This window comes from Manis pentadactyla, chromosome Y (assembly GCF_030020395.1).
Source record: "Manis pentadactyla isolate mManPen7 chromosome Y, mManPen7.hap1, whole genome shotgun sequence".
NCBI lineage: Eukaryota > Metazoa > Chordata > Mammalia > Pholidota > Manidae > Manis > Manis pentadactyla.
In genome coordinates, this window is record NC_080039.1 from 21,595,293 (window position 1) to 21,667,381 (window position 72,089).

Sequence of the window (72,089 nt, forward strand, 5' to 3'; positions counted from 1 at the left end):
CAGAAAGAGAAGCACCTCCAGTAAAAGGCATGGTTATGTAGTGTTTGGGCCTCTGAACAAAGCCAAGTGAATCCATGCTTTTCACCAAAAATGCATTGCAGGTGTATCTTGTGCTTTGTATAGGTCATGCCCTATTTCAAATACTTTATGAATATCAATACATTCAAACTTCATGGCAGCCAAATGACAGATGTACAATTATGCCCCCTGTGGTATAGATGAAGGAGCTGAGCCGAGTGTCACACAGATACACACGGCAAAACCACGCTCCAGAGCCCTTGTTATTGACCCAGGGCTTCTCTGCTGGGCTGATGTTGGGTGGTGTTTATTCACATAAAAAACATATGAACAAGAACTAGCCAAACCCTTTATCAGTTAAAACTATAGCTATTTCTGTCATTCTCCATGTCACATTTAAAAAAATGAAAGTGATGCTTGCAGGATTGCAGTGTATAAGAAAGTCTAAATACCTGCTTCCTTGTCCCCTTTATCTCAGTGACTAAAAACTTTTTAGATGCTGATGCTTTGTACATATACACAGTGGGATATTATTAGCCATAAGAAGAAAGGATATCCTACCACTTGCAACAACATGGATGAAGCTAGAGGGTATTATGCTCAGTGAAACAAGCCAGACAGAAAAAGACAAGTATCAAATTATTTCACTGACATGTGGAGTAAGTATAAAAACAAAGAGTAAAACTAAAGTGACAAAACAGCATCAGACTCACAGTACCCAAGAATGGACTAACAGTTCCCAAAGGGAAAGGGACTGGGGAGGATGGGTGGGAAGGGAGGAACAAGAGGGGAAAGGGCACATTACAATTTGCAGATGTAATGTAGGGGGTGGGCACAGGGAGGGCTGTTCAACACAGAGAACACAAGAAGTGGTTCTATAGCATCTTACTATGCTAATGGTCAGTGACTATAATGGGGTATGTGGTCAGGACTTGATGATGGGGGGAGTCTATTAAACATAATGTCGCTCATGTAATTGTAGATTAATGATTTAAAAAAGCATAGGCAGAAATCTCTTGAACATAAACATGAGTGACTTCTTCATGAACATATCTACCCAGGCAAGGGCAACAAAAGTAAAAATGAAGAAGTGGGACCACATCAAACTAAAAAGATTCTGTACAGCAAAGGACACCATCAATAGAACAAAAAGGCATCCTACAGTATGGGAGAATATATTCATAAATGACGTATCTGAGAAGGGGTTGACATCCAAATTATATAAAGAGCTCACGCACCTCAACAAACAAAAAGCAAATAATCTAATTTAAAAATGGGCAGAGGAACAGGCACTTCTCCAATTCAGAGGCCAACAGACACATGAAAAGATGCTCATCATCTTTTCATCAGAGAAATGCAAATTAAACCACAGTGAGATATCACCCCACACCAGTAAGGATGACCTCCATCCGAAGGACAAACAGCAACAAATGTTCGTGAGGATGTGGAGAAAGGGGAATCCTCTTACACTGCTGGTGCGAATGTAAATTAGTTCAACCATTGTGGAAAGCAGTATGGAGGTTCCTCAAAAAACTAAAAGCAGAAATACCAGTTGACCCAGGATTTCCACTCATAGGAATTTACTCTAAGAATGCAGCCACCTAGTTTGAAAAAGACATATGCACCCCTATGCTTATCACAGCACATTTACAATAGCCAAGAAATGTAAACAATGTAAGTGTCCATCAGTAGATGAATGGATAAAGATGTGGTAAATATACACAACGGAATATTTTTCAGCCATAGGAAGAAAACAAATCTTACCACTTGCAACTACATGGATGGAGCTAGAGGGTATTATGCTCAGTGAAATAAGCCAGGCAGAGAAAGAAATGTATCAAATTATTTCACTCATATGTGAAGTATAAGAACAAAGAAAAAAACTGAAGTAACAAAACAGCAGCAGACTCACAGAACCCAAGAATGGACTAACACTTACCAAAGGGAAAGTGACTCGAGGATTGGTGGGAAGGGACTGACAAGGGGGGAAAAGGGACATTACAGTTCACACACATTATGTGGTCAGGGGACAGGAAAGTCCATATACACAGAGAAGACAAGTAATGATTCTGTAGCATCTTACTATGCTAATCGTCAGTGACTGTAATGGTGTAAAGTGGTAAGGACTTGATAATAGGGGGAGCCCAGTAACCATAATACTTACTAGTAATTGTTCACGTAATTGTGCATTAACAGTACAAAAAAAACTGATGCTTTTATTTAAAAACATACAAGGGTAGTCAGAAATGTGGAGAAATTGGAATCATTGTGCATTGCTAGAGGGGATGAGAAATGTAGTTGCTGTAGAAAAGGGTACATCAATTTCTTAAAATATTAAACAGAATTATCATGAGATTCAGCAATTCCACTTCTGGATATATACACCCAAAGGAAGACAAAGCAGGGAGTCAAACAGATATCTGCACCCTTATGTTTATAGCAGCATTATGTACAATAGCCAAATGGTGGGAGCAACCCAAACGTCCACTCACAGATGTGTGGGGGGAAAAATGTGGTCCATACACACAACAGAATGTTATTCAGCCCCTGAAAAAGGAAGGACATTCTGACACCTGCTTCAACACGGATGAACCTTGAGGACATTGTGCTCAGTGACATAAGCCACTCAGAAAAGGACACAGACTGTAGGACTCCACTTGTCTGAGGCACCTAGCATAGTCAGATTTTACATGGAGAAAGTAGATGGTGGGTGCCAGTGGCTGGGGAGGGAGGAATGGGGAGTTAGGACAGAGTTTCCGTTTGGGGAGACCATGAAGTTCTGGAGATGGATGGTTTTGATGGTTGCACTGCAGTGTGAATGCCATTAATGCTGCTGAACTGAATACCTAAAAATGATTAAAACAGTAAATTTCATGTTATTACAAGAAAAGTATCACAAAAATGCTGGTATTTTATAAAAAGCGAAGATGTGCTCACCTTGCTGAAGAAATGACAACCCGAAGTTTGGCGACACCATCTCTTCCCTTCTTAAGGCACAGGCTAGCCATTTGCTTTCACACACTCACTCAGTTGGATGTGAGGGTGGAGATGACATTACCCAGTATTGTGAGTTGGAATTGACATTCAAATTAGTACTCAAATGGCCTCATAAAATCCAGCAGCACAGAGGCTAGCAGACATGCCCAACATGGGAAGCTCGTCATCGGCGGCTGGGGCTTATCCTTGGTAGGCTCATCTAGTTTTTCACAGGGAAGATGAATGAGTGAGGTGACCCAAGAAGTCTCAAAGTTCTCCTTAACGACGGCAAGAAAAGATAAATCACGATGGTGCTCCGCAAACACAACAAAAAAGGCAAGAGTTGTATTTCTCAGAAGTTCAAAGAGTGGTAACTGCCAGGTTCTAAAGGAAATAAAACATTCTTATGATTTATCTCAGGGAAAGCTGGTGAATTCTGCATAGCGGACACGCGACAAAAGATGCTGGGCCAGGGAAGTCAAACACCCTTTTAAAGCAGGTGATAGAGGGCCCATGGACAGGTAGCTGTTCAGGGCCCTGGAAGCTTCAGGGCACTTGTAAGTTTCATAAAACAAGCTCCAGTGAAACTCAGCCATTTAAAAGGAGGCTTAGTTAGATAGACCTCAGCTCTGATTGGTTATGTCCTATACAAAGGAAGCATTCTACCGTAAGCCAATCAGGAGCGAGTTGTGGATGTCATCAGTTCAGTTCTCTATTTGGTCCGGTGGGGGAGGGACTTCCTCCTCTCAGGAGCCAATATAAACCCCAGACTCCACAGCCTTGACGTCATTCTCCTCTGGAGCCCCTCCTGAGAAGTAGGGGCTTCCTTTTTTCGCTCATTAAAAGACCTTTGCTGGTTGCCCCATACTCTTCTCGGCTGGCGTCATTCTTCATAGCCTCCAAGACACAATCCTGGGAAAACCAGCATCTCAGCCGGTAACCCCTTGGAGAGTTGAGAGGTCTTTTTAGATTAGAAATTTCTGTTTCTGAGGGCGTAGACCAAACCACTCTTTTCATGTCTCCCACACACATGATTTTTGCATGTTATTACTTCATATAAACGGAAACATGCAGTGTGTAATTATCTCTGGAGTCTGGCCTCTTCGCTCAGAGTGATGTCAGAGTCACCTGTATGGCTAACTGCATCATCACGTCAGTCACTTTTATCATTGTGCACCATTCCACTCTCTGGGGGGCATACCCCATTTTGTATGCATTCTCCCAGTGATGAACATTTGGGTTATCTTAGTTCAGCACTGCTTTGGGGAGGAACTTTTGCTACTAAAAATATAAGGTGTATGTTTTCTCTTTAATTGGATGTTTATGCTCAAGCAGCATATGAAGTCTATGCTTTGTGGAATTTGGTTTCTGTCAGAAGTGCGGCCAGTCAGGAGCCTACACAGGCTTTTCACATTTCACAGACAAACCAAATACACTATTGTTGCTGCCCTGACTTTCTCCTTTAGGGCAGCCTTCCACCCATGAGAGGCTAAACAACTCTAGGAAAGACAGATGGAATCTTCTAGCCTCCAGAAGTCTGTTGCATGTTCTCTTTACCTTGTGACATGCTCTTTCTAACAGTTGGTTAACGAACATTATCAATGAAAGCCTTGTATTCTGTCTGGAAATGCAACTGGATATCAATGGAGGTTCTTGGAAACTTATCAGAAATGCAGCCAAGACTACATGGTGTATTATGGTAGGTCATCTTGATTTAAGTTTTATTTTTGGGTAAAAATCCACTCAGAAATATGATGTATGATTTAAATATGTAATGAGTTGAACAGGTTCCTGGGCCTGACCAGACTCATTCACTGTTGGGAACATTTGATTTTTATACTTGATTTATATGTGAATCCCACATTTCTCCATTATTATTATTATTAATTTATTTTTTTAAGTAAAATGCTGACATGGTAGGTAGATGCAAGATAAAGTTAGAAAGCATACTGTAGTGCTGTAAGAGGGCCATTGTAGATATCAGGTGTGTGCCTATAGACTAAGTATTAATCCAAGCTAGGTAAGGGCAACAAAACATCCATGGATGCAGAAAATTTCTCTCAAAACAGGGGGGGTGAGGTTCTAAGCCTCACCTCTGTTGATCCCCAATTTCTCACCTGATGGCCCCCCTGCGACTGTGCCTGTCTTAGGTTTTTCCTCCCTTGAAGAATCTTACCCGTCTCTGGCTAACCAGTCATCTTCCGGGGCCATACAGGGAAATGTGAAGTTGGTAAATGAGAGAGAAGCAATATTCTTTGAAAAGGTTAGCTTTTTACTTCTTTTCAGATTTATGCCCTGTGGCTTCTAAGCTCAGCATTTGTCTTGCGGTATCTTTACCACTTGGAAGAATTATGATACTTGGTAATTTTTTATATGAGGCACGAATTCTACTAAAGGGTTGTGATGAGGAAGGAAGAAGAAAAGCTATAGAAGTAGCAGATGGAAGAAAATATGGGAAGATTGATAATTTATTTGACATATTTTCTTGTAGAGTAACATAAGCATGTATAGGTTTTAACAAACTACTAATTAAATTGCATGCACACATTAACATAATAGGAATACAGCTACATAATAAATGCAGACCTATAATTACCAGCCATATCAAGTGAATCCAAGGAAACCAGTTTGGTACCCTAGGCATTTGTGAATAGTTTCAATGATATGATGGATATTGTCTAACTGAATTTGAATAGTTTGAGAAAAATCAGACAAATTAAAACAACACATTCCTGGGAACTGTTCACATCCCATATGTTCTTTTAACAGTAGATATTCTGTAGTCACACAATTTTGGAGCACTGCAACTTGCACTTCTCCTAATTCTTGGTTGAGTTCCAACAGTATAGATCCAGTCAAATTTGTTGTTTTACTGTATGCACAGGCCAGCTTAGATATCTCCTTTTTCATTCCAAAGGCAAGTCCAGGAACTGGTGGGATGAATGCAGCTCCCACTGCAGTAGCACCAGGATCTTAGTTGAAGTTTAATTAATTTATTTATTTTTATTAATTTTATTTCGGTATCATTAATATACAATTACATGAAGGACATTATGTTTACTAGGTTCCCCCCTTCACCAAGTCCCCCCCACATACCCGCTCACAATCACTGTCTATCAACATAGTAAGATGTTGTAAACTCACTACTTGTCTTCTCTGTGTTGCACAGCCCTCACCGTGCTCCCCCCCCATACACTACATGTTCATTGTAATTCCCTCTTTCTCTTTTCTCCCCTTATCCCTCCCTTCCCACCTGTCCTCTGCAGTTCCTTTCCCTTTGGTAACTGTTAGCCCATTCTTGGGTTCTGTGCTTTTGCTGCTGTTTTGGTCCTTCAGTTTTCTTTTGTTCTTATACTCCACATATGAGTGGTATCATTTCGTACTTGTCTTTCTCCGCCTGGCTTATTTCACTGAGCATAATACTCTTCAGCTCCATCCATGTTGCTGCAAATGGTAGGATTTGTTTTTTTCCTATAGCTGAGTAATATTCCATTGTGTATATGTACCACATCTTCTTTATCCATTCATCTAGTGATGGACATTTAGGTTGCTTCCATATCTTGGCTATTGTAAATAGTGCAGCGATAAACATTGGGTTGCATCTGTCTTTTTCAAACTGGAGTGCTGCATTCTTAGGGTAAATTCCTAGAAGTGGAATTCCTGGGTCAAATGGTATTTTTATTTTGAGCATTTTGAGGAACCTCCATACTGCTTTCCACAATGGTTGAACTAATTTACATTTCCACCAGCAGTGAAGGAGGTTCCCCTTTCTTCACAACCTCATCAACATTTGTTGTTGTTTGTCTTTTGGGTGGTAGCCATCTTTACTGGTGTAAGATGATATCTCATTGCGGTTTTAATTTGCATTTCTCTGATGACAAGCAATGCGGAGCATCTTTTCATGTGTCTGTTGGCCATCTGAATTTCTTCTTTAGAGAACTGTCTATTCAGCTCCTCTGCACATTTTTAATTGCATTATTTGCCTTTTGTTTGTTGAGGTGTGTGAGCTCTTTATATATTTTGGATGTCAACCCTTTATCGGATCTGTCATTTATGAATATATTCTCCCATACTGTAGGATAACTTTCTGTTCTATTGATGGTGTCCTTTGCTATACAGAAGCTTTTCAGCTTGATATAATCCCATTTGTTCATTTTTGCTTTTGTTTTCCTTGCCAGGGAGGTATGTTCAAGAAGAGGTCACTCATGTTTATGTCTAAGAGATTTTTGCCTATGTTTTTTTTCTAAGAGTTTTATGGTTTCATGACTTATATTCAGGTCCTTGATCCATTTGGAGTTTACTTTTGTGTATAGGGTTAGACAGTGATCCAGTTTCATTCTCTTTCATGTAGCTGTCCAGTTTTGCCAGCACCACCTGTTGAAGAGACTGTCATTACCCCCATGTATGTCCATGGCCCCTTTATCGAATATTACTTGACCATATATGTTTGGGTTAATGTTTGGAGTCTCTATTCTGTTCCATTGGTCTGTGGCTCTGTTCTTGTGCCACTACCAAATTGTCTTGATAACTGTAGCTTTGTAATAGAGCTTGAATTTCGGGAGTGAGATTCCCCCCACTTTATTCTTTGTTCTCAGGATTTCTTTAGCTATTCTGGGTCTTTGGTGTTTCCATATGAATTTTTGAACTATTTGTTCCAGTTCATTGAAGAATGCTGTTGGTAGTTTGATAGGGATTGCATAGAATGTGTATATTGCTTTGGGCAGGATGGCCGTTTTGATGATATTAATTCTTCCTAACCAGGAGCATGGGATGACTTTCCATTTCTTATTGCCCTCTTTAATTTCTCTTAAGAGTGTCTTGTAGTTTTCAGGGTATATGTCTTTCACTTCCTTGGTTAGGTTTATTCCTATGTATTTTAATCTTTTTCATGCTATGGTGAATGGAATTGTCTTCCTGATTTCTCTTTCTATCAGTTTATTCTTAGTGTATAGGAAAGTCACAGATTTCTGTGTGTTAATTTTGTATCCTGCAACTTTGCTGAATTCCAGTATTAACTCTAGTCATTTCAGAGTAGAGTCGCGAGGGACTTTTATGTACAATATCATGTCTTCTGCAAATAGTGACAGTTTAACTTCTTCTTTACCAAACTGGATTCCTTGTATTTGTTTTGTCTATTGCTGTGGCTAGGACCTCCAGGATTATCTTTAATAACAGTAGGGAGAGTGGGCATCCCTGTCTTGTTCCCGATCTCAGAGGAAAAGCTTTCAGCTTCTTGCTGCTCAGTATGATGTCGGCTGTGGGTTTATCATATATGGGCTTTATTATGTTGAGGTACTTGCCCTGTATACCCATTTTGCTGAGAGTTTTTATCAAGAATGGCTGTTGAATTTTGTCAAGTGCTTTTTCAGCATCTATGGAGATGATCATGTGGTTTTTGTCCTTTTTTTTGATGTGGTGGATGATGTTGATGGATTTTTTAATGTTGTACCATCCTTGCATCCCTGGGATGAATCCCACTAAGTTACGGTGTATTATCCTTTCGATGTATTTTAGAATTCGGTTTGCTAATATTTTGTTGAGAATTTTTGAATCTATGTTCATCAGGGATATTGGTCTGTAGTTTTCTTTTTTGGTGGGGTCTTTGCATGGTTTTGGCATTAGGGTGATGTTGGCTTCATATAATGAGTTTGGGAGCATCCCCTCTCTTCTATTTTTTGAAGAACTTTAAAGAGAATGGGTATTATATCTTCTCTGTATGTCTGATAAAATTCCGATGTAAATCCATCTGGCCTGGGGGTTTTGTTCTTTGGTAGTTTTTTTTATTACCCCTTCAATTTCGTTGCTGGTAATTGGTCTGTTTATATTTTCTGTTTCTTTCTGGGTTAGTCTTGGAAGGTTGTATTTTTCTAGGAAGTTGTACATTTCTCCTATGTTTCAAAGCTTGTTAGTATATAGGTTTTCATATTACTCCTATTAATTCTTTGTATTTCTGCCAGGACCATTGGGATTTTTCCTTTCTCATTTCTGATTCTGTTGATGTGTGTTGACTCTCTTTTCCTCTTAATAAGTCTGGATAGAGGCTTCTTATCTATTTTGTTTACTTTCTCGAATAAGCAGCTCTTGGATTCATTTATTTTTGCTATAGTTTTATTCTTTTCCATTTTATTAATTTCTTCTCTGATCTTTATTATGTCCCTCCATCTGCTGACCTTAGGCCTCATTTATTCTTCTTTTTACAATTTTGATAATTGTGACATTAGACCATTCATTTGGGCTTGTTCTTCCTTTTTTAAGTATGCTTGGATTGCTATATACTTTCCTCTTAAGACTGCTTTTGCTGTGTCCCACAGTAGTTGGGGCTTTGTGTTCTTGTTGTCGTTTGTTTCCACATATTGCTGGATCTCCATTTTAATTTGTTCATTGATCCATTGATTACTTAAGAGCATATTGTTAAGCCTCCATGTGTTTGTGAGCCTTTCAGCTTTCTATGTACAATTTATTTATAGTTTTCTGCCTTGTGGTCTGTAAAGTTGCTTGGTACGATTTCAATCTTTTGGAATTTACTGAGGCTATTTCTGTGGCCTAGTATGTGGTTTATTCTGGAGAATGATCCATGTGAACTTGAGAAGAATGTGTATCCTGCTGCATTTGGATGTACAGTTCTGAAGATGTCTATTAGGTCCATCTGTTTTAGTGTGTTGTTCAGTGCCTCTCTGTCCCTACTTATTTTCGGTGTGGTGGATCTGACCTTTGGAGTGAGTGGTGTGTTGAAGTCTCCCAAAATGAATGCATTGCATTCTATATCCTTATTTAATACTGTTAGTATTTGTTTCACAAATGTTGGTGCTCCTATATTGGATGCACATATATTTATAATGGTTACATCCTCCTGTTGGACGGAGCCCTTTATCATTATGCAATGTCCTTCTTTATCTTTTGTTACTTACTTTGTTTTGAAGTCTATTTTGTCTGATACTAGTATTGCAACACCTGTTTTTTTCTCTGTGTTGTTTGCATGAAATATATTTTTCCATCCCTTGACTTAACGTCTGTGCATGTATTTGAGTTTGAGGTGAGTCTTTTGTAAGCAGCATATGGATGGGTATTGCTTTTTATCCATTCTACTACTCTGTGTCTTTTGATTGGTTCATTCAGTCCATTTAAGTTTGGGTTGATTATTGAAAGGTATGTATATTATTGCCATTGCTGGCTCTAAGTTTGGGTTACCAAAGATTCAAAGTTACCTTCTTTACTATCTTACTGTCTAACTTAACTAGCTTATTGAGCTATTATAAACACGGTCTGATGATTCATTATTTCTCTCCTTTCTTATGCCTCCTCCTCCCTTCTTCATATGTTGGTTGTTTTGTTCTGTGCTCTTTTTTAGGAGTACTCCCATCTAGAGCAGTCCCTGTAAGATGCCCTGTAGAGGTGGTGTGTGGGAGGCAAATTCCCTCAACTTTCTCTTGTCTGGGAATTGTTTAATCTCTCCTTCATATTTAAATGATAATCATGCTGGATACAGTATTCTTCGTTCGAGATCCTTCTGTTTCATTGCATTAAGTATATCATGTCATTCTCTTCTGGCCTGTAAGGTTTCTGTTGAGAAGTCTGATGAAAGTGATGGGTTTTCCTTTGTAGGTGACCATTTTTTTCTTCCTGGCTTCCTTTAATACTTTGTCCTTGTCTTTGATCTTTCCCATTTTAATTATTATGTGTCTTGTTGTAGCCCTCCTTGGATTCCTTGTCATGGGAGTTCTGTGTACCTCTGTAGTCTGAGAGGCCATTTCCTCCCCTAGTTTGGGGAAGTTTCCAGCAATTATTTCTTCAAAGACACTTTCTATCCCTTTTTCTCTCTCTTCTTCTGGTACCCCTATAATGCAGATATTCTTCCTTTTCGATTGGTCACACAGTTCTCTTAATATTCTTTCATTCCTGGAGATCCTTTTATCTCTCTCTTCATCAGCTTCTCTGCATTCCTGTTCTCTGTTTTCTAGTCCAGTAATGGTCTTGCATCTTGTCCATTCTGTTTGAAGTCCTTCCAGAGATTGTTTTATTTCTGTATTCTCACTCCTTAGTTCTTGCATATTTCTCTGCAAGTCCTTCAGCATGTTTATGTCTTTTGTTTGAATTCTTTTTCAGGAAGACTGGTTAAATCTATCTCCCCATGTTCCTTCTCAGGGTAAGATGTAGATGATGTTGAAGCTGTCTGGGTTAGTCTTGTCTGGATCAGTTATTTTTTGCCTTTTCATGTTGATAGGTACCGTGGTATGCTATTGATGCATCTGTCAGCTGGGAGAGCCTAGGCTTTTTCCAATTGCTCCTGGCCTTTCTTTACTGGGACAACTGCAACCCCAGTGGCTTGTGTTGTGTAATTGTGTGTAGACTGGGTCTCTGTATCTTGCGTGGCTGGTATGGAGGAAGCTCCCTTCCTGTGGGTGTGGCCAGCCTCAGGCTGCTCTTCTGCTGTGGGAACACCACAGAGTGGTAATGGATGGTGGGCTGTTTGGCTGTTTACCTCCGTGAGGGGTCTCACAGCTGTTGCCTAGTTGGTTAGTGCTCCCGGAGTTCCCTGGAATTTCCAGCTGCTGGACTATGACCCGGGATGCTTCCATCCAACTGTGGGGTCCCTGTCTCTTTAAGACTTTCAAAAAGCACTCGCTTTTCTTTGTCCCAGGAGCACTGGCTGTGTGACCTGCTCACCGGTCTTACCATCCTGCTTCCCTAGTTTCTGGCACCCCATGCATACACTGTTTGTCTGCGCTCTGGTGTGGATTTCTAGGGCTGCATGATTAGCAGTCCTGGGTTCCCTCTCCCTCCCCTCTCCGACTCCTCTCCTCCCACTAGGAACTGGGGTGAGGGACCTCGGGTCCTACTGGACTGTGGCTTGTATCTTACCCCTTTCACCAGGCAATGAGTTCTCACAGGTGTGAATGTAGTCTGGTTGTTGTCCTGTGTCTTTTGGTCTCTCTTTTACGGATAGTTGTATTTGTTGAATTTTCAAAAATATATATGTTTTTGGGAGGAGATTCATACTCTCCTACTCACGCTGCCATCTTAGCTCCGCCCGTCCTTTGTTGAATATTTTTGATGATCATCTTCTGGAATGACTCTTCCAGAGGATGTTGACGTTGGAAGTTCTTCTTCATATCGTATCTTAATTCGTTTTCGGGGTAGCCAAATTAGGCTTTGATCCTCTGTATAAACACAAACAAACACTTTGCCCACATTATGATATGATCTTTATACCATTGTGAAGAACCTATTGGAGATCACCACACAGGAACTGCTTTTTTTTTTAAGGGAAAGGAATATTATCAGAAAAATGTACTTCCAAACTGATCATCCGACACCCTTTAAAACATCAAAATTAAGGATATGTAAAGCATGCATTAATCATTGATTTGCAGTTATTTTTATCCTATCAGGGAGTAACCCCCCTTTTCTTTCTCTTTTTTTTGTTATCAATAATCTATAATTACATGGAGAATATTATATTTACAAGGCTCTACCCTACACCAAGTCTACCCCACAAACTCCATTACAGTCACTGTCCACCAGCATAGCAAAATGTTGTAGAATCAGTACTTGTCTTCTCTGTCTTGCACAGCCCTCCTGTTTCTCCCACACCCCACATTATGCATGCTAATCATAATACCCCCTTTCTTTTCTCCCCCCTTATTCCTCCTTACCAACCCATCCTCCCCAGTCCTTTTCCCTATATTAACTATTAGTCAGTTCGTGAGTTCTATGATCCTACTGCTGTTTTTTTCCTTCAGTTTTTCTTTGTTTCGTACTGCACATATGAGTGAAATCATTTGGCAATTGTCTTTCTCCACTCGGATTATTTCACTGAGCATAATACCTTCTAGCTCCATCCATGTTTGTTGCAAATGGTAGGATTTGTTTTCTTCTTATGGCTGAATAATATTCCATTGTGTATATGTACCACATTTTCTTTATCCATTCATCTACTGAAGGACACTTAAGTGGATTCCAATTCTTGGCTATCGTAAATAGTGCTGCAATAAACATAGGGGTGCATTGGTCTTTTTCAAACTGGAGTGCTGCGTTCTTAGGGTAAATTCCTAGGAGTGGAATTCCTGGGTCAAATTTAAATCTATTTTGAGCATTTTGAAGAACCTCCATACTGCTTTCCACAATTGTTGAACTAATTTACATTCCCACCAGCATTGTAGGAGGGTTCCCCTTTCTCCACAACCTCTTCAACATTTGTTGTTGTCTTTTGGATGGTAGCCATCCTTACTGGTGTGAGGTGATATCTCATTGTGGTTTTAATTTAAATTTCTCTGATAATTAACGATGTGTAGCACCTTTTCAAGTGTCTGTTGGCCATCTGAATTTCATTTTTGGAGAACTGTCTGTTCCGTTCCTCTGCCCATTATTTAATTGGATTATTTGTTTTTTGTTTGTTTAGGTGGGTGAGCTCTTTATATATATTGGATGTCAAGCCTTTATAAGATCTGTAATTTACAAATATATTCTACCATACTGTAGGGTACCTTTTTGTTCTATTGATGGTGTCTTTTACTGTACAGAAGCTTTTCAACTTATTATAGTCCCACTTGTTCACATTTGCTTTTGTTTTCCTTGCCCAAGGAGATATATTCAAGAAGAGGTCACTCATGTTTATGTCTAAGAGTTTTTTGGCTATTTTTTTCATAGAGTTTTATGATTTCATGACTTACATTCAGGTCTTTGATACTTTTTTAATTACTTTTGTGTAAGGGGTTAGACAATTTTCCTGTTTCAATCTCTTACATGTAGCTGTCCAGTTTTGCCAGCACCATCTGTTGTAGAAACTTTCATTTCCCCATTGTATGGCCATGGATCCTTTATCGAATATTAACTGACCATATATGTTTGGGTTAATGTCTGGAGTCTCTAAACATTTCCAGTGGTCTGTGGCTCTGTGCCAATTTGTCTTGATTACTATGACTTTGTAGTAGAGCTTGAAGTTGGGGAGTGAGACCACCCCCACTTTATTCTTCTTTTTCTGGGTTGCTTTGTCTTTTCAGGGTCTTTGTTGTTTCCACATGTATTTTTTTTTTAATAATTATTTTTTATTGAAGGGTAGTTGACGCACAGTATTACATTACATTAGTTTCAAGTGTACAACACAGTGGTAGAACATTTATATACATAATTCTAGGTTCCAGCTATCACCCTATCAAGCTGTTACAATGTCTTGACTATATTCCTTATGCTATACATTACATCCCAGTTACTTATTTATTTTACCATTGGAAGTCTGTCCTTTTTTTTTTGTTTGTTTGTTTGTTTTTGTTTTTTTTTTGTGAGGGCATCTCTCATATTTATTGATCAAATTGTTGTTAACGACAATAAAATTCTGTATAGGGGAGTCAATGCTCAATGCACAATCACTAATCCACCCCAAGCCTAATTTTCGTCAGTCTCCAATCTTCTGAGGCATAACAAACAAGTTCTTACATGTAGAACAAATTCTTACATAATGAATAAGTTACGTAGTGAACAGCACAAGGGCAGTCATCACAGAGACTTTCGGTTTTGCTCATGCATTATGAACTCTAAACAGTCAGTTCAAATATGAATACTCATTTGGTTTTTATACTTGATTTATATGTGGATACCACATTTCTCTCTTTATTATTATTATTTTTAATAAAATGCTGAAGTGGTAGGTAGATACAAGATAAAGGTAGAAAACATAGTTTAGTGTTGTAAGAGAGCAAATGTAGATGATCAGGTTGTGCCTGTAGACTATGTGTTAATCCAAGCTAGACCAGGGCAATAAAACATCCATGTATGCAGAAGATTTCTCTCAGAACAGGTGGGGTGAGGTTCTAAGTCTCACCTCTGTTGATCCCCAATTTCTCACCTGATGGCCCCCCTGCGACTGTGCCTGTCTTAGGTTGTTCCTCCCTTGAGGAATCTTACCCGTCTCTGGCTAACCAGTCATCTTCCGGGGCCATACAGGGAAATGTAAAGTTGGTAAGTGAGAGAGAAGCCTTATTGTTTGAAAAGGTTAGCTTTTTACTTCTTTGCTTATTTATGCCCTGTGGCTTCTATGCCCAGCATTTGTCTTGAGGTATCTTTACCACTTGGAGGAGTTATGATACTCGGTAAATTTGATATGAGGCACGAATTCTATTTAAGGGTTGTAATTAGGAAGGAAGAAGAAAAGCTATAGAAGTAGCAGGCGGAAGAAAACATGGGAAGATTGATTATTTCTTTGACATATCTTCTTGTAGAGTAACTTCAGCATGTATAGGTTTTAAGCTACTACTTAAATTGCGCACACACATTAACATAATAGGAGTATAGTTACATAACCAAAGCATATCTGTAATTACCAGCCATCTCCAGTGAAACCAAGAAAACCATTAAGGCACGTTAGGCATTGGTGAAAACTTATCTATGATATGGTGGATATTGTCCAACTGAACTTGAACAGTCTGAGAGAAATCAGGCAAATTAAAACAACCCATTCCTGGGGACTGTTCACATGCCATATGTTCTTTTAACAGTAAATAGTCTGTAGTTGTAAGAGTTTGGAGCGCTACAATTTGCACTTCTCCAAATTCTTGGTTGAGTTCCAACAGTATAGATCCAGTCAAATTTGTTGTTTTACTGTATGCACAGGCCAGCTTAGATATCTCCTTCCTCATTCCCATGGCAAGTCCAGGAGCTGGTGGGATGAGTGCATCTACAGCTGTAGCAGTGCGTGGATCTTTGTTGGGGTTTTTTGATGATCATCTTCTGGCATGAGTCTTCCAGAGAGTGCTGATATTGGAAGTTCTTTTTCATACCGTATCTTAGTTCATTTTCGGGGTAGCCCAATTAGGCTTTGATCCTCTGTATAGACACAAACAGACCCTTTGCCTACACTTTTATATGCCCTTTATACCCTTGTGTAGAACTCGTTGGAGGTTACCACACAGGAACTGCCCTTTTTTTTTTTTTTTTTGCTTTGTTTTTCGTATCACTAATCTACACTTACATGACGAATATTATGTTTACTAGGCTCTCCCCTATACCAGGTCTCCCCTATAAACCCCTTTACATTCACTGTCCATCAGCATAGCAAAATGTTGTAGAATCACTACTTGCCTTCTCTGTGTTGAACAGCCCTCCCTTTTCTCCTACCCCCCCATGTATGTTAATCTTAATACCCCCTACTTCTCCCCCCCTTATCCCTCCCTACGCACCCATCCTCCCCAGTCCCTTTCCCTTTTTTACCTGTTAGTCCATACTTGAGTTCTGTGATTCTGCTGCTGTTTTGTTCCTTCAGTTATTCCTTTGTTCCTATATTCCACAGATATGTGAAATCATTTGGTATTTCTCTTTCTCCGCTTGGCTTGTTTCACTGAGCATAATACCCTCCAGCTCCATCCATGTTGCTGCAAATGATTGGATTTGCCCTTTTCTTATGGCTGAGTAGTATTCCATTGTGTATATGTACCACATCTTCTTTATCCATTCATCTATCGATGAACATTTAGGTTGCTTCCAATTCTTGGCTATTGTAAATAGTGCTGCAATAAACATAGGGGTGCATCTGTCTTTCTCAAACTTGATTGCTGCGTTCTTAGGGTAAATTCCTAGGAGTGCAATTCCTGGGTCAAATGGTAAGTCTGTTTTGAGCATTTTGATATACCTCCATACTGCTTTCCACAATGGTTGAACTAACTTACATTCCCACCAGCAGTGTAGGACGGTTCCCCTTTCTCCACAGCCTCGCCAACATTTGTTGTTGTTTGTCTTTTGGATGGCAGCCATCCTTACTGGTGTGACGTGATACCTCATTGTAGTTTTAATTTGCATTTCTCTGATAATTATTGCATTTCTCTGATAATTAGCGATGTGGAGCATCTTTTCATGTGTCTGTTGGCCATCTGTATTTCTTTTTTGGAGAACTGTCTGTTCAGTTCCTCTGCCCATTTTTTAATTGGGTTATTTGTTTTTTGTTTGTTGAGGCATGTGAGCTCCTTATATATTCTGAACGTCAAGCCTTTATCGGTTGTGTCATTTTCAAATATATTCTACCATACTGTAGGGATCCTTCTTGTTCTATTGATGGTGTCTTTTGCTGTACAGAAGCTTTTCAGCTTAATATAGTCCCACTTGTTCATTTTTGCTGTTGTTTTCCTTGCCCGGGGAGATATGTTCAAGAAGAGGTCACTCATGTTTATGTCTAAGAGGTTTTCGCCTATGTTTTCTTCCAAGAGTTTAATGGTTTCATGGCTTACATTCAGGTCTTTGATCCATTTTGAGTTTACTTTTGTATATAGGGTTAGACAATGGTCCAGTTTCATTCTCCTACATGTAGCTGTCCAGTTTTGCCAGCACCACCTGTTGAAGAGACTGTCATTTCGCCATTGTATGTCCATGGCTTCTTTATCAAATATAAATTGACCATATATGTCTGGGTTAATGTCTGGATTCTCTAGTCTGATCCATTGGTCTGTGGCTCTGCTCTTGTGCCAGTACCAAATTGTCTTGATTACTATGGCTTTATAGTAGAGCTTGAAGTTGGGGAGTGAGATCCCCCCTACTTTATTCTTCTTTCTCAATAGTGCTTTGGCTATTCGGGGTCTTTGGTGTTTCCATATGAATTTTTGAATTATTTGTTCCAGTTCATTGAAGAATGTTGCTGGTAGTTTCAAAGGGATTGCATCAAATCTGTATATTGCTTTGGGCAGGATGGCCATTTTAACGATAGTAATTCTTCCTAGCCACGAGCATGGGATGAGTTTCCATCTGTTAGTGTCCCCTTTAATTTCTCTTAAGAGTGACTTGTAGTTTTCAGAGTATAAGTCTTTCACTTCTTTGGTTAGGTTTATTCCTAGGTATTTTATTTTTTTTGATGCAATTGTGAATGGAGTTGTTTTCCTGATTTCTCTATCTGTTGGTGCATTGTTAGTATATAGGAAAGCCACAGATTTCTGTGTGTTGATTTTGTATCCTGCAACTTTGCTGTATTCCAATATCAGTTCTAGTAGTTTTGGGGTGGAGTCTTTAGGGTTTTTTATGTACAGTATCATGTCATCTGCAAATAGTGACAGTTTAACTTCTTCTTTACCAATCTGGATTCCTGGTATTTCTTTATTTTGTCTGATTGCCGTGGCTAGGACCTCCAGTACTATGTTAAATAACAGTGGAGAGAGTGGGCATCCTTGTCTAGTTCCCGATCTGAGAGGAAATGCTTTCAGCTTCTCGCTGTTCAATATAATGTTGGCTGTGGGTTTATCATAGATGGCCTTTATTATGTTGAGGTACTTGCCCTCTATTCCCATTTTTCTGAGAGTATTTACCATGAATGGATGTTGAACTTTGTCAAATGCTTTTTCAGCATCTATGGAGATGATCATGTGGTTTTTGTCTTTCTTTTTATTGATGTGGTGGATGATGTTGATAGACTTTCGAATGTTGTACCATCCTTGCATCCCTGGTATGAATCCCACTTGGTCATGGTGTATGATCCTTTTGATGTATTTTTGAATTCGGTTTGCTAATATTTTGTTGAGTATTTTTGCATCTACGTTCATCAGGGATATTGGTCTGTAGTTTTCTTTTTTGGTGGGGTCTTTGCCTGGTTTTGGTATTAGGGTGATGTTAGCTTCATAGAATGAGTTTGGGAGTATCCCCATCTCCTCTATTTTTTGGAAAACTTTAAGGAGAATGGGTATTATGTCTTCCCTGTATGTCTGATAAAATTCCGAGGTAAATCCATCTGGCCCAGGGGTTTTGTTCTTTGGTAGTTTTTTGAATACCTCTTCAATTTCGTTGCTGGTAATTGGTCTGTTTAGATTTTCTGTTTCTTCCTGGGTCAATCTTGGAAGGTTATATTTTTCTAGGAAGTTGTCCATTTCTCCTAGGTTTCCCAGCTTGTTAGCATATAGGTTTTCATAGTATTCTCCAATAATTCTTTGCATTTCCGAGGGGTCCGTCGTGAATTTTTCCTTTCTCGTTTCTGATACTGTTGATTTGTGTTGACTCTCTTTTCTTCTTAATAAGTCTGGCTAGAGGCTTATCTATTTTGTTTATTTTCTCGAAGAACCAGCTCTTGGTTTCATTGATTTTTGCTATTGTTTTATTCTTCTCAATTTTATTTATTTCTTCTCTGATCTTTATTATGTCCCTCCTTCTACTGACCCTAGGCCTCATCTGTTCTTCTTTTTCCAATTTCGATAATTGTGACATTAGACCATTCATTTAGGATTGCTCTTCCTTTTTTAAATATGCTTGGATAGCTATATACTTTCCTCTTAGGACTGCTTTTGCTGTGTCCCACAGAAGTTGGGGCTTAGTGTTGTTGTTGTCATTTGTTTCCATATATTTCTGGATCTCCATTTTGATTTGGTCATTGATCATTGATTATTTAGGAGCGTGTTGTTAAGCCTCCATGTGTTTGTGAGCCTCTTTGCTTTCTTTGTACAGTTTATTTCTAGTTTTATGCCTTTGTGGTCTGAAAAGTTGGTTGGTAGGATTTCAATCTTTTGGAATTTTCTGAGGCTCTTTTTGTGGCCTAGTATGTGGTCTATTCTGGAGAATGTCCCATGTGCACTTGAGAAGAATGTATATCCCGCTGCTTTTGGATGTAGAGTTCTATAGATGTCTATTAGGTCCATCTGCTCTACTGTGTTGTTCAGTGCTTCCGTGTCCTTACTTATTTTCTGCCCAGTGGATCTATCCTTTGGGGTGAGTGGTGTGTTGAAGTCTCCTAGAATGAATGCATTGCAGTCTATATCCCCCTTTAGTTCTGTTAGTATTTGTTTCACATATGCTGGTGCTCCTGTGTTGGGTGCATATATATATTTAGAATGGTTATATCCTCTTGTTTGACTGAGCCCTTTATCATTATGTAGTGTCCTTCTTTATCTCTTGTTACTTTCTTTGTTTTGAAGTCTATTTTGTCTGATATTAGTACTGCAACCCCTGCTTTCTTCTCACTGTTGTTTGCTTGAAATATGTTTTTCCATCCCTTGACTTTTAGTCTGTACATGTCTTTGGGTTTGAGGTGAGTTTCTTGTAAGCAGCATGTAGATGGGTCTTGCTTTTTTATCCATTCTGTTACTCTGTGTCTTTTGATTGGTGCATTCAACCCATTAACATTTAGGGTGACTATTGAAAGATATGTACTTATTGCCATTGCAGGCTGTAAATTCGTGGTTACCAAAGGTTCAAGGTTAGCCTCTTTAGTATCTTACTGCGTAACTTAGCTCGCTTATTGAGCTGTTATATACACTGTCTGGAGATTCTTTTCTTCTCTCCCTTCTTGTTCCTCCTCCTCGATTCTTCATATGTTGGGTGTTTTGTGCTGTGCTCTTTCTAGGAGTGCTCCCATCTAGAGCAGTCCCTGTAAGATGTTCTGTAGAGGTGGTTTGTGGAAAGCAAATTCCCTCAGCTTTTGTTTGTCTGGGAATTGTTTAATCCCAGTCTCATATTTGAATGATAGTCGTGCTGGATACAGTATCCTTGGTTCAAGGCCCTTCTGTTTCATTGTATTAAATATATCATGCCATTCTCTTCTGGCCTGTAGGGTTTCTGTTGAGAAATCTGACGTTAACCTGATGGGTTTCCCTTTATAGGTGACCTTTTTCTCTCTAGCTGCCTTTAACACTCTTTCCTTGTCCTTGATCTTTGCCATTTTAATTATTATGTGTCTTGGTGTTGCCCTTCTTGGATCCTTTCTGTTGGGGGTTCTGTGTATTTCCGTGGTCTGTTTGATTACTTCCTCCCCCAGTGTGGGGAAGTTTTCAGCAATTATTTCTTCTAAGATACTTTCCATCTCTTTGCCTCTCTCTTCTTCTTCTGGGACCCGTATAATACGGATATTGCTCCTTTTAGATTGGTCACACAGTTCTCTTAATATTGTTTCATTCCTGGAGATCCTTTTGTCTCTCTCTATGTCAGCTTCTATGCGTTCCTGTTCTCTGATTTCAATTCCATCAATGGCCTCTTGCATTCTATCCATTCTGCTTATAAACCCTTCCTGAGTTTGTTTCATTTCTGCGATCTCCTTTCTGGCAGCTGTGATCTCCTTCCGGACTTCATCCCATTTCTCTTGCGTATTTCTCTGCATCTCTGTCAGCATGTTTATGATTCTTATTTTGAATTCTTTGTCAGGAAGACTGGTTAGGTCTTTCTCCTTCTCTGGTGTTGTCTCTGTGATCTTTGTCAGCCTGTAGCTTTGCCTTTTCATGGTGATAGGAATAGTCTGCAGGTCTGGGACGAGTGACGGCTGGAAGGACTTCCTTTCTTGTTGGTTTGTGGCCCTCCTCTCCTGGGAGAACAGCGGCCTCTAGTGGCTTGTGCTGAGCAGCTGCACGCAGACAGGGCTTCTGCTTCCTGCCCAGCTGCTATGGAGTTAATCTCCGCTGTTGCTGTGGGCGTGGCCTGGCTCGGGCAGCTACTCCAAAATGGTGGAGTCGCGTTGGAGCAGGAGCTGCTGGGAGGCTATTTATCTCCGTAAGGGGCCTCCCTGCTCCCTGCAGCCCAGGGGTTAGGGTGCCCAGAGATCCCGGATTCCCTGCCTCTGGATTAAGTGACCCACCCTGCCCCTTTAAGACTTCCAAAAAGCACCCGCCAAAACCAAACAACGCCCACCAAAAAAAAAAAGAAAAAAAAATTTTTTTTAATTAAAAAAAAAAAAAGTTTTTAATTAAAAAAAAAGGTGGCCGTTCGTTTTTCTTTATTCTCCGGCGCCAGCCTCAGGCCTCTGCTCACTGGTCTTTCTGCCCTGTTTCCCTAGTATTGGGGTCCCTATCCATTTAAGACTTCCAAAAAGTGCTCGCCAAAACAAAACAGCAAAAAAGCAAAAAAAAATGGTCGCGCGCTTTTCTTCTGTCCTCTGTCGCCCTGCCTCCAGTGCCTGCTCACCGTTCTTGCTGCCCTGTTTTCCCAGTATCGAGGGTCCTGCACTCTGGCCCGGATGGCTGGGGCTAAGTGCTCGGCAGTCCTGGGCTCCGTCTCCCTCCCGCTCTGCCTGCTCTTCTCCTGCCGGGAGCTGGGGGGTGGGGCGCTCGGCTCCCGCGGGGCCGGGGCTTGTATCTCACCCCCTTCGCGAGGCGCTGGGTTCTCTCAGGTGCGGATGTGGTCTGGATATTGTCCTGTGTCCTCTGGTCTTTATTCTAGGAAGGGTTGTCTTTGTTATATTTTCATAGATATATGTTGTTTTGGGAGGAGATTTCCGCTGCTCTACTCACGCCGCCATCTTCCGCCCCTCCTGCTCCATATGTATTTTTGAACTATTTGTTCAAGTTCGTTGAAGAATGTTGCTGGTAATTTGATAGGGATTGCATCAAGTCTGTATATTGCTTTAGGCAGGAAGGCCATTTTAATGATATTAATTCTTCCTAACCAAGATCATGGGAAGAGTTTCCATTTTCTAGTGACCTCTTTAATTTCTCTTAAGAGTGTCTTGTAGTTTGCATGGTATACGTCTTTAACTTCTTTGGTTAGGTTTATTCTTAGGTATTTCATTCTTTTTGATGCAATTGTGAATGGAGTTGTTTTCCTGATTTCTGTTTCTATTGGTTCATTGTTAGTGTACAGGAAAGCCACAGACTTCTGTGTGTTAATTTTTGTATCCTGCAACTTTGCTGAATACATATATTAGTTCTAATAGATTTGGTGGTAGTCTTTAGGGTGTTTTATGTACAATATCATGTCATCCACAGATAGAGACAGTTTAACTTCTTCTTTACCAATCTTGATGCCTTGTATTTCTTTGTTTTTTCTGTTTTCCATGGCTAGGACTTCAGTACTATGTTAAATAACAGTGCGGAGAGCGGGCATCCCTGTCTTGTTCCCGATCTCAGTGGAATAGCTTTCAGCTTCTCGCTGCTCAGTATGATGTTGGCTGTGGGTTTATCATATATGGGCTTTATTATGTTGAGGTACTTGCCCTCTATACCCATTTTGCTGAGAGTTTTTATCAAGAATGACTGTTGAATTTTGTCAAGTGCTTTTTCAGCATCTATGGAGATGATCATGTGGTTTTTGTTCTTCTTTTTGTTGATGTGGTGGATGATGTTGATGGATTTTTGAATGTTGTACAATCCTTGCAACCCTGGGATGAATCCCACTTGGTCATAGTGTATGATCTTTTTGATATATTTTTGCATTCGGTTTGCTTATATTTTATTGAGTATTTTTGCATCTACATTCATGATGGTTATTGGTGTGTAATTTTATTTTTTGGTGGGGTCTTTGCCTGGTTTTGGCATTAGGGTGATGTAGGCTTCATAGAATGAGTTTGGGAGTATTCCCTCCTCTTCTATTTTTTTTAAATATTTAAGGAGAATGGGTATTATGTCTTCTCTCTAAGTATGATAAAAATTTTGAGGTAAATCCGTCTGGCCTTGGGGTTTTGTTCTTAATTAGTTTTTAAAATTCTGTTTCAATTTCTTTGCTCCCAAATGGTTTGTTTAACTTCTGTGTTTCTTCCTTGGTCAGTCTTGGAAGGTTCTATTTTTCTACGAAGTTGTCAATTTCTCCTAGATTTACCAGCTTGTTAGCATAAAGGTTTTCATAGTAGTCTTTAAAAATTCTCTGTATTTCTGTGGAGTATGTCCTGATTTTTCCATTGTCCTTTCTGACTCTGTTGATGTGTGTTAATTCTCTTTTCCTCTTAAGAAGTTTGGCTAGAGGCTTATCTATTTTCTTTATTTTCTCAAAGACCCAGCTCTTGGATTCATTTATTTTTTCTATTGTTTTATTCTTCTCAATTTTGTTTATTTTTCTCTGATCTTTATTATGTCCCTCCTTCTGCTGAATTTAGGTCTCATTTGTTCTTCTTTTTCCAGTTTCGGTAATGTGATGTTAGACTATTCATTTGGGATTGTTCTTCCTTCTTTAAGTGTGCCTGGATTGCTATGTACTTTCCTCTTGAGACTTCTTTCACTGTGTCTCACTGAAGTTGGGGCTTTGTGTTGTTGTTTTCGTTTGTTTCCATATATTCACTTATCTGTATTTTAATTTGTTCGTTGGTCCATTGATTATTTAGGAGCATGTTGTTAAGCCTCCATGTGTTTGTGAGCCTTTCTGCTTTCTTTGTACAATTTATTTCTCCTTTTATACCTTTGTAGTCTGAAAAGTTGGTTGGTAGAATATCAATCTTTTGGAATATCCTGAGGCTCTTTCTGTGACATAGTGTGGTCTATTCTGGAGAATGTTCCATGTGCACTTGAGAAGAGTGTGTGTCCTGTTGCTTTTGGATGTAGAATTCTGTAGATGTCTATTAGGTCCATCTGTTCTAGTGTGTTGTTCAGTGCCTCTCTGTCCTTACTTATTTTCTGTCTGGTGTATCTGTCCTTTGGAGTGAGTGGTGTGTTGAATTCTTCCAAAATGAATGCATTGCATTCTATTTCCTCCTTTAATTCTGTTAGTATTTGCTTCACATATGTTGGTGCTCCTGTATTGGGTGCATATATATTTATAATGGTTGTATCCTCTTGTTGTACTGAGCCCTTTATCATTATGTAATGTCCTTCTTTGTCTCCTGTTACTTTCTTTACTTTGAAGTCCATTTTGTCTGATACTAGTACTGCAACCCCTGCTTTTGTCTGTCTGTTGTTTGCCTGAAGTATGTTTTTCCATCCCTTGACTTTTAGTCGTGCATGTCTTTGTGTTTGAGGTGAGTCTCTTCTAAGCAGCATATGGTTGGGTCTTGCTTTTTTATCCATTCTATTACTCTGCGTCTTTTGATTGGTTCATTCAGTCCATTTAAATTTAAGGTGACTAATGAAAGATAGGTACTTATTGCCATTGCAGGCTTTAGATTGCTGGTTACCAAATGTTCAAGGTTAGCTTCTGTAGTATCTTACTGCCTACCTTAGCTCGCTTATTGAGCTGTTATATACACTGTCTGGAGATTCGTTTCTTCTCTCCCTTATTATTCCTCCTCCTCCGTTCTTTATATATTGGTTGTTTTATTTTGTGCTCTTTCATGTTTCCTTTAACTGCTTTTAATGGGTAGTTGATTTTACTTTTTGCCTTTAGTTAGTATTTGGTTTGTCTGCTTTCTTTGCTGTGATTTTATTTTCTCTGGTGACATCTGTTTGTCTTAGGAGTGCTCCCATCTAGAACAGTTCCTCTATAATACCCTGTAGAGTTGTTTTGTGGTAGGCAGATTCCCTCAACTTTTGCTTGTATGGGAATTGTTTAATTCCTCCTTCATATTTAAATGATAATCATGCTGGATACAGTATCCTTGGTTCAAGACCCTTCAGTTTCATTTCATTAAATATATCATGCCCACTCTCTTCTGGCCTGTAAGGTTTCTGTTGAGAAGGCTGATGATAGCCTGATGGGTTTTTCTTTATAGGTGACCTTTTTCTCTCTAGCTGCCTTTAAAACTCTGTCCTTGTCATTGATCTTTGCCATTTTAATTATTATGAGTCTTGGTGTTATCCTCCTTGGGTCCTTTCTGTTGGGAGTTCTGTGTATTCCCGTGGTCTGTTTGATTATTTTCTCCCCCAGTTTGGGGAAGTTTTCCACAATTATTTCTTCAAAGACACTTTCTATCCGTTTTTCTCTCTTCTTCTTCTGGTATGCCTGTAATATGAATATTGTTCCTTTTGGATTGGTCACACAGTTCTCTTATTATTTTTTTATTCTGAGGGAGAGAAATTAAATTATGTATGTTGGAAGAGAAAAGAGCACTTAAGGACAAAACGACATGATCATCTCCATAAATGCCAAAAAAGCATTCAACAAAATTCAATATCCATTCATGATAAAATAATTATCAACAAAATGGGTATAGAGGGAATGTACCTCGGCATAATAAAGGCCATATATTATGGCCCACAGCCAACATCATACTTAACAGCAAGAAGTTGAAAGCTTTTACTTTAAGATGGGGAACAAGACAAGGTTACCAACTCTGCCCACTTTTATTCAACATAGTTCTGAAGGTCCTAGCGATGGCAATCAGATAAAGAAATAAAAGGCATCCAGATTGGCAAGGAAGAAATTAAACTGTCCCTGTTTGCAGATGACATGATATCGTACTTAAAAACCCTAAAGAATTCACTCCAAAACTATTTGCTCTAATATGTGAGTTCAGCAAAGTTGGAGGATTCGATATTAATACACAGAAATATGTTGCATTCCTATACATTAATGATGAACTAGCAGAAAGATAAATCAGGAAATAATTCCATTCACATTTGCATCAAAAGAATAAAATACCTAGGAATAAATCTAACCAAGGTAGTTAAAGATGTATACCCTGAAAACTACAAGACACTTTAAAGAGAAATTAAAGAGGACAATAACAGATGGAAACTTATCCCATGCTCTTGGCTAGGAAGAATTAATATTGTCAAAATGGCCATCCTGCCTGAAGATATCTACAGATACAATGCATTTCCTATCAAAATACCAAAACATTCTTCAATGAACTAGAGCAAATAGTTCTCAAATTCATATGGTACCACAAAAGACCGCAAATGGCGAAAGGAATCCTGAGAAGGAAGAATAAAGCAGGAGGAATTACCCTCCCTGACTTCAAGCTCTGCTACAAAGCCACAGTAATCAAGACAATTTGGTACTGGCACAAGAACAGACCCACAGACCATTGGAACAGACTGCAGTGCCCAGATATAAACCCAAACATATATAGTCAATTAATACTCAATAAAGGAGGCATGAATATGAAATGGAGAAATGACAGCCTCTTCAGCAGCTGGTGTTGGCAAAACTGGACAGCTACATGCAAGAGAAGGAGACGGGATTATGGTCTAACCCATACACAAAAGTAAATTCAAAATGGATCAAAGACCTGAATGTGAGTCATGAAACCATAAAACTCTTAGAAGAAAACAGAGGAAAAATCTCTTGAATATAAACATGAGCAACTTTTTCTTGAACACATATCCTTGGCAAGGAAAACTGAAGCAAAAATGAACAAATGGGACTGCATCTTCTTTACAGCAAAGGACACCACCTCCAGAACAAAACAGTATGGGAGAATGTATTTGTAAATGACATATCTCATAAGGGGTTAACATCGAAAATATATAAAGAAGTCACACGCCTCAACAAAGTAAAAGCAAATAACCCTTCTAAAAAATGGGTGGAGGATATGAACAGACACTTCTCCAAAGAAGAAATCCAGGTGGTCAACACGCACATGAAAAGATGTTCCACATTACTAATTATTAGGGGAATGCATATTAAAACCACAATGAGATATCACCTCCCACCAGTTAGGATGGTCAACATAGAAAAGACAAGGAACAACAAATCCTGGCAAGGATGCAGAGAAAGGGGAACTCTCCTACACTGCTGGTGGGAATGTAAGTTAAGCCAACCATTCTGGAAAGCCATATGTAGGTACCTCAAAAAGCTAAAAATAGAAATACCATTTGATCCAGGAATTCTACTGCTAAGAATTTGCTCAAGGAAAACAACCTCTCAGATTCAGAAAGACATATGCACCACTATGTTTATTGCAGCACTATTTACACTAGCCAAGACATGGAAACAACCTAAGTGTCCTTCAGTAGATGAATGGATAAATAAGAGGTGGTATATATACACAACAGAATACTATTCAGCCATAAGAAAGAAACAAGTCCTACCATTTGCAACAACATGGATGGAACAAGAGGGTATTATGCTCAGTGAAATAAGTCAGGCAGCGAAAGACAAATACCAAATGATTTCCCTCATTTATAGCAAAACTGAATGAAAATAGCAGCAGACTAACAGACTCCAAGAAGGGACTCGTGGTTACCAAAGAGTATGGGGGTGGGAGGCCTGGTGGAGAGGGAGACAGAAGAAGATTGTGGGGTGTCATGATTGGTATAATTGTTACACATGGTGTGTGTGGGGTCACAGGGAAGAGAGTATAGCTCAGGGAAGATAAATAGGGACTCGGTAGCATCTTACTACACTGATGGGCAGTGACTGCAATGGGGTATGGGGGTGACTCAATAATAAGGGTGAATGTAATAACCACATTGTTTTTCTCGTGAAACCTTCATAAGAGTGGATATCAACCATATCTTAATTTTTAAAAAGCTTAAAATCAGGGGGAAAAAAACCTTATGTCTTCCATTTATGCTGTTCTTGTTTAAAATAGTTGGGAGACCATATAAACTTCTTGGGTAAAATTTTCAGTTTTCACATTAGCAAAGAGTTGCTAATGAGATGGATTTTTAATGTTAGATGTGATAATACCAAATGTTCAACTTAGATAAGTTGAATAGTGTTTAAAGGAATAGGAAGAATATGCATATGAATTGAAAGGTAATTGTTACAAGAGAGTCAGAGCCAAAATACGGAAGATAAAATGGGGTAGATACTGGACAATTGGATGGTTGGCATGAAGTGTGGAACCTGGGTTACTGGATTTGAAATTGCTTTACTTGGGCAGCAAACATTTACACTTGGCAGTGAGATTAGCGACTAAGGAGAGAAATGGGTTATTAAATGACCATCATCAGCTTAGCTTTCCAAAAAATTAATTAATTATTTTATTTTGCTATCATTAATGTACAGTTACATGAACAACATCATGTTTACTAGACTCCCCCTATTATGAAGTCCCACCACATACCCCATTACAGTCACCGTCCATCAGTGTGGTAGGATGCCATAGAATCACTACTTATCTTCTCTGTGTTATACTGCCTTCCCCTTGTCTACCCCCCTACATTATATGTGCTAATCATAATGCCCCTCCTTGCCCCATCCCTCCCTTCCCATGAACTCCCCAGTCCCTTTCCCTTTGTCAACTGTTATATCACTCTTGGGTTCTGTGAGTCTGATGCTGTTTTGTTCCTTCAGTTTTTGCTTTGTTACTATACTTCATAGATGAGAGAAATCGTGATACTTGTCTTTCTCCTCCAGCTTATTTCACTGATCGTAATATCCTCTAGCTCCATCCATATTGTTGCAAATGGTAGGATTTGTTTTCTTCTTATGGCTGAATAATATTCCATTGTGTACACATACCACATCTTCTTTATCCATTCTTCTACTGATGGATGCTTATGTTTTTTCCACTTCTTGGCTACTGTAAATAGTGCTGTTATAAACATAAAGGTGCATATGTCTTTTTGAATCTGGGATCCTGCATTCTTAGGGTAAATTCCTAGGAGTGGAATTCCCGGGTCAAAGTGTACTTCTATGTTTAGTTTGGGGGTCCTTGGCCAAAGATGTGGGATGTTGCAGGGAGTATTGTGTATTTTCCTTGGTTCTTGTCCTACCAGGACAAAGAATTGAAGGACAGAGACAAAGTAGTGAAGTAGAGTAAAAGTTTTATTTAAAGTTACTTAAAGAGAGAAAAGGTGCAGCAGTCAACCTTAGGGCTGAGAGTCTCCTTGGCCTAAGTTTTATTGAATGAGAGAAAGTCTATGCACTTAGAAAGCGAAGGTGAACTCAGAGAGAGTAGCACCATGAAAGGTTGGGGGTTCCCCCACTTTTAAGGATTTTTCTTTTTTTTTTTTTTTTTTTTCTTTTTTTTAATAATTATTTTTTATTGAAGGGTAGTTGACACACAGTATTACATTACATGAGTTTCAAGTGTACAACACAGTGGTAGAACATTTATATACATAATTCTAGGTTCCAGCTATCACCCTACCAGGCTGTTACAATATCTTGACTATATTCCTTATGCTCTACATTACATCCCGGTTACTAATTTATTTTACCTTTGGAAGTCTGTCCTTTTTTTTTTTTTTTTTTTTTTTGTGAGGGCATCTCTCATATTTATTGATCAAATGGTTGTTAACGACAATAAAATTCTGTATAGGGGAGTCAATTCTCAATGCACAATCATTATTCCACCCCAAGCCTAATTTTTGTCAGTCTCCAATCTTCTGAGGCATAACAAACAAGTTTTTACATGTAGAACAAATTCTTACATAATGAATAAGTTACATAGTGAACAGTACAAGGGCAGTCATCACAGAAACTTTCGGTTTTGCTCATGCATTATGAACTCTAAACAGTCAGTTCAAATATGAATACTCATTTGGTTTTTATACTTGATTTATATGTGGATACCACATTTCTCTCTTTATTATTATTATTTTTAATAAAATGCTGAAGTGGTAGGTAGATACAAGATAAAGGTAGAAAACATAGTTTAGTGTTGTAAGAGAGCACTTGTAGATGATCAGGTGTGTGCCTGTAGACTATGTGTTAATCCAAGCTAGACCAGGGCAATAAAACATCCACGTATGCAGAAGATTTCTCTCAGAGCGGGGGGGTGAGGTTCTAAGCCTCACCTCTGTTGATCCCCAATTTCTCACCTGATGGCCCCCCTGCGACTGTGCCTGTCTTAGGTTGTTCCTCCCTTGAGGAATCTTACCCGTCTCTGGCTAACCAGTCTTCTTCCGGGGCCATACAGGGAAATGTAAAGTTGGTAAGTGAGAGAGAAGCCTTATTGTTTGAAAAAGTTAGCTTTTTACTTCTTTGCATATTTATGCCCTGTGGCTTCTATGCCCAGCATTTGTCTTGAGGTATCTTTACCACTTGGAGGAGTTATGATACTCGGTAAATTTGATATGAGGCACGAATTCTATTTAAGGGTTGTAATTAGGAAGGAAGAAGAAAAGCTATAGAAGTAGCAGGCGGAAGAAAACATGGGAAGATTGATTATTTCTTTGATATATCTTCTTGTAGAGTAACTTCAGCATGTATAGGTTTTAAGCTACTACTTAAATTGCACACACACATTAACATAATAGGAGTATAGTTACATAACCAAAGCATATCTGTAATTACCAGCCATCTGCAGTGTAACCAAGAAAACCAGTTAGGCACCTTAGGCATTTGTGAAAACTTATCTATGATATGGTGGATATTGTCCAAATGAACTTGAACAGTCTGAGAGAAATCAGACAAATTAAAACAACCCATTCCTGGGGAATGTTCACATGCCATATGTTCTTTTAACAATTAATAGTTTGTAGTTGTAAGACTTTGGAGCGCTACAATTTGCACTTCTCCAAATTCTTGGTTGAGTTCCAACAGTATAGATCCAGTCAAATTTGTTGTTTTACTGTATGCACAGGTCAGCTTAGATATCTCCTTCCTCATTCCCATGGCAAGTCCAGGAACTGGTGGGATGAGTGCATCTACAGCTGTAGCAGTGCGGGGATCTTTGTTGGGGTTTTTTGATGATCATCTTCTGGCATGAGTCTTCCAGAGAGTGCAGATGTTGGAAGTTCTTTCTCATATCGTATCTTAGTTCATTTTCGGGGTAGCCCAATTAGGCTTTGATCCTCTGTATAAACACAAACAGACCCTTTGCCTACACTTTTATATGCCCTTTATACCCTTGTGTAGAACTCGTTGGAGGTTACCACACAGGAACTGCCCTTTTTTTTTTTTTTTTGCTATCACTAATCTACACTTACATGACGAAGATTATGTTTACTAGGCTCTCCCCTATACCAGGTCACCCCTATAAACCCCTTTATATTCACTGTCCATCAGCATAGCAAAATGTTGTAGAATCACTACTTGCCTTCTCTGTGTTGTACAGCCCTCCCTTTTCTCCTACCCCCCCATGCATGTTAATCTTAATACCCCCTTACTTCTCCCCCCCTTATCCCTCCCTACCCACCCATCCTCCCCAGTCCCTTTCCCTTTGGTACCTGTTAGTCCATTCTTGAGTTCTGTGATTCTGCTGCTGTTTTGTTCCTTCAGTTTTTCCTTTGTTCTTATATTCCACAGATAAGTGAAATCATTTGGTATTTGTCTTTCTCCGCTTGGCTTGTTTCACTGAGCATAATACCCTCCAGCTCCATCCATGTTGCTGCAAATGATTGGATTTGCCCTTTTCTTATAGCTGAGTAGTATTCCATTGTGTATATGTACCACATCTTCTTTATCCATTCATCTATTGATGGACATTTAGGTTGCTTCCAATTCTTGGCTATTGTAAATAGTGCTGCGATAAACATAGGGGTGCATCTGTCTTTCTCAAACTTGATTGCTGCATTCTTAGGGTAAATTCCTAGGAGTGCAATTCCTGGGTCAAATGGTAAGTCTGTTTTGAGCATTTTGATGTACCTCCATACTGCTTTCCACAATGGTTGAACTAACTTACATTCCCACCAGCAGTGTTGGACGGTTCCCCTTTCTCCACAGCCTCGCCAACATTTGTTGTTGTTTGTCTTTTGGATGGCAGCCATCCTTACTGGTGTGAGGTGATACCTCATTGTAGTTTTAATTTGCATTTCTCTGATAATTAGCGATGTGGAGCATCTTTTCATGTGTCTGTTGGCCATCTGTATTTCTTTTCTGTAGAACTGTCTGTTCAGTTTCTCTGCCCATTTTTTAATTGGGTTATTTGTTTTTTGTTTGTTGAGGCGTGTGAGCTCCTTATATATTCTGGACGTCAAGCCTTTATCGGATGTGTCATTTTCAAATATATTCTCCCATACTGTAGGGATCCTTCTTGTTCTATTGATGGTGTCTTTTGCTGTACAGAAGCTTTTCAGCTTAATATAGTCCCACTTACTCATTTTTGCTGTTGTTTTCCTTGCCCGGGGAGATATGTTCAAGAAGAGGTCACTCATGTTTATGTCTAAGAGGTTTTCGCCTATGTTTTCTTCCAAGAGTTTAATGGTTTCATGGCTAACATTCAGGTCTTTGATCCATTTTGAGTTTACTTTTGTATATGGGGTTAGACAATGGTCCAGTTTCATTCTCCTACATGTAGCTGTCCAGTTTTGCCAGCACCACCTGTTGAAGAGACTGTCATTTCGCCATTGTATGTCCATGGCTCCTTTATCAAATATTAATTGACCATATATGTCTGGGTTAATGTCTGAATTCTCTAGTCTGTTCCATTGTTCTGTGGCTCTGCTCTTGTGCCAGTACCAAATTGTCTTGATTACTATGGCTTTATAGTAGAGCTTGAAGTTGGGGAGTGAGATCCCCCCTACTTTATTCTTCTTTCTCAGGAGTGCTTTGGCTATTCGGGGTCTTTGGTGTTTCCATATGAATTTTTGAATTATTTGTTCCAGTTCATTGAAGAATGTTGCTGGTAGTTTCAAAGGGATTGCATCAAATCTGTATATTGCTTTGGGCAGGATGGCCATTTTAACGATAGTAATTCTTCCTAGCCACGAGCATGGGATGAGTTTCCATCTGTTAGTGTACCCTTTAATTTCTCTTAAGAGTGACTTGTAGTTTTCAGAGTATAAGTCTTTCACTTCTTTGGTTAGGTTTATTCCTAGGTATTTTATTTTTTTTGATGCAATTGTGAATGGAGTTGTTTTCCTGATTTCTCTCTTTGTTGGTTCATTGTTAGTATATAGGAAAGCCACAGATTTCTGTGTGTTGATTTTGTATCCTGCAACTTTGCTGTATTCCGATATCAGTTCTAGTAGTTTTGGGGTGGAGTCTTTAGGGTTTTTTATGTACAGTATCATGTCATCTGCAAATAGTGACAGTTTAACTTCTTCTTTACCAATCTGGATTCCTTGTATTTCTTTATTTTGTCTGATTGCCGTGGCTAGGACCTCCAGTACTATGTTAAATAACAGTGGAGAGAGTGGGCATCCCTGTCTAGTTCCCGATCTGAGAGGAAATGCTTTCAGCTTCTCGCTGTTCAATATAATGTTGGCTGTGGGTTTATCATAGATCGCCTATATTTTGTTGAGGTACTTGCCCTCTATTCCCATTTTGCTGAGAGTTTTTAACATGAATGGATGTTGAACTTTGTCAAATGCTTTTTCAGCATCTATGGAGATGATCATGTGGTTTTTGTCTTTCTTTTTATTGATGTGGTGGATGATGTTGATGGACTTTCGAATGTTGTACCATCCTTGCATCCCTGGAATGAATCCCACTTGGTCATGGTGTATGATCCTTTTGATGTATTTTTGAATTCGGTTTGCTAATATTTTGTTGAGTATTTTTACATCTACGTTCATCAGGGATATTGGTCTGTAGTTTTCTTTTTTGGTGGGGTCTTTGCCTGGTTTTGGCATTAGGGTGATGTTAGCTTCATAGAATGAGTTTGGGAGTATCCCCTCCTCCTCTATTTTTTGGAAAACTTTAAGGAGAATGGGTATTATGTCTTCCCTGTATGTCTGATAGAATTCCGAGGTAAATCCATCTGGCCCGGGGGTTTTGTTCTTTGGTAGTTTTTTGATTACCGCTTCAATTTCGTTGCTGGTAATTGGTCTGTTTAGATTTTCTGTTTCTTCCTGGGTCAATCTTGGAAGGTTATAATTTTCTAGGAAGTTGTCCATTTCTCCTAGGTTTCAAAGCTTGTTAGCATATAGGTTTTCATAGTATTCTCCAATAATTCTTTGCATTTCCGTGGGGTCCGTCGTGATTTTTCCTTTCTCATTTCTGATACTGTTGATTTGTGTTGATTCTCTTTTCTTCTTAATAAGTCTGGCTAGAGGCTTATCTATTTTGTTTATTTTCTCGAAGAACCAGCTCTTGGTTTCATTGATTTTTGCTATTGTTTTATTCTTCTCAATTTTATTTATTTCTTCTCTGATCTTTATTATGTCCCTCCTTCTGCTGACCTTAGGCCTCATCTGTTCTTCTTTTTCCAATTTCGATAATTGTGACATTAGACCATTCATTTGGGATTGCTCTTTCTTTTTTAAATATGCTTGGATTGCTATATACTTTCCTCTTAAGACTGCTTTTGCTGTGTCCCACAGAAGTTGGGGCTTAGTGTTGTTGTTGTCATTTGTTTCCATATATTGCTGGATCTCCATTTTGATTTGGTCATTGATCCATTGATTATTTAGGAGCGTGTTGTTAAGCCTCCATGTGTTTGTGAGCCTCTTTGCTTCCTTTGTACAGTTTATTTCTAGTTTTATGCCTTTGTGGTCTGAAAAGTTGGTTGGTAGGATTTCAATCTTTTGGAATTTTCTGAGGCTCTTTTTGTGGCCTAGTATGTGGTCTATTCTGGAGAATGTTCCATGTGCACTTGAGAAGAATGTATATCCCACTGCTTTTGGATGTAGAGTTCTATAGATGTCTATTAGGTCCATCTGCTCTACTGTGTTGTTCAGTGCTTCCGTGTCCTTACTTATTTTCTGCCCAGTGGATCTATCCTTTGGGGTGAGTGGTGTGTTGAAGTCTCCTAGAATGAATGCATTGCAGTCTATATCCCCCTTTAGTTCTGTTAGTATTTGTTTCACATATGCTGGTGCTCCTGTGTTGGGTGCATATATATATTTAGAATGGTTATATCCTCTTGTTTGACTGAGCCCTTTATCATTATGTAGTGTCCTTCTTTATCTCTTGTTACTTTCTTTGTTTTGAAGTCTATTTTGTCTGATATTAGTACTGCAACCCCTGCTTTCTTCTCACTGTTGTTTGCTTGAAATATGTTTTTCCATCCCTTGACTTTTAGTCTGTACATGTCTTTGGGTTTGAGGTGAGTTTCTTGTAAGCAGCATGTAGATGGGTCTTGCTTTTTTATCCATTCTGTTACTCTGTGTCTTTTGATTGGTGCATTCAACCCATTAACATTTAGGGTGACTATTGAAAGATATGTACTTATTGCCATTGCAGGCTTTAAATTCGTGGTTACCAAAGGTTCAAGGTTAGCCTCTTTAGTATCTTACTGCGTAACTTAGCTCGCTTATTGAGCTGTTATATACACTGTCTGGAGATTCTTTTCTTCTCTCCCTTCTTGTTCCTCCTCCTCGATTCTTCATATGTTGGGTGTTTTGTGCTGTGCTCTTTCTAGGAGTGCTCCCATCTAGAGCAGTCCCTGTAAGATGTTCTGTAGTGGTGGTTTGTGGAAAGCAAATTCCCTCAGCTTTTGTTTGTCTGGGAATTGTTTAATCCCAGTCTCATATTTGAATGATAGTCGTGCTGGATACAGTATCCTTGGTTCAAGGCCCTTCTGTTTCATTGTATTAAATATATCATGCCATTCTCTTCTGGCCTGTAGGGTTTCTGTTGAGAAATCTGACGTTTGCCTGATGGGTTTCCCTTTATAGGTGACCTTTTTCTCTCTAGCTGCCTTTAACACTCTTTCCTTGTCCTTGATCTTTGCCATTTTAATTATTATGTGTCTTGGTGTTGCCCTTCTTGGATCCTTTCTGTTGGGGGTTCTGTGTATTTCCGTGGTCTGTTTGATTACTTCCTCCCCCAGTGTGGGGAAGTTTTCAGCAATTATTTCTTCTAAGATACTTTCCATCTCTTTGCCTCTCTCTTCTTCTTCTGGGACCCGTATAATACGGATATTGCTCCTTTTAGATTGGTCACACAGTTCTCTTAATATTGTTTCATTCCTGGAGATCCTTTTGTCTCTCTCTATGTCAGCTTCTATGCGTTCCTGTTCTCTGATTTCAATTCCATCAATGTCCTCTTGCATTCTATCCATTCTGCTTATAAACCCTTCCTGAGTTTGTTTCATTTCTGCGATCTCCTTTCTGGCAGCTGTGATCTCCTTCCGGACTTCATCCCATTTCTCTTGCGTATTTCTCTGCATCTCTGTCAGCATGTTTATGATTCTTATTTTGAATTCTTTGTCAGGAAGACTGGTTAGGTCTTTCTCCTTCTCTGGTGTTGTCTCTGTGATCTTTGTCAGCCTGTAGCTTTGCCTTTTCATGGTGATAGGAATAGTCTGCAGGTCTGGGACGAGTGACGGCTGGAAGGACTTCCTTTCTTGTTGGTTTGTGGCCCTCCTCTCCTGGGTGAACAGCGGCCTCTAGTGGCTTGTGCTGGGCAGCTGCGCGCAGACAGGTCTTCTGCTTCCGGCCCAGCTGCTATGGAGTTAATCTCCGCTGTTGCTGTGGGCGTGGCCTGGCTCGGGCAGCTACTCCAAAATGGTGGAGTCGCGTTGGAGCAGGAGCTGCTGGGAGGCTATTTATCTCCGTAAGGGGCCTCCCTGCTCCCTGCAGCCCAGGGGTTAGGGTGCCCAGAGATCCCGGATTCCCTGCCTCTGGATTAAGTGACCCACCCTGCCCCTTTAAGACTTCCAAAAAGCACCCGCCAAAACCAAACAACGCCCACCAAAAAAAAAAAGAAAAAAAAATTTTTTTTAATTAAAAAAAAAAAAAAGTTTTTAATTAAAAAAAAAGGTGGCCGTTCGTTTTTCTTTATTCTCCGGCGCCAGCCTCAGGCCTCTGCTCACTGGTCTTTCTGCCCTGTTTCCCTAGTATTGGGGTCCCTATCCATTTAAGACTTCCAAAAAGTGCTCGCCAAAACAAAACAGCAAAAAAGCAAAAAAAAATGGTCGCGCGCTTTTCTTATGTCCTCTGTCGCCCTGCCTCCAGTGCCTGCTCACCGTTCTTGCTGCCCTGTTTTCCCAGTATCGAGGGTCCTGCACTCTGGCCCGGATGGCTGGGGCTAAGTGCTCGGCAGTCCTGGGCTCCGTCTCCCTCCCGCTCTGCCTGCTCTTCTCCTGCCGGGAGCTGGGGGGTGGGGCGCTCGGCTCCCGCGGGGCCGGGGCTTGTATCTCACCCCCTTCGCGAGGCGCTGGGTTCTCTCAGGTGCGGATGTGGTCTGGATATTGTCCTGTGTCCTCTGGTCTTTATTCTAGGAAGGGTTGTCTTTGTTATATTTTCATAGATATATGTTGTTTTGGGAGGAGATTTCCGCTGCTCTACTCACGCCGCCATCTTCCGCCCCTCCTGCTCCATATGTATTTTTGAACTATTTGTTCAAGTTCGTTGAAGAATGTTGCTGGTAATTTGATAGGGATTGCATCAAGTCTGTATATTGCTTTAGGCAGGAAGGCCATTTTAATGATATTAATTCTTCCTAACCAAGATCATGGGAAGAGTTTCCATTTTCTAGTGACCTCTTTAATTTCTCTTAAGAGTGTCTTGTAGTTTGCATGGTATACGTCTTTAACTTCTTTGGTTAGGTTTATTCTTAGGTATTTCATTCTTTTTGATGCAATTGTGAATGGAGTTGTTTTCCTGATTTCTGTTTCTATTGGTTCATTGTTAGTGTACAGGAAAGCCACAGACTTCTGTGTGTTAATTTTTGTATCCTGCAACTTTGCTGAATACATATATTAGTTCTAATAGATTTGGTGGTAGTCTTTAGGGTGTTTTATGTACAATATCATGTCATCCACAGATAGAGACAGTTTAACTTCTTCTTTACCAATCTTGATGCCTTGTATTTCTTTGTTTTTTCTGTTTTCCATGGCTAGGACTTCAGTACTATGTTAAATAACAGTGCGGAGAGCGGGCATCCCTGTCTTGTTCCCGATCTCAGTGGAATAGCTTTCAGCTTCTCGCTGCTCAGTATGATGTTGGCTGTGGGTTTATCATATATGGGCTTTATTATGTTGAGGTACTTGCCCTCTATACCCATTTTGCTGAGAGTTTTTATCAAGAATGACTGTTGAATTTTGTCAAGTGCTTTTTCAGCATCTATGGAGATGATCATGTGGTTTTTGTCCTTCTTTTTGTTGATGTGGTGGATGATGTTGATGGATTTTTGAATGTTGTACAATCCTTGCAACCCTGGGATGAATCCCACTTGGTCATAGTGTATGATCTTTTTGATATATTTTTGCATTCGGTTTGCTTATATTTTATTGAGTATTTTTGCATCTACATTCATGATGGTTATTGGTGTGTAATTTTATTTTTTGGTGGGGTCTTTGCCTGGTTTTGGCATTAGGGTGATGTAGGCTTCATAGAATGAGTTTGGGAGTATTCCCTCCTCTTCTATTTTTTTTAAATATTTAAGGAGAATGGGTATTATGTCTTCTCTCTAAGTATGATAAAAATTTTGAGGTAAATCCGTCTGGCCTTGGGGTTTTGTTCTTAATTAGTTTTTAAAATTCTGTTTCAATTTCTTTGCTCCCAAATGGTTTGTTTAACTTCTGTGTTTCTTCCTTGGTCAGTCTTGGAAGGTTCTATTTTTCTACGAAGTTGTCAATTTCTCCTAGATTTACCAGCTTGTTAGCATAAAGGTTTTCATAGTAGTCTTTAAAAATTCTCTGTATTTCTGTGGAGTATGTCCTGATTTTTCCATTGTCCTTTCTGACTCTGTTGATGTGTGTTAATTCTCTTTTCCTCTTAAGAAGTTTGGCTAGAGGCTTATCTATTTTCTTTATTTTCTCAAAGACCCAGCTCTTGGATTCATTTATTTTTTCTATTGTTTTATTCTTCTCAATTTTGTTTATTTTTCTCTGATCTTTATTATGTCCCTCCTTCTGCTGAATTTAGGTCTCATTTGTTCTTCTTTTTCCAGTTTCGGTAATGTGATGTTAGACTATTCATTTGGGATTGTTCTTCCTTCTTTAAGTGTGCCTGGATTGCTATGTACTTTCCTCTTGAGACTTCTTTCACTGTGTCTCACTGAAGTTGGGGCTTTGTGTTGTTGTTTTCGTTTGTTTCCATATATTCACTTATCTGTATTTTAATTTGTTCATTGGTCCATTGATTATTTAGGAGCATGTTGTTAAGCCTCCTTGTGTTTGTGAGCCTTTCTGCTTTCTTTGTACAATTTATTTCTCCTTTTATACCTTTGTAGTCTGAAAAGTTGGTTGGTAGAATATCAATCTTTTGGAATATCCTGAGGCTCTTTCTGTGACATAGTGTGGTCTATTCTGGAGAATGTTCCATGTGCACTTGAGAAGAGTGTGTGTCCTGTTGCTTTTGGATGTAGAATTCTGTAGATGTCTATTAGGTCCATCTGTTCTAGTGTGTTGTTCAGTGCCTCTCTGTCCTTACTTATTTTCTGTCTGGTGTATCTGTCCTTTGGAGTGAGTGGTGTGTTGAAATCTTCCAAAATGAATGCATTGCATTCTATTTCCTCCTTTAATTCTGTTAGTATTTGCTTCACATATGTTGGTGCTCCTGTATTGGGTGCATATATATTTATAATGGTTGTATCCTCTTGTTGTACTGAGCCCTTTATCATTATGTAATGTCCTTCTTTGTCTCCTGTTACTTTCTTTACTTTGAAGTCCATTTTGTCTGATACTAGTACTGCAACCCCTGCTTTTGTCTGTCTGTTGTTTGCCTGAAGTATGTTTTTCCATCCCTTGACTTTTAGTCGTGCATGTCTTTGTGTTTGAGGTGAGTCTCTTCTAAGCAGCATATGGTTGGGTCTTGCTTTTTTATCCATTCTATTACTCTGCGTCTTTTGATTGGTTCATTCAGTCCATTTAAATTTAAGGTGACTAATGAAAGATATGTACTTATTGCCATTGCAGGCTTTAGATTGCTGGTTACCAAATGTTCAAGGTTAGCTTCTGTAGTATCTTACTGCCTACCTTAGCTCGCTTATTGAGCTGTTATATACACTGTCTGGAGATTCGTTTCTTCTCTCCCTTATTATTCCTCCTCCTCCGTTCTTTATATATTGGTTGTTTTATTTTGTGCTCTTTCATGTTTCCTTTAACTGCTTTTAATGGGTAGTTGATTTTATTTTTTGCCTTTAGTTAGTATTTGGTTTGTCTGCTTTCTTTGCTGTGATTTTATTTTCTCTGGTGACATCTGTTTGTCTTAGGAGTGCTCCCATCTAGAACAGTTCCTCTATAATACCCTGTAGAGTTGTTTTGTGGTAGGCAGATTCCCTCAACTTTTGCTTGTATGGGAATTGTTTAATTCCTCCTTCATATTTAAATGATAATCATGCTGGATACAGTATCCTTGGTTCAAGACCCTTCAGTTTCATTTCATTAAATATATCATGCCCACTCTCTTCTGGCCTGTAAGGTTTCTGTTGAGAAGGCTGATGATAGCCTGATGGGTTTTTCTTTATAGGTGACCTTTTTCTCTCTAGCTGCCTTTAAAACTCTGTCCTTGTCATTGATCTTTGCCATTTTAATTATTATGAGTCTTGGTGTTATCCTCCTTGGGTCCTTTCTGTTGGGAGTTCTGTGTATTCCCGTGGTCTGTTTGATTATTTTCTCCCCCAGTTTGGGGAAGTTTTCCACAATTATTTCTTCAAAGACACTTTCTATCCGTTTTTCTCTCTTCTTCTTCTGGTATGCCTGTAATATGAATATTGTTCCTTTTGGATTGGTCACACAGTTCTCTTATTATTTTTTTATTCCGAGGGAGAGAAATTAAATTATGTATGTTGGAAGAGAAAAGAGCACTTAAGGACAAAACGACATGATCATCTCCATAAATGCCAAAAAAGCATTCAACAAAATTCAATATCCATTCATGATAAAATAATTATCAACAAAATGGGTATAGAGGGAATGTACCTCGGCATAATAAAGGCCATATATTATGGCCCACAGCCAACATCATACTTAACAGCAAGAAGTTGAAAGCTTTTACTTTAAGATGGGGAACAAGACAAGGTTACCAACTCTGCCCACTTTTATTCAACATAGTTCTGAAGGTCCTAGCGATGGCAATCAGATAAAGAAATAAAAGGCATCCAGATTGGCAAGGAAGAAATTAAACTGTCCCTGTTTGCAGATGACATGATATCGTACTTAAAAACCCTAAAGAATTCACTCCAAAACTATTTGCTCTAATATGTGAGTTCAGCAAAGTTGGAGGATTCGATATTAATACACAGAAATATGTTGCATTCCTATACATTAATGATGAACTAGCAGAAAGATAAATCAGGAAATAATTCCATTCACATTTGCATCAAAAGAATAAAATACCTAGGAATAAATCTAACCAAGGTAGTTAAAGATGTATACCCTGAAAACTACAAGACACTTTAAAGAGAAATTAAAGAGGACAATAACAGATGGAAACTTATCCCATGCTCTTGGCTAGGAAGAATTAATATTGTCAAAATGGCCATCCTGCCTGAAGATATCTACAGATACAATGCATTTCCTATCAAAATACCAAAACATTCTTCAATGAACTAGAGCAAATAGTTCTCAAATTCATATGGTACCACAAAAGACCGCAAATGGCGAAAGGAATCCTGAGAAGGAAGAATAAAGCAGGAGGAATTACCCTCCCTGACTTCAAGCTCTGCTACAAAGCCACAGTAATCAAGACAATTTGGTACTGGCACAAGAACAGACCCACAGACCATTGGAACAGACTGCAGTGCCCAGATATAAACCCAAACATATATAGTCAATTAATACTCAATAAAGGAGGCATGAATATGAAATGGAGAAATGACAGCCTCTTCAGCAGCTGGTGTTGGCAAAACTGGACAGCTACATGCAAGAGAAGGAGACGGGATTATGGTCTAACCCATACACAAAAGTAAATTCAAAATGGATCAAAGACCTGAATGTGAGTCATGAAACCATAAAACTCTTAGAAGAAAACAGAGGAAAAATCTCTTGAATATAAACATGAGCAACTTTTTCTTGAACACATATCCTTGGCAAGGAAAACTGAAGCAAAAATGAACAAATGGGACTGCATCTTCTTTACAGCAAAGGACACCACCTCCAGAACAAAACAGTATGGGAGAATGTATTTGTAAATGACATATCTCATAAGGGGTTAACATCGAAAATATATAAAGAAGTCACACGCCTCAACAAAGTAAAAGCAAATAACCCTTCTAAAAAATGGGTGGAGGATATGAACAGACACTTCTCCAAAGAAGAAATCCAGGTGGTCAACACGCACATGAAAAGATGTTCCACATTACTAATTATTAGGGGAATGCATATTAAAACCACAATGAGATATCACCTCCCACCAGTTAGGATGGTCAACATAGAAAAGACAAGGAACAACAAATCCTGGCAAGGATGCAGAGAAAGGGGAACTCTCCTACACTGCTGGTGGGAATGTAAGTTAAGCCAACCATTCTGGAAAGCCATATGTAGGTACCTCAAAAAGCTAAAAATAGAAATACCATTTGATCCAGGAATTCTACTGCTAAGAATTTGCTCAAGGAAAACAACCTCTCAGATTCAGAAAGACATATGCACCACTATGTTTATTGCAGCACTATTTACACTAGCCAAGACATGGAAACAACCTAAGTGTCCTTCAGTAGATGAATGGATAAATAAGAGGTGGTATATATACACAACAGAATACTATTCAGCCATAAGAAAGAAACAAGTCCTACCATTTGCAACAACATGGATGGAACAAGAGGGTATTATGCTCAGTGAAATAAGTCAGGCAGCGAAAGACAAATACCAAATGATTTCCCTCATTTATAGCAAAACTGAATGAAAATAGCAGCAGACTAACAGACTCCAAGAAGGGACTCGTGGTTACCAAAGAGTATGGGGGTGGGAGGCCTGGTGGAGAGGGAGACAGAAGAAGATTGTGGGGTGTCATGATTGGTATAATTGTTACACATGGTGTGTGTGGGGTCACAGGGAAGAGAGTATAGCTCAGGGAAGATAAATAGGGACTCGGTAGCATCTTACTACACTGATGGGCAGTGACTGCAATGGGGTATGGGGGTGACTCAATAATAAGGGTGAATGTAATAACCACATTGTTTTTCTCGTGAAACCTTCATAAGAGTGGATATCAACCATATCTTAATTTTTAAAAAGCTTAAAATCAGGGGGAAAAAAACCTTATGTCTTCCATTTATGCTGTTCTTGTTTAAAATAGTTGGGAGACCATATAAACTTCTTGGGTAAAATTTTCAGTTTTCACATTAGCAAAGAGTTGCTAATGAGATGGATTTTTAATGTTAGATGTGATAATACCAAATGTTCAACTTAGATAAGTTGAATAGTGTTTAAAGGAATAGGAAGAATATGCATATGAATTGAAAGGTAATTGTTACAAGAGAGTCAGAGCCAAAATACGGAAGATAAAATGGGGTAGATACTGGACAATTGGATGGTTGGCATGAAGTGTGGAACCTGGGTTACTGGATTTGAAATTGCTTTACTTGGGCAGCAAACATTTACACTTGGCATTGAGATTAGCGACTAAGGAGAGAAATGGGTTATTAAATGACCATCATCAGCTTAGCTTTCCAAAAAATTAATTAATTATTTTATTTTGCTATCATTAATGTACAGTTACATGAACAACATCATGTTTACTAGACTCCCCCTATTATGAAGTCCCACCACATACCCCATTACAGTCACCGTCCATCAGTGTGGTAGGATGCCATAGAATCACTACTTATCTTCTCTGTGTTATACTGCCTTCCCCTTGTCTACCCCCCTACATTATATGTGCTAATCATAATGCCCCTCCTTGCCCCATCCCTCCCTTCCCATGAACTCCCCAGTCCCTTTCCCTTTGTCAACTGTTATATCACTCTTGGGTTCTGTGAGTCTGATGCTGTTTTGTTCCTTCAGTTTTTGCTTTGTTACTATACTTCATAGATGAGAGAAATCGTGATACTTGTCTTTCTCCTCCAGCTTATTTCACTGATCGTAATATCCTCTAGCTCCATCCATATTGTTGCAAATGGTAGGATTTGTTTTCTTCTTATGGCTGAATAATATTCCATTGTGTACACATACCACATCTTCTTTATCCATTCTTCTACTGATGGATGCTTATGTTTTTTCCACTTCTTGGCTACTGTAAATAGTGCTGTTATAAACATAAAGGTGCATATGTCTTTTTGAATCTGGGATCCTGCATTCTTAGGGTAAATTCCTAGGAGTGGAATTCCCGGGTCAAAGTGTACTTCTATGTTTAGTTTGGGGGACCTTGGCCAAAGATGTGGGATGTTGCAGGGAGTATTGTGTATTTTCCTTGGTTCTTGTCCTACCAGGACAAAGAATTGAAGGACAGAGACAAAGTAGTGAAGTAGAGTAAAAGTTTTATTTAAAGTTACTTAAAGAGAGAAAAGGTGCAGCAGTCAACCTTAGGGCTGAGAGTCTCCTTGGCCTAAGTTTTATTGAATGAGAGAAAGTCTATGCACTTAGAAAGCGAAGGTGAACTCAGAGAGAGTAGCACCATGAAAGGTTGGGGGTTCCCCCACTTTTAAGGATTTTTCTTTTTTTTTTTTTTTTCTTTTTTTTAATAATTATTTTTTATTGAAGGGTAGTTGACACACAGTATTACATTACATGAGTTTCAAGTGTACAACACAGTGGTAGAACATTTATATACATAATTCTAGGTTCCAGCTATCACCCTACCAGGCTGTTACAATATCTTGACTATATTCCTTATGCTCTACATTACATCCCGGTTACTAATTTATTTTACCTTTGGAAGTCTGTCCTTTTTTTTTTTTTTTTTTTTTTTTTTGTGAGGGCATCTCTCATATTTATTGATCAAATGGTTGTTAACGACAATAAAATTCTGTATAGGGGAGTCAATTCTCAATGCACAATCATTATTCCACCCCAAGCCTAATTTTTGTCAGTCTCCAATCTTCTGAGGCATAACAAACAAGTTTTTACATGTAGAACAAATTCTTACATAATGAATAAGTTACATAGTGAACAGTACAAAGGCAGTCATCACAGAAACTTTCGGTTTTGCTCATGCATTATGAACTCTAAACAGTCAGTTCAAATATGAATACTCATTTGGTTTTTATACTTGATTTATATGTGGATACCACATTTCTCTCTTTATTATTATTATTTTTAATAAAATGCTGAAGTGGTAGGTAGATACAAGATAAAGGTAGAAAACATAGTTTAGTGTTGTAAGAGAGCACATGTAGATGATCAGGTGTGTGCCTGTAGACTATGTGTTAATCCAAGCTAGACCAGGGCAATAAAACATCCACGTATGCAGAAGATTTCTCTCAGAGCGGGGGGGTGAGGTTCTAAGCCTCACCTCTGTTGATCCCCAATTTCTCACCTGATGGCCCCCCTGCGACTGTGCCTGTCTTAGGTTGTTCCTCCCTTGAGGAATCTTACCCGTCTCTGGCTAACCAGTCTTCTTCCGGGGCCATACAGGGAAATGTGAAGTTGGTAAGTGAGAGAGAAGCCATATTGTTTGAAAAAGTTAGCTTTTTACTTCTTTGCATATTTATGCCCTGTGGCTTCTATGCCCAGCATTTGTCTTGAGGTATCTTTACCACTTGGAGGAGTTATGATACTCGGTAAATTCGATATGAGGCACGAATTCTATTTAAGGGTTGTAATTAGGAAGGAAGAAGAAAAGCTATAGAAGTAGCAGGCGGAAGAAAACATGGGAAGATTGATTATTTCTTTGATATATCTTCTTGTAGAGTAACTTCAGCATGTATAGGTTTTAAGCTACTACTTAAATTGCACACACACATTAACATAATAGGAGTATAGTTACATAACCAAAGCATATCTGTAATTACCAGCCATCTCCAGTGAAACCAAGAAAACCAGATAGGCACCTTAGGCATTTGTGAAAACTTATCTATGATATGGTGGATATTGTCCAAATGAACTTGAACAGTCTGAGAGAAATCAGACAAATTAAAACAACCCATTCCTGGGGAATGTTCACATGCCATATGTTCTTTTAACAATAAATAGTTTGTAGTTGTAAGACTTTGGAGCGCTACAATTTGCACTTCTCCAAATTCTTGGTTGAGTTCCAACAGTATAGATCCAGTCAAATTTGTTGTTTTACTGTATGCACAGGTCAGCTTAGATATCTCCTTCCTCATTCCCATGGCAAGTCCAGGAACTGGTGGGATGAGTGCATCTACAGCTGTAGCAGTGCGTGGATCTTTGTTGGGGTTTTTTGATGATCATCTTCTGGCATGAGTCTTCCAGAGACTGCAGATGTTGGAAGTTGTTTTTCATATCGTATCTTAGTTCATTTTCGGGGTAGCCCAATTAGGCTTTGATCCTCTGTATAAACACAAACAGACCCTTTGCCTACACTTTTATATGCCCTTTATACCCTTGTGTAGAACTCGTTGGAGGTTACCACACAGGAACTGCCCTTTTTTTTTTTTTTTGCTATCACTAATCTACACTTACATGACGAAGATTATGTTTACTAGGCTCTCCCCTATACCAGGTCACCCCTATAAACCCCTTTACATTCACTGTCCATCAGCATAGCAAAATGTTGTTGAATCACTACTTGCCTTCTCTGTGTTGTACAGCCCTCCCTTTTCTCCTACCCCCCCATGCATGTTAATCTTAATACCCCCCTACTTCTCCCCCCCTTATCCCTCCCTACCCACCCATCCTCCCCAGACCCTTTCCCTTTGGTACCTGTTAGTCCATTCTTGAGTTCTGTGATTCTGCTGCTGTTTTGTTCCTTCAGTTTTTCCTTTGTTCTTATATTCCACAGATAAGTGAAATCATTTGGTATTTGTCTTTCTCCGCTTGGCTTGTTTCACTGAGCATAATACCCTCCAGCTCTATCCATGTTGCTGCAAATGATTGGATTTGCCCTTTTCTTATAGCTGAGTAGTATTCCATTGTGTATATGTACCACATCTTCTTTATCCATTCATCTATTGATGGACATTTAGGTTGCTTCCAATTCTTGGCTATTGTAAATAGTGCTGCGATAAACATAGGGGTGCATCTGTCTTTCTCAAACTTGATTGCTGCATTCTTAGGGTAAATTCCTAGGAGTGCAATTCCTGGGTCAAATGGTAAGTCTGTTTTGAGCATTTTGATGTACCTCCATACTGCTTTCCACAATGGTTGAACTAACTTACATTCCCACCAGCAGTGTAGGACGGTTCCCCTTTCTCCACAGCCACGCCAACATTTGTTGTTGTTTGTCTTTTGGATGGCAGCCATCCTTACTGGTGTGAGGTGATACCTCATTGTAGTTTTAATTTGCATTTCTCTGATAATTAGCGATGTGGAGCATCTTTTCATGTGTCTGTTGGCCATCTGTATTTCTTCTCTGTAGAACTGTCTGTTCAGTTCCTCTGCCCATTTTTTAATTGGGTTATTTGTTTTTTGTTTGTTGAGGCGTGTGAGCTCCTTATATATTCTGGACGTCAAGCCTTTATCGGATGTGTCATTTTCAAATATATTCTCCCATACTGTAGGGATCCTTTTTGTTCTATTGATGGTGTCTTTTGCTGTACAGAAGCTTTTCAGCTTAATATAGTCCCACTTACTCATTTTTGCTGTTGTTTTCCTTGCCGGGGGAGATATGTTCAAGAAAGGTCACTCATGTTTATGTCTAAGAGGTTTTTGCCTATGTTTTCTTCCAAGAGTTTAATGGTTTCATGACTTACATTCAGGTCTTTGATCCATTTGGAGTTTACTTTTGTATATGGGGTTAGACAATGGTCCAGTTTCATTCTCCTACATGTAGCTGTCCAGTTTTGCCAGCACCACCTGTTGAAGAGACTGTCATTTCGCCATTGTATGTCCATGGCTCCTTTATCAAATATTAATTGACCATATATGTCTGCGTTAATGTCTGAATTCTCTAGTCTGTTCCATTGATCTGTGGCTCTGCTCTTGTGCCAGTACCAAATTATCTTGATTACTATGGCTTTATAGTAGAGCTTGAAGTTGGGGAGTGAGATCCCCCCTACTTTATTCTTCTTTCTCAATAGTGCTTTGGCTATTCGGGGTCTTTGGTGTTTCCATATGAATTTTTGAATTATTTGTTCCAGTTCATTGAAGAATGTTGCTGGTAGTTTCAAAGGGATTGCATCAAATCTGTATATTGCTTTGGGCAGGATGGCCATTTTAACGATAGTAATTCTTCCTAGCCACGAGCATGGGATGAGTTTCCATCTGTTAGTGTCCCCTTTAATTTCTCTTAAGAGTGACTTGTAGTTTTCAGAGTATAAGTCTTTCACTTCTTTGGTTAGGTTTATTCCTAGGTATTTTATTTTTTTTGATGCAATTGTGAATGGAGTTGTTTTCCTGATTTCTCTCTTTGTTGGTTCATTGTTAGTATATAGGAAAGCCACAGATTTCTGTGTGTTGATTTTGTATCCTGCAACTTTGCTGTATTCCGATATCAGTTCTAGTAGTTTTGGGGTGGAGTCTTTAGGGTTTTTTATGTACAGTATCATGTCATCTGCAAACAGTGACAGTTTAACTTCTTCTTTACCAATCTGGATTCCTTGTATTTCTTTATTTTGTCTGATTGCCGTGGCTAGGACCTCCAGTACTATGTTAAATAACAGTGGAGAGAGTGGGCATCCCTGTCTAGTTCCCGATCTGAGAGGAAATGCTTTCAGCTTCTCGCTGTTCAATATAATGTTGGCTGTGGGTTTATCATAGATCGCCTATATTATGTTGAGGTACTTGCCCTCTATTCCCATTTTGCTGAGAGTTTTTAACATGAATGGATGTTGAACTTTGTCAAATGCTTTTTCAGCATCTATGAAGATGATCATGTGGTTTTTGTCTTTCTTTTTATTGATGTGGTGGATGATGTTGATGGACTTTCGAATGTTGTACCATCCTTGCACCCTGGAATGAATCCCACTTGGTCATGGTGTATGATCCTTTTGATGTATTTTTGAATTCGGTTTGCTAATATTTTGTTGAGTATTTTTGCATCTACGTTCATCAGGGATATTGGTCTGTAGTTTTCTTTTTTGGTGGGGTCTTTGCCTGGTTTTGGTATTAGGGTGATGTTAGCTTCATAGAATGAGTTTGGGAGTATCCCCTCCTCCTCTATTTTTTGGAAAACTTTAAGGAGAATGGGTATTATGTCTTCCCTGTATGTCTGATAGAATTCCGAGGTAAATCCATCTGGCCCGGGGGTTTTGTTCTTTGGTAGTTTTTTGATTACCGCTTCAATTTCGTTGCTGGTAATTGGTCTGTTTAGATTTTCTGTTTCTTCCTGGGTCAATCTTGGAAGGTTATAATTTTCTAGGAAGTTGTCCATTTCTCCTAGGTTTCAAAGCTTGTTAGCATATAGGTTTTCATAGTATTCTCCAATAATTCTTTGCATTTCCGTGGGGTCCGTCGTGATTTTTCCTTTCTCATTTCTGATACTGTTGATTTGTGTTGATTCTCTTTTCTTCTTAATAAGTCTGGCTAGAGGCTTATCTATTTTGTTTATTTTCTCGAAGAACCAGCTCTTGGTTTCATTGATTTTTGCTATTGTTTTATTCTTCTCAATTTTATTTATTTCTTCTCTGATCTTTATTATATCCCTCCTTCTGCTGACCTTAGGCCTCATCTGTTCTTCTTTTTCCAATTTCGATAATTGTGACATTAGACCATTCATTTGGGATTGCTCTTCCTTTTTTAAATATGCTTGGATTGCTATATACTTTCCTCTTAAGACTGCTTTTGCTGTGTCCCACAGAAGTTGGGGCTTAGTGTTGTTGTTGTCATTTGTTTCCATATATTGCTGGATCTCCATTTTGATTTGGTCATTGATCCATTGATTATTTAGGAGCGTGTTGTTAAGCCTCCATGTGTTTGTGAGCCTCTTTGCTTCCTTTGTACAGTTTATTTCTAGTTTTATGCCTTTGTGGTCTGAAAAGTTGGTTGGTAGGATTTCAATCTTTTGGAATTTTCTGAGGCTCTTTTTGTGGCCTAGTATGTGGTCTATTCTGGAGAATGTTCCATGTGCACTTGAGAAGAATGTATATCCCACTGCTTTTGGATGTAGAGTTCTATAGATGTCTATTAGGTCCATCTGCTCTACTGTGTTGTTCAGTGCTTCCATGTCCTTACTTATTTTCTGCCCAGTGGATCTATCCTTTGGGGTGAGTGGTGTGTTGAAGTCTCCTAGAATGAATGCATTGCAGTCTATATCCCCCTTTAGTTCTGTTAGTATTTGTTTCACATATGCTGGTGCTCCTGTGTTGGGTGCATATATATATTTAGAATGGTTATATCCTCTTGTTTGACTGAGCCCTTTATCATTATGTAGTGTCCTTCTTTATCTCTTGTTACTTTCTTTGTTTTGAAGTCTATTTTGTCTGATATTAGTACTGCAACCCCTGCTTTCTTCTCACTGTTGTTTGCTTGAAATATGTTTTTCCATCCCTTGACTTTTAGTCTGTACATGTCTTTGGGTTTGAGGTGAGTTTCTTGTAAGCAGCATGTAGATGGGTCTTGCTTTTTTATCCATTCTGTTACTCTGTGTCTTTTGATTGGTGCATTCAACCCATTAACATTTAGGGTGACTATTGAAAGATATGTACTTATTGCCATTGCAGGCTTTAAATTCGTGGTTACCAAAGGTTCAAGGTTAGCCTCTTTAGTATCTTACTGCGTAACTTAGCTCGCTTATTGAGCTGTTATATACACTGTCTGGAGATTCTTTTCTTCTCTCCCTTCTTGTTCCTCCTCCTCGATTCTTCATATGTTGGGTGTTTTGTGCTGTGCTCTTTCTAGGAGTGCTCCCATCTAGAGCAGTCCCTGTAAGATGTTCTGTAGTGGTGGTTTGTGGAAAGCAAATTCCCTCAGCTTTTGTTTGTCTGGGAATTGTTTAATCCCAGTCTCATATTTGAATGATAGTCGTGCTGGATACAGTATCCTTGGTTCAAGGCCCTTCTGTTTCATTGTATTAAATATATCATGCCATTCTCTTCTGGCCTGTAGGGTTTCTGTTGAGAAATCTGACGTTAGCCTGATGGGTTTCCCTTTATAGGTGACCTTTTTCTCTCTAGCTGCCTTTAACACTCTTTCCTTGTCCTTGATCTTTGCCATTTTAATTATTATGTGTCTTGGTGTTGCCCTTCTTGGATCCTTTCTGTTGGGGGTTCTGTGTATTTCCGTGGTCTGTTTGATTACTTCCTCCCCCAGTGTGGGGAAGTTTTCAGCAATTATTTCTTCTAAGATACTTTCCATCTCTTTGCCTCTCTCTTCTTCTTCTGGGACCCGTATAATACGGATATTGCTCCTTTTAGATTGGTCACACAGTTCTCTTAATATTGTTTCATTCCTGGAGATCCTTTTGTCTCTCTCTATGTCAGCTTCTATGCGTTCCTGTTCTCTGATTTCAATTCCATCAATGGCCTCTTGCATTCTATCCATTCTGCTTATAAACCCTTCCAGAGTTTGTTTCATTTCTGCGATCTCCTTTCTGGCATCTGTGATCTCCTTCCGGACTTCATCCCATTTCTCTTGCGTATTTCTCTGCATCTCTGTCAGCATGTTTATGATTCTTATTTTGAATTCTTTGTCAGGAAGACTGGTTAGGTCTGTCTCCTTCTCTGGTGTTGTCTCTATGATCTTTGTCCGCCTGTAGCTTTGCCTTTTCATGGTGATAGGAATAGTCTGCAGAACTGGGACGAGTGACGGCTGGAAGGACTTCCTTTCTTGTTGGTTTGTGGCCCTCCTCTCCTGGGAGAACAGCGGCCTCTAGTGGTTTGTGCTGCGCAGGTGCGCGCAGACAGGGTTTCTGCTTCCTGCCCGGCTGCTATGGAGTTAATCTCCGCTGTTGCTGTGGGCGTGGCCTGGCTCGGGCAGCTGCTCCAAAATGGTGGAGTCGCGTTATAGCAGGAGCTGCTGGGAGGCTATTTATCTCCGTAAGGGGCCTCCCTGCTCCCTGCAACCCAGTGGTTAGGGTGCCCAGAGATCCCGGGTTCCCTACCTCTGGATTAAGTGACCCGCCCTGCCCCTTTAAGACTTCCAAAAAGCACCTGCCAAAACAAAAGAACGACCACAAAAAAAAAACAAGAAAAAAAATTTTTTTAATTAAAAAAAAAACAAATTTTTAATTAAAAAAAAAAAGGTGGTCGTTCGTTTTTCTTTATTCTCCGGTGCCAGCCTCAGGACTCTGCTCACCGGTCTTTCTGCCCTGTTTCCCTAATATTGGGGTCCCTGTCCCTTTAAGACTTCCAAAAAGCGCTCGCCAAAACAAAGCAGCAAAAAAGCAAAAAAAAAAAAAATGGTCGCGCGCTTTTCTTATGTCCTCTGGCGCCCAGCCTCCAGTGCCTGCTCACTGTTCTTGCTGCCCTGTTTTCCCAGTATCGAGGGCCCTGCACTCTGGCCCGGATGGCTGGGGCTGGGTGTTCGGCAGCCCTGGGCTCCGTCTCCCTCCCGCTCGCCTGCTCTTCTCCCGCCGGGAGCTGGGGGGAGGGGCGCTCGGCTCCCGCGGGGCCGGGGCTTGTATCTCACCCACTTCGCGAGGTGCTGGGTTCTCTCAGGTGCGGATGTGGTCTGGATATTGTCCTGTGTCCTCTGGTCTTTATTCTAGGAAGGGTTGTCTTTGTTATATTTTCATAGATATATGTTGTTTTGGGAGGAGATTTCCGCTGCTCTACTCACGCCGCCATCTTCCGCCCCCTCTCTCAAGGATTTTTCTGAATTGTGACAAAGGGCTTGTGGCTGTAAGTGGTACCTGAATGTTTAAAATTAACTTAACAGAAGAAATGTACTGCTCTGACTCCAGTCTGAGACACCATAGGCTTGGTCTGGGAGCTTTCAAACAAAGCTTTGCCTTGCCACCCACCCCCCATCTCCTGACGTGGGCTGAAGTATTGACTGTTTGCTAATAAGTATGTTAAGAAACTTACTTAATTGCATTTGAAAATGCAATCTTATCAAGATGGAATCCTTCTTAGTTTTACTGTTGTTAGTGGCTGGGCTTGCTTGCCATGTTAATTGCCGAGCTTGCACATAACTTGATTAGGAGCTGGAGGAGGAAGAAAACAGCATATAAGTAAATTTAAAAAAATAAGCTGGGCTCATCAAAGATACTGGAGGAAGGAGGAGCCAAGATGGTGGCATGAGTAGGGCAGCAGAAATCTCTTCCCAAAGCCATATATAGTTTTGAAAGTACAATAAATACAACTATTCCTAAAAGAGGGACCAGTGGCTACAGTACAAAAGCCAGGCTACATCTACACTTGTGAGAACCCAGCACTTCCTGAAGGGGATAAGATACAAGCCATGTCCTTGTGGGACCTGAGCGCCTCCAACCCCAGCTCCCTGTTGGGAGGAGAGGAGACGGAGTGGGGAGGGAAATGGAGCCCAGGCATGCTGAACACCCAGTCTTAGCCATCCGCACCAGGAGTGCAGACACAGTGGACGGTGTGCTGGATATTAGGGAAACAGAACAATAAAATCTGTGAGCAGGTCCCCACAGCTGGCACCCTGGAACTGAAGAAAAGCGAGTGCTTTTTGAAAGCCTTATAGGGAAAGGGGCCTCACAGCTGGACGGAAGCATCCTATCACTCTCAGCCCAGCATGCTGGGGATTCTGAGGAGCTTTGGGTGCCCCATCCCCCTGAGCGGCAGCACAGCTCTGAAGCCCCTCAGTGAAGTGAAGTAGGGTTCCCCTTTCTCCACAACCTCACCAACACTTGTTGTTTGTCTTTCTAATGGTGGCAATCCTTACTGGTGTGACGTGATATCTCATTGTGGATTTAATTTGCATTTCTCTGATGATTAACGATGTGGACTGTCTTTTCACATGTCTGTTGGCCATCTGCATTTCTCCTTTGGAGAAGTGTCTGTTCAGATCCTGTGCCCATTTTATATTAATTTATATTTATTAATTTTTTCTATTTCAAGAAACTTGGTTTATTGGAAGAGATTTTCTTAAATAGGGATAGAATTTCAATACTAAGAGCTTTTTAAAATAAAAATGGGAAAAAGAGGTACGAATTAGCTTAAGGAAAAGTTAATGCAACATCAAGTTTGCGAATTCAATTGAACAGAGTTAGAAAATTTGGAGCTTATATTACGAGAATAAATTTGAATTATGTTCTTTGGTTATGTGTGTGAAAACCACATAAATTTTACCTTTACTAGTATTATTTGTTAATAGTAAAGTTCTGCACTGCAAAGCTGATGATCTAAAAAATTATTTCCTCCCATTCTGAATCTGAGGGTCTGTATGGTCATAGGGAGGAAAGCTAAACATCACAGGTCAGATTCAATACTTATCCTAATCAACTCCTGCTCTCAGTTCTTTGCGTGAAAGAGAACAGATACTGATAGGGATAGGCAAAGAGATTAGCTGTCTGCGTGCATGTATGTATTTTTCTGCCCTTTTTGCACTGTCAAAAATGGTATTTCAAACTTACTAAAAATTTAATTTTCAAGCAATAGTAAAAATTAATGGGTGAAATGAAGACACACTTCACTTTTCTCGAGGCTTACCCTACAAACAGAACAAAAGACTAGTTTTGATGAAGGATGATTTGAGGGTGGCTACTGTCTCTACTTCTACAGGGGAAGCAAAAAAATGGTTTGATGGCCTGGAAATAATAAGTCCAGGATCATCTTTTACTATAATATTCCTAATGTAAACAAAAATGCTTGAGCTCCCAAGAGAGTATCAAATTCAGAACCTTTACGTGCTTCATGGGAAACAGGTTTTCCAGTTTATTAGGAAAATTTGACTTAATCCATATTGAACATTCATTTCCAACTTTGTGTCAGGTTTTTCCTCTTACACTCTACTGGAGGCAAAGAATGCTAGAATTTTCTGAACTGGGACCTAAAATTTGTCCATTGCACTCATATTTTATTTCACATATTTTTACAAGGCAATTGAACTGACACCACATTAATGTTACACACAACCTAGAATGGGAGATTATTCCAGCAAGTTTGTTATTTTCACTATATTTTAGGATTTAAAGGAGACATGGGGAGGAGGCTTTGCAAAGGAAAAAATATGGCTTAGGATGAAAGTCATGAATTTACTAAATGTGAAATTAGCAAAAGAATAATATAAAGGGGAATTCTACATGTTAGGACTTGAAGATTTGTGAGATTTTAATGCAATAAATTTTGTGAGTGATGCTGGAGAAGAAAAATGAGAAAAACTAAATAAATCATATAAAGTTGTGATAGAAATCCTACATTTTACTATACAAATTCTCACTGAATATTTTTTGTGGTATTTCTCTACAGTGCAAGAAAGAGTTTTTCAGAGAAATGTGTTATGGGAGAAGCTGCAGTATACTTGAAAATATATATAATGTTTAGGTCACATAAGTTTGTGATTATACTTTTAAATGAAAAGTCATTATTCAAGATTATACTCATTTTCAACATCATAAGATTTTAGAAATAATTTGGCTTTATTATGTAAAGTAGAGCTGTTGGCATAATTTTTTCTTTCAGCCATGGGTAGTCTAATGGCCACAAATATTTATTTGAGTTATTATTTGTGTTTACTGCTCATGTTGTACTGAAAGCTCTACTAAGCAATACTGTGCTTCTCTCATTTTTGATGATTCATACTGCATAATATTGTACAGGTTCCACAAGATGAGCAAAGACTTTCAGAAAATTGTGCTTTTGTTAGAGAGCTACATATTTGCAGTTATGTTATATATAATGCAGAAAAAACAATGACATTATGTAGTTTTGCACCATAAAATGAGGTGTAATATGATTTATTGTTTCTTCCTTTGATTAAGGAAATGAGTAAGCCTTCTGTGTCTCCTATTCTCAATCAGTACAGTGCAGGAAGAAAAGTTATCACAACTTTGAGCTACATCACCAATATTATCTCATGAAAACTAAGGCAATATTAAGAAATTAAACTGTACCCATTTTTTATTTGGATTATTTGCTTTTAGTTTGTTGAGGTGCGTGAGCTCTTTATGTATTTTGGATGTCAACACTTTATCGGATCTGTCATTTATGAATATATTCTCCCATACTGTAGGATGCCTTTTTTTTTTATTGATGGTGTCCTTTGCGTACAGAAACTTTTCAGCTTGATATAGTCCCACTTGTTCATTTTTGCTTTGTTTCCCTTGCTCGGGGACATATGTGCATGAAGAAGTTGCTCCTGTTTATGTCCAAGGCATTTTTGCCTGTTTTTTTTCCTAAGAGTTTTATGGTATCATGACTTACATTCAGGTTTTTATTACATTTCTAATTTAGTTTTGTGTATGGGGTTAGACAATGATCAAGTTTTATTCTCTTACAGGTAGCTATCCAGTTTTGCCTAAAGCAGCTGTTGAAGAGGCTGTCATTTCCCCCAATGTATATCTATGGCTCCTTTATCATATATTAATTTACCATGTATATTTGGATTAATATCCAGACTCTTTTGTGTTCCACTGATCTGTGGGTCTGCTCTTGTGCCATTACCAAATTGTCTTGATTACTGTGGCTTTGTAGTAGAGCTTGAAGTTGGGAAGCTAGATTCATCCTGCTCTATTCTTCCTTCTCAGGATCGCTTTGGTTATTCAGGGTTTTTGTGCTGCCATGTGAATTTTTAAATTATCTGTTCCAGTTCGTTGAAGAATGCTGTTAGTATTTTGATAGGCATTGCATTGAATCTGTAGATTTCTTTAGGCAGGATGTCCATTTTGTCAATATCAATTCTCCCTAGCCAAGAGCATGAGGTGAGTTTCCATTTCTTAGTGTCCTCTTTAATTTCTCTTAAGAGTGTCTTGAAGTTTTCAGGGTATAGTTCTTTCACTTCCTTGGTTAGGTTTATTCCTAGGTATTTCCACTCTGCTTTTTAAACGGAATCTTAGTGTTAAGATGGAGTTCCTCCTGTTCTTACTATACTGTTTATATCTCAGCACTTTTCATAATAGGTGGGAAAAGTTAATCATGATGCTTGTCCCGTATCTCTGCCCCACCTCATTCATCCCGTTTATACGGTATATAGCCAGTTATTGTTAGAGCTTTACTTGGGATGAAGATTTCATTTGTGTGTGTGTATGTGCTTTTGTCCCACCTGCATGTGCTAGGCTCAGGAAATGTACTGGCTTCTCAAGAAAAAAGCGTCTACACACATAAAAATAACTGAAAATGAGACGAAACATTGCTACAGACACTCCTTAAATTTAAAGAATTATTAGGAAGTATGTTGAAAAATTATGTGCTAACAAACTGTATAACCAGAAGAAATGGACAACTTTCTAGAAAAATACAACCTTGAAGGCTGACCCAGGAAGAAACAGAAAATCTAAACAGACCAATTACCAGCAGCAAAATTGAATTGATAATCAAAAACTACTTAAAAGCAGAATTACAGGACCAAATGGCTTAACTACTAAATTTTATCAAACACTTAGTGAAGACCTAAAACCCATCCCCCTTAAAGTTTTCCATAAAGTAGAAGAGCAGGTAGTACTTCCAAACTCATTCTGAGTTATCAACACTCTAATACCAAAATCAGGCAAACACCCCATCAAAAAAGAAAATTACAGACCACTCTCCCTGATGAACATAGATACAAAAATACTCAACAAAATATTAGCAAACTGAATTAAAAAATATGTCAGGAAGATCATCCATCATGATGCAGTAGGATTTATTCCAGGGATGCAATGATGGAACAATATTCAAAAGTCCATCAACATCATACACCACATCAACAAAAAGGACAAGGACATGATTGCCTCCATAGGTGCTGAAAAAGCATTCAACAAAATTCAGCATCCATTCATGATAAAAGATCAAGAAAATGGGTAATGAGGTCAAGTATCTCAATGTATTAAAGTTCATATATGATGAATGCACAGCCAACATCATACTTAAAAGTGAGAAGCTGAACACTTTTCCTTTCATATAGGGAAAAGAAAAGGAAGCTCACACTCCCCAATTTTTTCAAGAGTTTGGGATGTCCTAGTCACAGCATTCAGAAAAAAACAAATAAATAAAGGCATCCAGATTGGTGAGGAAGAAGTCAAACTGTCACTATTTGCAGATGACATGATAGCAAACATAGAAAATCCTAATGACAGCACCAAAAATCTTTGGAACTCATAACTGAATTCAGTAAATTTGCAGGATACAATATTAGTACACAATAATGGTTGCATCCCTATATACTAAAAACAAAGTAGCAGAAAGAGAAACCAGGAAAACCTCATTTACAAGTACTCTCAAAAAACAACATAAGAGAAAAAATACCTAGGGATAAAACTAACCAAGGAGGTGAAAGACCTTTATTCCGAAAAAAAAGACTCAAGAAAAATTAGAGGACACCAATAAATGGAAATCTATCTGACTCTCATGGATAGGAAGCATTAATATTGTCAAAGTGGCCATCCTCTCTAAAGCAATCTACACATTCTATGAAATCCCCATCAAAATACCATTGACATTCTTTAACGAAATAGAACAAACAGCTCTAAAATACATATGGAACTACAAAAGATCCCAAATAGCCAAAGCAATCCTGAGAAAGAACAAAGATGAGGGATTACTAAGCTCCATAACTTCAAGCACTACTGCAAAGACACAGTAATCAAAACAATTTGGTACTGGCACGAAGAACAGAGCCATAGATCAATGGAACAGATTATAGAGCCCAGATATAAACCCACACATACATGGTCTATTAATATACAACAATAGAGCTATTAAGATGCAGTGGGGAAAAATACTTTCTTCAACTACTGATGTTGGGAGACCTGGAGAGCTACAACTAAAAGAATGAAAATGGGTTATTTTCTAACTCCATACACAAAAGTAAACTTGAAATGCATCAAAAATCTGAATGTAAGTCATGAAATCATAAAATTCTTCTAAGAAACAGACAAAAATCTCTTGAACATAAACGCGCAATTTTTTCCTGAAAACATCTTCTTGGACAAGGGAAACAAAAAATGAACAATAGGGACTACATCAAAAAGCTTCTGTACAGCAAAGGACACCATTAGCAGGACAAAATGTAACCTATAGAATAGGAGAATATATTCTTAGATGATTTATTCAGTAAGGGGTTAATATCCAAAAAATATGTAAAAGTCTGATATGCCTCAACACCCAAAAGACAACCCAACTAAGAAATGGGCAAAGGACATGAACAGACATTTCTGCAAAGAAAAAATATGGATGACCAAGAGGCACATAAAAAGATGTTTCACATGACTAATCACCAGGGAAATGCAAATTAGAACCTCAAGGATAAATCACCTCACACCAGTTAGGAAACCTCCTATCCAAAAGAAAAGGAACAACAAATGCAGGTAAGGATGTGGAGTTAGGGGAACTCTTCTATACTCTTGGAGCAAATGAGGTTGGTGCAACTTATATGGAAAGTGATATGTAGGTTTCTCAAAAAGCCAAAAATTGAAATACCATTTGACCCAGGAATTCCACACCTAGGAATTTACCTGAACCAAACAAGATCTCTGATTCAAAAAGACATATGCACCCTTATGTTTATCGCAGCAGTATTTACAATAGCCAAGATATGGAAGCAACCTAAGTGTACATCATAGATGAATGGATAAAGAGGAGGGAGTACATGTGTACAATGGAATATCATCCAACCATGAAAAGAAATCCTGCCATTTGCAACAACACTGATGGATCTAGAGAGTATTATGTTCAGTGAAATAAGCCAGGTAGAGAAAGACAAATACCAAATAATTTCACTCGTTTGTGGAGTATAATAACAATTCAAAACACAAGAACAAAAAAGAAGTAGACTCATAGACTGAGAAGGGACTAATGGTTAGCAAATGAGAGGTGTTGGGGAAGGTGTAGGGGTTGGTGAAGGGGATTGGGTGCACATTTCACAATCACAGTATACTTGGATCACAAGGATGGTAGTACAGCACAGAGAATAAAAATAATGATGGTAATATCTTGCTACATTGATAGAGACTGCATTGTAGGAGTGAAGGACTTGAAAATATGTGTGAATGTTAAATCACTGTTTTTTGTACTTGAAACCATAAGATTGTTTAATAATAAAAATCAATGAATCTGTGAATAAGTTAAAAGAGAGATCAAGCAACACAAGTAGATACATTAAAAAAACCCAACAGCTCAAAATCTGTGTGAGGCAGAAAAGACAGTTCTTACAGGAAAATACAGAGCAATATAAGCTTACCTCAAGAAACAAAAACAATCCCAAATAAACAGTCTGAAATCATAAAGTAGAAAAAGAGAATAAATGATCTAAAGTCAGTAGAAAGAAGGACATAATAAAGATGAGAGCAGAAATAAATGAAATTGAGAAGAATAAAAGATCAATGAAATCAGAGCTGGTTCTTCAAGAAAATAGATTAGACAAACCCCTAGCTAGATTTAACAGGAAAAAAAGAATGTACACACATAAACAGAATCAGAAATGAAGAAGGAATAATCATTACATATATCACTAGGGATTATTACAAAGAATTGTTAAAGAATACTATGAAAAATTATGTGCAAATTGGACAACCTATAGGAAATGCACAACTTACTAGAAAAATGGAACATTTCAAAACTTAGGAAGAAACGGAAAGTCTGAAGAGACCAATTTACAGCAATGAAATTGAATTGCTGATCAAAAAACCCCAAAATCTAAATCCCAGAAGCAGAAGGCATCACAAACTCTTCTAAAGATTTAAAGTACAGCGAATATCCACAATTCTTAAAGAAATCCAAAAAGCAGTAGAGAATACTTCCACTCATTCTGTGAGGTCAGCATCACTCTAATACCAAAACCAAATAATGATACCAATGAAAAGAACATTACAGACCAATATTCCTGATGAACGTAAGCACAAAAATCCTCAACAAAATATTAGCAAACTGAATTCAAAAACACATTCAAAAAGATCATCCCTCATGATCAAGTGGTATTTATACCAAGGATGCAAGGATGGTACAATATTCGTGAATCAATCAATCAATATCATACATCACATTAACAAAATGAATGATGAAAATTACATGATCATCTTATTAGAAGCTAAAAGAGCATTTGACAAAATTCAACATCCATTCCTGATAAAAAGTCACAGCCAACTGGGCATAGAGGGTAAGAACCTCAGCATAATAAAGCCAAATACTTAATAGCAAGAACTGAAAGCTTTCCCTCTAAGATCAAGAAAAGACAAGGATGCCCACTCTCACCACTCTTATTCAGCATAGTTATTGGAGGTGCCAGCCACGTCAGTCAGGCAACGCAAATAGATAAAAAGCATCCAAATTGGTAAGGAAGTTAGAAGTTAAACTGCCACTCTTTGTAGATAACATGTTATTATACACAGAAAACCCTAAAGAATTCACCAAAATACTAGAACTAATAACTGAATTGAGCAAAGTTTCAAGATACAAAATCAAAATACAAATCCATCGCATTCTCATACGCTAACAACTAGCATAAAGAGAAATTAGGAAGACAACTCCATTTACAATTGCACCCAAATAAAACACCTAGGAATAAACCTATCCAAGGAGGTGAAAATCCTATTATAGCCAGACAGAAGGGTGTTACCAGATCTGGTGAATCCCATATGAAATCAGTGAAACCGAAATAAGGGAAAGGGTAGTTAGGAAAAAACATTTTTTATTGCTCACAGCTTGCTCAAATCCACTAACTAGGGCAAGCCCTGTCCAACTCCCCCAGCCATCACTCATGCTTTTCCCCCTCACCTTGCTCTCCACTTCCCACTCACCACTTCTAGGAGGAACTCCATTAGCAGGTCTTTGGTGACTGGCAGATGCCCAGGCAAATACACAAATACATGCCAGGAACAGAGGAGAAGAGCAAATGGCTATTATCTCTCCAGGCCTTTCCCAGATAGAAAGGAGGCTCTGCATTGGTAAACACCCATTGATATGTACATGAACTAGGGCTAGGTGGGAGATTCTGGAAATTTTGCAATTTACCCCATACCTCTACTCTGAAAACAATAAGACACTCATGAGACAAATCAAAGAGGACACCAGTAATTTAAAGAGGACACCTATCTTGTGCTCATGGATAGAAATAATTAGTTGTCAAAATGGAAATTCAGCTTAAAGTAATTTACAGATTCTATGCAATCCCTACCAAAATACCAATAGCAGTCTTCAATGAACTAGAACAAGTACTAAAATTCATATGGAACCACAAAAGACCCCAAATATACAAGGCAATCCTGAGAAGAAAAATCAAAGCTGAGCATATTGTGCTTCCCAACTTCAAGCTCTACTATAAAGCCACAGTAATCAGAACAATTTGGTATTGGCAAAAGAACAGACCCATAGACCAGTGGGATAGAATAGAGAGCCCAGATACAAACACACCCACACATACATGGCAAATTAATATATGATAGAGGAGCCATGGACATACAATAGGGAAATGACAGCCACTTCAACAATTGGCAAAACTGGACAGGTATGTGTAAGAGAATGAAACTGATTTTCTAACTCCATACACAAAAGTAAACTTGAAATAAATCAAAGACCTGAATGCAAGTCATGATGCCATAAAACTCTTAGAAAAAAACAGACAAATATCTCTTGAATATAACACGAGCAACTCATTGGGCAAGGGGAAAAAAAGTAAAAATGAACATGGGACTACATTAAATTAAAAACCTGTGCAGCAAATAACACCATCAGCAGAAAAGAAAGGTCCTGTCACATTATGGAAGAATATATTGGTACATGACTGATTTGATAAGGGGTTAATACTAAATTATAAGAACTCATGCCTCGACATCCAAAAAACAAATAACATAATGAATGGAGGACTTGAACAGGTATTTCTCCAAGAAAAAATACACATGGCCAACAGGAAATTTAAAGATGGATAACAACACTAATCATCAGGGAAATGCATATCAAATCTACAAGGAGATAGCACCTCACTTGGATTAGAATTGCCACTATCCAAAAAATGAGAAATATCAAGTTCTGGCCAGGATGAGGGGAAATAGGAACCCTCAAATGCTATTGGTGAAACTTCAAATTGGGGCAACCACTGTGGAAAGCAGTATAGACGTTCCTCAAAAAGCTAAAAATAGAAATACTATTTGACCCAGGAATTATATTCCTAAGAAATTACTCAAAGAAAACAAAGTCCCTGATTTGAAAGATATATGCACCCCTATGTTTATTACCAAACTCATTACAATAGCCAAGATACAGAAACAAACTAAGTGTCCATCCATAGATGAATGGATAAAGAGTACATGCACACAAATAGAACATTATTGAACAGTATAAGAAGACAAGAAATACTGCCATTTTCAGCAGTACAAATGGATCTAGATGGTATTATTCTCAGTGAAACAATCCAGGAGGAGAAAGACAAATAGCATATAATCTCACTTATTTGTAGAATCGAAAACAGAGCAAAATAGAAGGAACACAACAGCAATAGGCTCAATGACATTGAGAAATGACAGGTGGTTACAAAGTGTGGCAGGGGTTTGGGTTTTGGCAGGGGTGCAGGGCATGAGTGAGTAGGGGATAAAATGGCACACTAATAAGCAACCACAATATTGATCATGTGGACTGATTTTAATGGTAGGTACTCATCTGCGTTAATTCAGGGCAAATAATTGCATCCATTCCATTTACCAAGTAACTAGATTTAATGTGCCATCGCATTCTCGGTTACCAGAGTGACCTCATGTCTGCAATTGGGCTGACACAAGTTATTGCAAATTCTTCAATATTTTCGCCAACACAGAAGCTTCTTCTTACCAGGACACACAGGTACACCAGCACTTACTTGGCTGGAGAGAAAGATGAGCGGGGTGCTACATTTGGTCAAGACTGTGGGATTCCTGGGCTTGGTGGCAGACCAAGTTAGCTTCCTCAGTGGTTGCCTGTATTTCTGGGTTTATTGGAGAGTGAGACGTAAGTTCTGGGGCCTGTGGGAATGGGTGTGACTCAAGATGTTATGGTAAAAATGGAAAACCTGGACTGGATCGGTGACAGAAGAGCCAAGTGGCAATTGAAGGTTTTGGAGAGTTGAGTTTTATTTTACATCACAGGCTCAGAGGGGAGTAATCTCCTAAGGTCTGGGCCTGAACAAAGGAGAGAAATTTGTATCTTTCTGCTTCTGTGTCTGTAACATTTCTATGTGCACAGCAAGCAGGCAGCAAGCAGGTGAAAAAGGAGTTTGGGGGAGTGAGGATGAAGGAGAAGGGGCCAGGAGTGCTTGAGTGTTTCTTTTGAGGAGTGGAGGGGGCACCTGGTCTCGATTGATGACCTTGTAAATCTTAAACGTTCCCCTTGTCACTACCCCCTCTGATGTCCCCTCAAACATTTCATTTTAGGGGGCATCATCCTGATCTATGACTGACCAATAGCCTTGCACAGCCAGTATATGAGTGGTCATGGTGACTCAATTTGTAATAGTGTTTTCTATGAACTTTGTGATGGTATTTAGTACACAGGGGCCGATAGTGATGAGGAGGAGGCTAGAGATGAGGAGCCCAGACAGTGGAAGTAACCAGGAGGACCACTGGCTGAGTCCCCACATCACCCCTGTCTCTAATTCCTTTCTCCTTTTCAATAATCTTTCTTTCAGTTCTCTGATTTTTGTGGTTATTATTCCTGACTGGTTCACATAATAACAGCACTCCTAGCCTAGGTATACACAGGTTCCTCCCTTTTCAGCCATGAGCAGGTCTAGGGCTCTTGGTTTTGGAGTGTGACTGATGCAAGTGAATTAATCTGACGTTGCAGGGAAAGGAGGGAGTCTGCAACCTTTTCCGTGTCCTCATTTAGTTATTGAGAAAGTTTGTAATCAAAGTGCAGTGAAGAGCCTAAGCTAGCTGCTCCACTCCAGTTCCTGCAACTGTTTCCACACTCAAAGAAACCATGCTTAGAACAGCCCATTTTTGTATCCTTGGAAAGGGGCCAGGAACTTGTGCAACCTCTTGGTCAGACCAGACCGACATGTCAGGGGTGAGAAAGACCGGCATGCACAAACCTGTCCAACTCATGTGGAGGCATCAGAAGGCAGTACTTCCACACAGGAGAAAAATTCCCAGGAGACACAGTAGTTTTTGGTTGATTGGCGGTGTAGGTTTTGGAACACAACCGGGTTGGGGTGGAGCCAGAGCTAATGTTGCCTGCCTTTGAGTTGGTCAGGCACATGATGCTGTCTGAGGTGGGTTGGAGCTGGATGTTGTAGGCTACCACACCAATTATTTCTGTTTGGTTCTGTGATGTATTATTTTTGGCTGCCTGAGAGGAGCTCCCGTATGAGGTAACTGGGGTTCCATTATATGCCCTGTGGGTTAAGGGCAAGCAAAGCCAGCAGGCTTCTATCTGGTTGCTGATGTTTCAAATCAGCCCGTAGGCTGCTTTAATGAACGGGTTGACTCACTAGGGCCTGAGTTAGTTGTCAGAGTCCTGAGAAGTCAGTATTGTGGTGAGCTGGTGGCCCTTTAGTCAGTGGCCTTAGGGCCTGCTTGACCTTTTCATCCCTGTCACTTCGTACCTGAACCTGGACTCCCCACCATCAGACATTCCAATGTGTGTGAGGTAGCCCCAGCAGACAGTGGATCCGTTTCTTCACCTAATTGCACAGTCTGAGTCCTGTTTTCTTATTGTTCCAGTCCAGTACTTTTTCCCATCCTTCAGGCAAAGGGTGACCCTATTCTAGTCTACTGATCAGGCATGTAGTTATAGGAACTGAACCTGGTCCGCCATTTGTCTGACTTTATGAAACCACACTGAGGTTCCCCAGAAGTGAGGGGGAGGAAGGGAAGGGAAAGAAGGTATGGAAATAACATCATAGAGAGGTCCTAGGGATATGCAGACTGAGGCTTGAGTATAGTTAGGAAAGAGAGGTAAGCACAGCAAAACAAGCTACGATTACCCAGTAGACAATAGAAAGGGAAACTTTTTGAGGAACAGTCCAGTCCGAGGGGCAACAGCAGAGAGTCCAATGCCCAGGATGAGAGATACCACTCCAGTGAGGGCCTGGATCCACAGCATGCAGGTGTTCATTAGTCAGAGGATAATCATCAGATTCGGAGGTGGAGAGGATTCTGGAGGCCTAGCTGGGCCTCCACTGATGTATTTCTTTGTCTGAATCATGGGCCTTTTTCACTCTGGAATTATGGACCCACGGAGCGATACCAGCCATTTTGAGGGCAGTAGGAGTGGTATGATCAACAATGTGGGGCCCAGTCCACTGAGGTTTGAGGGGGTCCCTTTTCCAACCTTTGGCCCAGACAGACTCCCCAGCCTGGAAGGAATGTACTGGGTTCCCTAAGGAGATCTGGGCTCCTTCTATGGTGTATTGTTGCAGGTTATTTAGGGTGGCTCTCAAGGCTTGGTGCTGTTCTCCTGCCCCCTTACCTCCCATCTGGTGTAGGTTTTATGAGACACTTTCTAGGCACAGGGTGGGAGGCATCCATACACTAACTCAGAGGGGAATAAAACCTTGAGTCCCAGGTGTGCATCGTGCATGCTGGAGGGCCAGAGGGCAGTAAGTCCAGCCACAGGAGGCCACTTTTTGGCAAAACTTACCTAGGGTTCCCTTGAGGGTGTGATTCATTTGCTCTACTTATCCTGAACTTTGTGGCCTGCATGCAGTGTGGAGTTTCCAGGTAATGTTGAGAGATTTAGCTAAAATTTGTACTGTGTCTGCTACAAATGCAGGTCCATTGTCACTGTGACTTGTAGATGGTAGGCCAAACCAGGGCACAACTTCTCTCAGGAGGACTTTGGCTACCTCTTGGCTTCATTCTGTCCTGTTCGGGAAGATTCCAACCCACCCAAAGTATTTACACACTTATCACTATGAGGTATCTGAGTCCTCTGCTTGGCTGGACATCTGTGAAGTCTATCTCAAGGTCTTCAAAGGGGGCAACTCCTGCCCTTTGGAAACCTGGCAGAGGACACAGAGTGCAGATTAAGCATTATTTCTGGTGCAAGTCACGCACTGCTCACTTATTGCATGGCATAAATGCTGGCAGCTGGCTGATGTAGTATTGCTTTTTTGAGGAGGGCTCCCAGTGCAGTCTTTCCTAGGTGGGTGAGCTGATGGTACTTGCTGCCTAAATGTCTTCTGGTTGCAGTTGGGACAAAGATGTACCCGCTAGGCAGCATCCACCATCCTTTTTTAGTAAGGGTCGCTCCTTCAGCCGTGGCCCAGTCCTTCTCCTTCTCAGTGCACTTGGGTGTAGGTGCCTCCATGCAGGATGTTAGGGCCATAGTGAGGGAAGGAGCTCTTTACCTGAATCCTTACTACCTGCTGCTCTAGCTGCTTCACCTGCCAGCTGATTCCCCTGTGTTAGAGGGTTGTTTCCCTTTTGGTGTCCTTGGTAATACAGAATTGCTACTTCTTGGGGGAGCCAGACAACCTCAAGGAGTGTCAGTATTTCTTCCTTGTTCTTGATTCCTTTTATGCTGCTGTGAGGAGACACCTTTCCTTGTAGGTTGCCCCATGTATGTGTACAGTGGCAAAGGCATATTGGGAGTCAGTGTAGATGTTGGCTCGCTTGGTCTCACCAAAGGTGAGGGCTTGAATCAAGGCATGCAAGTCAGCCCTTTGTGCTAACCGTCTAGCTGGCAGGGATTTTACTTATAAGACTTCCATGGCAGTACTTACTGCATAACCTACTCCCCACATACCCTCTTGTAGGTAACCGCTGCCATCACTGAAGAGTATGAGTTCTGGATTTTGTATTGCTCGCTCTTGCAAATCTGGACAACTTATGTAGACTTTTGTCAGTTACTTCGGAGTAGTCATGATCTGGTTTCCACTCTTTAGTGGGGAGAAAAGTTACTGGATTCAGTTTCTTTACTGTTTCATTGTGGAACTGTGTTCATGAGGAACACAACAGCATGGGGGACCTTGACATTTAGTTTTTGCCTCAGGGTGAGTTTATTTGCATCTTTAATGAGTAGAAATGTGTCTGCCAGCAGCCTGAGGCAGAGTGGCCATCCTGCCTCGACTGGGTCCAGTCTTGTTGTTGTTCTTTTATTTTTTATTTTAATTTTTTTATTTTGGTATCATTACTCTACAATTACATGAGGAACATTATGTTTACTAGATTCCCCCATCACCAAGTTCCCCCCACATTCCCCATTGCAGTCATTGTCCATCAGCGTTGTAAGATGTTGTAGAATCACTAATTATTTTCTCTGTGTTGTACAGCCCTCCCCGTGCCACCCCACATTATACATGCGAATCATAATGCCTCCTTTTACACCCCTCCACCTTACCCCTCCCTTCCCACACATCCTCCACAGTCCCTTTCCCTTTGGAATCTGTTAGTCCATTATTGGGTTCTGTGAGTCTGCTGCTGTTTTGATCCTTCAGTTTTTCCTTGGTTCTTATACTCCACAAATGAGTGAAATCATTTGATACTTGTGTTTCTCTGCCTGACTTATTTCACTGAGCATAATACCCTGTAGCTCCATCCATGTTGTTGAAAATAGTAGGATTTGTTTTCTTCTTATGGCTGAATAAGATTCCATTAAGTATATGTTCCACTTCTTCTTTATCCATTCATCTACTGATGGACACTTAGGTTGCTTCCATTTCTTGGCTATTGTAAATAGTGCTGCAATAAACTTAGGGGTGCATATGTATTTTTGAATCTGGGATCCTGCATTCTTAGGTTAAATTCCTAGGAGAGGAATTCCTGGGTCAAATGGTATTTCTATTTTTATTTTTAAGGAACTTCCATACTGCTTTCCACAGTGGTCGAACTAATTTACTTTCCCACCAGCAGTGTAGGAGGGTTCCCCTTTCTCCACATCCTCACCAACATTTGTTGTTGTTTGTATTTTGGATGGTGGTGATCCTTACTGGTGTGAGATGAATTCTCATTGTGGTTTTAATTTGCATTTCTCTGATGACTTGTGATGTGGAGCACCTTTTCATGTGACTGTTGGCCATCTGAGTTTCTTGGAGAACTGTCTATTCAGCCCCTCTGACCATTTTTTATTTGGGTTATTTGCTTTTTGTTTGTTGAGGTGCATGAGCTCTTTATATATTTTGGATGTCAACCCTGTATCGGATCTGTCATTTATGAATATGTTCTACCATTTACTGGAGGATGTCCTTTTTTTCTATTGGTCGGTGGTGTCCTTCGCTGTACAGAAGTTTTCAGTTTGGAGTAGTCCCACTTGTTCGTTTTTGCTTTGTTTCCCTTGCTGGGGAGAAATATTCATGAAGTCACTCATGTTCATGTCCAAGAGATGGGTCCAGTCTTTTTGACAGATATGCAACTGGCCCTTGCCAGGGCCCAGAAATTGGTGTGAGAACCTTGAGGGCCACTTTTTCCTTTTTATGTATGAAGAGACTGAAGTGCTTTTCTATATCTAAGAGGCCTAGGGCTGGTGTCTGTCTTAAAGCAGCCTTTATTTCCAGGAAGGCGGGTTTTGCCTCTTCTGTCCAGACAGGGAGCTCTTGGTCCGGCTCTCCAACAAGGCTGCAGAGGAGTCTTGCCATTGTCGAGAATTCAGGAATCTGGATTCAGCAGAACCCAGTGGCCCCCTGGATTTCTTATATACCCTTTTTTGTATGGATCTGGAATAAGGAGGTAATGGCCAGTTTCCTCTCTGGCCTTAGTGCCCTTTTCCCTGGGTGATGAGAAAGCCCAAGTACAGGACTTGTTGCTGGCATATTTGTGCCATTTCCCATGAGACTTGGTATTCTGAGTCTGACAGGAGTTGCAAGAGGGCCTTTGTGCTTTTGCACAGTTTTCCTGGGTGTCGCTGGCAAGGAGGAGGTCATCTAAATACTGGAGGAGGGTGCAGCACATGGCTTCTCTCAGAAAGCTGGCAAGATCTGCAGCCAACCCCACTCCAAAGAGAGTGGGTGAGTTCTTGAGCCCTTGTGGAAGCCTCATCCATGTTAACTGCATATGCTACCCTGTATCCAGTTCAGTCCACTCAAGGACAAAGAAGGGCTGGCTTTGGGGGGTCAGCTGGAGGCAGATGAAGGCAACCTTTATGTCTGTTCAAGTGAACCATTTGGCATACCGTGGTATCTGGCTGAGGAGAGTGTACGAATTTGAGACCACTGGGTGTAAAGAAACAGTCATTTTACTGATGGCTCACAGGTTTTGAACCGGCCAGTACCCTCCTTCTGGCTTTCTGACTGGTAGAAGTGGGGTGTTTCAGAGTGACTGACACTGTTAGAGTGCCTGCTCTTGCCTCTTGTGAGAGGGGGTACTGCTGCTCTCTTTGAGGCTGGGCCCCCAGACTTAATTCTACAATGACAGAGTCTCAGTTATGAGCAAGGCCAGGTGGGTTGTCTTCAGACCATACTTGGCTCTGAATTCAGGTGGGCTACTTGAGGGGGTCTGGGCACAGAATAGCCTGCACTCCTCTTCCCTAGGTGCGGTTATTGCCAGTACAAGACGGACCCTGGCTCTTTTGGGCATTGGTTTTGTTTGAGGCTGGTGCACCCAGTGGGTTCAAACGTTTTTGGGCTGTGAGCTTTGAGAGTATATCTCAGCTGAGGAGGGGTATGGAGCTCTCAGACAGGTAGAGAAACTCATGTCAGCCCTTGTGTCCTCCAAGTTCACATTGGTGTTCTTGGCCAAAGTGTTGCTGGACTGCTTTTGTCCTGGTGGCTCCTAGAATAGTTGCAGTTTTTTTCACTGAAGGGGGCTACAGGGAGGGTGACCACAGACTTTTCTGCTCCTGCGTTAACCATAAAAGTCATGTTTTTCCACCCCACCACTTTCTTTTTGACCGTGGGCTCATGGGGGCTGAGTGCGAGAGAGCCCGGTCCATGTCAGTCTGCGACTGCTCCTGCCAGGCAAGTGATCCTTTCTCCATGAGGCTCCTTCTGGTAGTGACTGGGTTTCAGGGCTTTGCCTCAGTTGGGGCATTCATTCTTCCAATGACCCTTATCTTTACAGTAAGCACACTGGTCCCTGGCTAGGGGTGTCCTAGGCTTCCCCACTCTCGGCAGCCAGCTTTTCTCTGACTTTTGATCATTTATTCCTTTTAAAGTGGCTGCTGGGAGACTGAATTTTTCCTCATAATTCTTTCAGCCTCTTGTCAGCCTGTTTAGATATACTTTGTGGGCAATTTCAATCAGCTGAGTGATTTTCATCCTGGCAAAGTCCTCAAGTTTCTGAGGCTTTCATCTGATGTCTGGGGCAGCTTGGGCCACGAATGAGGTGTTGACCATCTGTTGGCTCTCTTGTGCCTCACAGCCAAAAGGGGTGTAGATGTGATAAGCTTCACACAGTCTTTAATAATAGTAACCAGGATTATCTCCTGGTTCTTGAGTGACTTGAAAATACTTTGGTCATATTCATAGGCCTTTTGGGCCTGGCTTTGATCTCCTGGAGGAGGGCATCCCAATATCAGTAGATCTGGTGCTGCCTGTCAAGGGTCGTGAAGTCCCACTCAGGGCCCTCCTCGGGGACAGCAATTTCAGCCCATGCAGCTTGATCTAGGACCCTGGCTGGTGCATGCTAATTCAGGTTTTGGTGAGCCCCTTTTGTAATCTGTCTCCTCTCTTCCATGTTGAACAGGGTGTGGGAAAGCTGCTGGCAGTCTTCCCAGATCATCCGATGAGTTTGGAAGAGGGATGTCATGAGGTCAACCAGGACTTGTGGCTTCTCCAAGTATGACAGAATGTTGTGTTCCCAGCTGAGGAGGTCAGTCGTGGTAAAGGGTTGATAGTAAAGCATGGACCAGCCTGGCTGTGTAGTTCCATCCTCATCACACCTCTCAGGCTCCTGTCTCTCTTGAACCAGCATCTGAAGGGCACCTGCTCCCAGCCGAGGGTTCAGTCTGGCTGCAGGTCCAGGGTGAGTGGGTCCACTGATTCTGGAGGTGGCATGGAGGCTGAAGGGGTGGAATATCCAGAACTG